The 72089-nt window shown below is 39.3% G+C and overlaps 1 protein-coding gene across 1 annotated transcript; it reads right to left on the reverse strand.

Moving 5' to 3' along the window:
* Positions 1–5369: 5369 nt before the first annotated feature.
* On the reverse strand, positions 5370–59519 carry LOC149240189 (uncharacterized). The gene is made up of 2 exons (XM_089370098.1): positions 59389–59519; positions 5370–6096 (listed from the first exon to the last, which is right to left on the reverse strand). Exons 1-2 carry the CDS (start codon positions 59517–59519, stop codon positions 5370–5372), a joined length of 858 nt encoding a protein of 285 aa, XP_089226224.1.
* Positions 59520–72089: the final 12570 nt, after the last annotated feature.

The following is a 72089-nucleotide window of genomic DNA, read 5'->3' on the forward strand; positions in this document are numbered from 1 at the left end:
TATAAATGATTGTGTAAGAACTAGTAAGGCAGAGAGGAACGTACTGCTTTTGGAGTAGTACAGAAAGTTTATAGGAAAATGGAGTACACACGGAGATAATCGTTGTTTTATATTTAAAACACATTTTGGATGAATTGTTATTTGTTAATCGCTGGGCCTGGACATCTCAAGTTGTCAATTACCCGGATGGGATGATTAGACATGGAAATCGTATATTTTATATTGGAGCAGCTGAATTAGCAGATGTTTTACGTATATTTTAAATGGGAGCAGTTGAATGAGCAGAAGTTTTACGTATATTTTATATTGGAGCAGTTGAATTAGTAGAAGTTTTACTCTTAAGTGATATAATTTTTTGTGATATATGTTTTTATTATATTCGCTGAAGGTAGTTAGATTGTAATTGGTTTTTAGTCATATCACTTTTAATTTTAATTATTTTGTTATTTTGTATTAAAGTTTTTAAAAATTATTATATTAATTTTATTTTTTCTAAATAAAAATGTATTTTGGATTTTATAAATTTTATTGCTTTTAATTTTCTATTAATTAAATATATTGAGATAACAATTTTTATGGGTTTTAATTAGAATTATCAAAAATTAAATATATTGAGATAACAATTTTTATGGGTTTTAATTAGAATTATCAAAATAAAAATGTTTAATATAAAGATTAAAAATACTTTAAATTGCTACCTGTTCATAAATTATACTATACTTTAATGCAGATAATACTATACACTGATTAGTTTTATATAATTATTATTAAAATTATTAAAATAAATAATTAATTAATAAAAATTTAAACATATTATTAAATAACATTGTCCTGGTTTGTGTAGAAAGCCAGTTAAAGGCTGCTAATGACGGTAGCAATTAAAAATGGAAAATAATGTAAAACACTATTCACTTGAAACTGCAATACAAATATTTACAATAATATTAATCATCAAGGGTGAAAATCAAAATTTAATTTTATATTGATGTCCTCGATATCAGTTTATATAAGTTTAGGTTTATTAAAAAGTTTTTTAAATCATTAAAAATAATATTAATGAGGATTCGGAATTCAATTTTGATATTGAGAAAGTGTTATCAAAGACCAATAATATGTACCCAGAAACTATATATCAGTTTGGGTTTATTAAAAAGTTTTATAAATCATTAAAAAGAGTGTTAGAAATTCAATTTTGATATTAAAAGAGTGTTCGAAATTCCATTTTGATACTGAAAAAGTGTTGTTAAAGACAAATAATATGAACTCTTAAACTATATATTAAAGCTGTTGGCGTTGAACTTCAAAACTTACTCTTCGATACGCATAGTACTTTTGATCAAACTTTTTCGATAATTCGTCTGGTCGAATGTTTTACAAAACCAATATTTTATGTGGGGAATATGTTAGGGTGGAAATTAAAGTAATTTAGTGGTTAAATGTCTTGGTTCTTAAAGCTAGTAGCAAATTAAATATGTAAGTGATTGTTGCAATATGAAGTCAACGGTTAAAAAGAAAAATTTTAAATGAGAGATATATTTTAATTTTTAACCAGTTATGAAAGTTTAAATTTTTTAATTTTAAGTATATAATAATAATATTATTATATAGTTTAATTTATTTATTTTTTAAATTAATTTAATAATTATTATTTTAAATTATTTTGAGATACAAAAATATGTTTTTTTTTCTTTTTTCTTTTTTTATACTAAAAGAGTCTAAGATGAAAAACATTTTCTTGGATTGTTTGGTCTAGACTTGTTGAGTCAGAAAAACTACATTATAGTGATCTAAAAAATAAAATTTTTAAATAATTCTAATTAACTATTTTTTTCCTTAATGTCCTATAGACAACATCAATCTTAGTGGACGTTAATCATCATCATCATCATTAGATTTCTTATGATATTAACTATAATTAAAATCAATATTTCAATTATAAAAAGAAAAACAAAGTTAATATTATAAAATTATTAATATCTTGTCCTGAAGATCAACATCTCACATACTCCATTTTTTGTATACAAAAAAGTCTCCATTATTTTATAAGTTCAATTCATTAAAAGAATTTTTTATTGAAATGTTCATGGTAACAAGTCTATATTATAATTAGTTTCTAAAAATAAATATTTGACTTTTAATTAATTTGTAATTTTTTTGGAACAAATTATGAAGTTTATTAAAGTATTTATAAAAATTGAATATTAAATTAGGTATTTTGAAAATAAAAAAAGCAAAACTTACATAATTAACAATTATTTTTCCATGTAGGGGTTTATTTTTTTTGTTAGGTATTGTGAGTGTTCTGACGACTAGGATATCTATCCAGTAACTTGAGTAACCAAAGGATTTTAAGCTTGAAGATCACCCGAGAACATAACTGGCCCATTAACATGGTTGGATTGGTTTTGAACTGGTAACCTTTTAACCACATAGTGCATTAACATAACACCTTATCACTGTTTATTCTACTCCCATGAACACATCATTTTAATTAATTAAATGTTCCACACCTTTTTAATATACTAACTCTATATTATGCTACCCTATAATTATTCTCATTAAGATTATTCTTCTATCAATTATTTTTATTTTTTACATAAAAAGCATGTATTAAGCAACAACTTTGCCCATTACACTTGTTAAATTTGTTAAATACACTGAAAGTAAACATATTATTTATGATTTACAAAAATGTACATAGTTTACATATATATAAATATTAATATATATGTGTAACATATGGTTTCATATAATTTTTTTTAATTTTTGGATTTTTGATATGTATTAGAATTCCTATGCACCAACCTTTATAAATTAGGTATTCAAAGTTCCTCCCTTAATCCAAAAGGTGCTTATGAATAAAAAAAAACTGAAATACAAAAATGCATAACAACAAATAGTTAAATATACTCTCTCAAAAAATACTCAAATCAAAAGTGGTGCTAGAACTAGATATCTTTATGGCAAGTGCTGTTAAAGCCGCTTCTCATACCATGTGAAGGTCACACAATTGATAAACATAATTTAAGATAAAAGTAAAATTCAGTATTATTCAGAGGATGTGTATATAAATACATTGCTCATTTACCCTTAGTTTCATATTTCCAACATGTCTTTGGACATCTGTAGCTATTGGAATTCCTCCACACAACCTAAAGATGAGGTGTCCAGACAAGTGACCTCACTGGTATCGAAGTCATTGTTTACAAGCGTATTGATTGCTGTGTCTCTTGGTACGCGTGAGATCACATTCAAACAGCCTGTTGCACGCATCGGCGGTACATGGGTCATGCATAACACGCAAATTTTTGGCCACACATATCTGAGGCAATCATGTAGGGACAAGTATGGAGTGCGATAATTTAATCCTCCAGCTAAAAGAACGAACGATTAAACCAGTGTTTATAATTGAGTAGATTTTAAAATATTATTTTATTTGGTTAAGAGCATGTGTTTCTTCTTACGAAGTCCAAGTTCAAAACCCGAGGGAGAATATGTATGCCTTCATAGACTGAGTAGGCAAAAAATTTCTGGGGTAGGTCCTTTGTCCCACAAATAAGGGGTCACATATACCAATTTGATGTATAGCTTGACTGTGACATTAATTTTTATTTTTTATTTTTTTTATATTTTTTTTTAATCTAAGACAATCGGTAACTGGTGAGAGTAGATAATAATAATAATAATAATAATAATTTCTGTGCAGGTCATAGTTTGCAAGTTCTCATAGTTTACAAGTTCTCATCGCCGATTAGATTTCAGCTAGGCATTCATTCGCCGCATTCATGTAGGGACAAGTATGGAGTCCGATAATTTAATCCTCCAGCTAAAAGAAAGAAGATTTGTATAGCTATTGTCTTAACTCTCATAAACTATTTTTACTATAATAAACTTTCTAAAATATCGTTTCATTTCACTTCCTCTTAAGCCATGGTTTGCAAGTTCCCATCAAGCCATGGTTTGCAGGTTCCTATCGCCCATTCGATTTCAACTGTCCATGAGGCAAGCCTCCTCTGCACGTTATGCCCGTGGTAATGCAGACTATAATATTGAAATTTCAAAACTCGGATCCCAGCTGTATTGACAATCGCTACGATGTACAGAAACCTATTCTTTATTAATTCGTAATATCCAAAACCAACATGATAAGTTTTAATACGTGGAGCAACACAGCATCTTTATACTGCCCTTTTTCCGCGTTCACGTTGGCCAATTCGTTGCGGCATTGTGTACGGAATTATTTTCTCATGTTTACGTTGGCCAAATTCGTGGTAGCCACAGCTGTGCACGGCGTTCATTTACCGCATTTACATTAGCCTAGGCTGACTCTTATATTACTATGTTTTGCCTTTTTTTTTTATTTTGTTTAGGGAGGGATTTGTGTCAATTGCAGGTTTGAGCTATGCGCTTATCTTTAGAAAAGTAACACAAAATCACAACTAATGTTAATAGTGAAATGGATACACTCACTCCATACAACATTGTGTGTTTTTGAGTGAAATGGATACACTCACTGTTTGTAAGCTAGTTTGTTGATATAAACTACTAAGCTTACATTTAGAATGAGGCAGATGACTAATAGGTTAGAAAACTGAAAATGTATAAACATATCATATGACCCAATAACACCCAAACTTGCATCCAAACCATAGCAGACATCATATCCCATGAGATTCTGAGAAAAAAGAGTAATGATAAATATTTCTTCAATCTTTTCAATTTGCAAATGATAAAAATTTCTTCAATCTTTTCAATTTGCAATGATAAGAGTTTCTTCAATCTTTGCAATTTGCAATGTAACACTCCGTTAGTTGTTAAAGCACAAACAGCTCAAACTTTTCTGTGAGGGGAAAATAAGAGCCTATAATATATTACAGAAATATATCCTCATATATCACAACGACATAATATTTTGGATGGCCTAAAATTTGATAGCACGGTTTGTTATATCTGATTTCCATTCTTCAGATGCTCAAGTCAGTCCGAAAAAATATCCTACAAACTACACATCTTGCAAACTAATCAATGCTCTGATGATCCCAAGCTATGATCAAAAATCCCAAGCTATGATAAAAAATCACTGAAATGTGACAAGTAGTACTTCATCTTTGAAGATTGCAGACTCGTGATCTGAGATACCTTGCACCTCAGAGCCAAGCAAATGAGCAATCTGCTTCTCTTTGTGGCACAGAAATCTCCAAATGCTAAACTCAATAAACATGCCTCTGATACATCTAAGATGTATCCAATTCTATGAGGTTACCATATGACCCCCACAATGAGGATACCAATGTTCTCACAACTTGGCCCATGGACAGTTTGATGCTTTGATCTGCTTTTGTTTATGGCTATCACAAATAGTTCTTCCTCTAGAATCTGTCATTCCTCCGGCATAATTGTTTCTTCAACTTTCTGGAAAAAAGCTGGCATGCATCCATGCTCAGATCCACTGCTGCCGACAAGGCTACAAACACTGCAGCATCCTCCATGCAGGTAACATGTCTCATTGCCAACTGGACCATAGGCTTACTGCACTTCCTTTCTCCTTGGACGGTCGAGCTCATCACAAAGCCATAGTAGGATTGGTAAGGCCACATGCTGAAACTAAAGTCTCCACTGCTACGAGGGGTTGAAGCAGGGGAGTTAGATATAGGTGTGCCTGATTTGCCATGACCACTGTCTATAAGAAACTTGCCACCCTTCTGAGCATTAATAATTGATTCTGCTAGCAGAAGCCCACTGCCCATCCGAGCCAAACCACCACCATCTGCCATAAGCTCAAATTTGCACCCCAATCCACCACCGCTCCCTCGTTCTCTCCAAGCTTCCAGGCGACCCCATGGTCTCCAGCTGTCTTCACCCCGGTGGTCAGGTCTGAGAATGAGCCAGGCACCAGGATTTGAGCGGCTTACATGATCAGAACCAGGTGAAGGAACAAAGGGTGTGACCATGGATGCAGCGGCTACAGGGGAACCAGACAGATCGTGAATCATTACTAACCATCCTTTGCGTTCCCTCCTCTCTCGTTCTCGGTCTTGAACGTTTCCGAATGGGCACAACCAGTGTTTCTTGTTGCTACTATCATGTTGCATTAAACTGCAAAACAGAATAACAAAACCTAATCAGACATTGCACTTCCAACATAATCAAACCATTCCCCATCAAAACTGATATAGAAAATTAACAGATTTTTTTACCCCTAGATCTATATTTTTTGTAATGGCCTTCAAAGCCATCCTATACACCTTAAGGGATCTCACAAACACACCTTAGCAAGGTACAAAGTTACCACACTTTTATGACACCTATTTCCTTAAAATGCAGAATCTGGTGTATCTTTGTGAGATGTGAAAAATGCAGAATTTGCAGTATCTGTGAGTGGTTTAGGCTCTGTCTGGTTGCAAGTTCTGAAGGCGCGCGATGGGGGCTCTGCGCGTGGTTGAGGCCTTAGTTTGAATTTCGGCAACCAGATGCAGACGTCCGCGGTGCGACGTGACCCCAAATCGTCTGGACAGGAGGATCTGTCAGACAGATACTAGTTGGAGTTAATGCGGAAGGGTGGTGGAGGAATGCGGAGTTGGCGAAAGTGGTGGAGGGTGGCGGAGGGAATTCCCGATTGCCGGAGCTGGAAGTTTTTCCGGGCGGCCCCGGAAACCGGGCAATTCCTCCGCCTAGTTAGACTACTCCTTATTAAAAATTCTAAAACTTAAAACATTCACCGGTTTTATGACGGCACAAAAATCTGAAATCTGAAACATTAATCGGTTTTATCAAAGCACGTTCCAGATTGTGTATGGCATTCGTTCACCATGTTCACTTTGTCCAATTTTCTGGGGAGTTGTCTAACTAGGGTGAGGAATTGCACAAAAAAATTTCAAAAAATCTTGTAGAGACAGTGTTTCAATTGTGTTTTTGATGGTGGAAATGGATTCAACACCATCAAAAATGTTTAGGACACCTAAAATTTTGAAGTTTAACGACTATAACTTGGATTTACAAAAATCTTGGCCATATTTTCTCTAAATATGACCAGAATTTCCATAACTTTCCAGGCAATTCCTCCAGCAAGTTAGACTACGGCATTTTCTGGACACCACACTGCAGATTGTGTATTGCAGTCTTTTCCCGTGTTCAGGTTGGCTAATTTAGTGACATCCACACTCAAGATCGTGTATGGCACTACTTTCCAGTGTTCTCGATGGTCAATTTTGTGGCATCCACACTCCAAATATTGTATGGCATCCACACTCCAATTTTGTTGCAGCCAATATTGATATGGTGTATGTCATTCTTAATTTCCGTTAGACTTGTAACTCTCGCCATTTAATATTATTCAATTCAATTGATTGTCTATTTCTAGTAAGTGTTCAACTATCAATATCCATAATAAGAAGGAAAGCACGTCATACATCTTACGTTTTCAAATTTAATAATTTAAAAAATTTTATTGAAGTCACTAAATTATATTGTTATTATTATTAAATAATAAACAAAATTATTATATAAGTTAAATATGTATACATTTAATTACTACATTCAAATGTGGGTTGTTTTTAGTTAGTTGTGTCTAATTCTTATTTTGGTTTATTTCATATATGGGTTATGTTTTTTTTATCAAAACATCTATCTCTTGGTTTGTTTGCCAAGTCCTTCGCACCCATCTCTTGGTTTGTCTCACAAGTCTTTGGCACCCATCCCTTGGTTTATGTATAAAACTGAACTTTCACAAGTTCATCACGACATGTGATATAAGAAGCAGTCATACTAGAAACCACAAATTTCCAACCAAACACTAAAATAGAAGTGTTAGATATTTTTGAAACAAATCTGTGATGTGTGATGATGATGTCATCACACTATCCATCCTAGTCATCGACAAGGCTCATGTGCCCATCACCTGAACATATGACATCCTCCCCCACTCAAAATTATTGTCATCCTCAACAACACTTTGTCCAATAACTTATGTCACCAATTGAAGACTAATTCTCAAAGGAAATGTTCTACCTTTTATCCTTCCTACTTATCATCTACCCATGAACACCTGACATGGATCCATGTGTTGTATCCCCCTATGCCTCTAGCTAATTAGGTAGCTATTATGATCATAATACCAAATCCACAAGAGATCATGTAATCACACAAGTGAAATGACCTTGAATCTCAACATCATTCTAGTAGTTAATCAAAACATCTTTCTCTTCTAATAATAAATTGATCCTTAGGTGCCCCACCATATGACTCACCATGTAACTACAGTAGTAAGCCATTTTATTTTGGCTCAATGTGAAGGGGAGGTATGCTACTCATGGCAACCGACACCTTTATCTCCATCATTTGACTCTTCTACTAAAATTACTCCTCCATATCTCTATGTCATCTACATCAAAAAAGGGACATGGGGATGAATCTTGCATCTTGTCTCCTTAATGACTCACTCCAAATATGGATCAGAAACCAACTCACTTTCTCTAAGAGTCTCTATGAATGTGCGAATCTCTTCCTTGGCTTGTATGTATGAAGGCAGACCTCTATCCCAACAAATCTCCTGGATTAAGGGTGCATGTGTCCTACATCAAACTAATAGGCATCCTATTCCCCTCTACAACTCTTTGCTCGGGTTCTATTGTCTATCTCATAACTTTATTTGACAAATATTCTACGTCAAATATGCTAAGATTTGTACATAATGTAAAAGCTTGTTAAATATATCTTGGTATTTGTTGTAACATTATTATCTTATTATTCATCTTCTCTATCATGCCTAGAAAGAACTCTCACTCTCAAATGTGTGCCTCCTATCAACTTATTCATTACAACTAGATTCGATCTTAATAGAATAAATAAATGTTACTTTTAGAAACTCCTGACCTATAACCGATTCGTAGTCATCAAGTTGCACAATGGAAAGGTTCATCCCTCCCTACCAATCTCTAAATATAATATGAACATCCTCAATCGTCCCAAGCACTCTAATATCGTTAGAGTTAATAGCCCTAAGGATGCATGAACCAACATCGAATAAGGATGCATGAACCAACATCGAATAATTTATTTAAAGCACATATTTTTATTTCCATCTTCGTCCATAATGAATATGAAAAATTAGAACTCTCTCTCAAATGTGGCCCTCTTATCAACTTATTCATTACAACTAAATTCAGTCTTAATAGAATAAATAAATGTTACCTTTAGAAACTCCGGACCTATAACCAATTCGTAATCATCAAGTTGCACAATGCAAAAGTTCGTCCCTCCCTTCTAATCTTTAAATATAATATGAACATCCACAATCGTCCCAATCACTCTAAAATGACTCTAATATCATTAGAGTTAATAGCCCTAAGGATGCATGAACCAACATCAAATGAATGGATATTTAAAGCACATATTTTTATTTTCATCTTCGTCCATGGTGAATAAGCAAAAGTACATGATAAATTTTATAGGCTTTTTAATGTTTGAGACCGTATTTCATATCATGTTTGTTTGTTTTTTATTTATTTATTTCAATATTATTTATTATTATGTTGAAACTTGCGTAATTTTTTTTTTTTTTTTCAATTTAAATATTATTTATTACTATGTTGAAAATTATGTTGGTTTGGAAATCTGTCAAGATTTGACAAAGAGGATAAGGCATTTAAATTGTACATGAAATTTGTAGATAGTTATATAGGAAGAGCAGGAAAAAAATTGAGATCCATGTAGATTGTTAATCAATCAATAAGCTTAGTAGGGGTTTTCGGTGAAGTAGGGCGCCGGTGAAGTAGGGTGCTTGTTTTTTTGCAATAATGCATCGATTTTGGCTAGAAGGAGAGACATGTTTTTTTCCTTGAGCCTCATGTGTTTAAACTCTATTTTCAATTCATCTATCAACATGAGAATCTTGCACTTCACCTCATTGTGCTCCAACAATACTTTGTTGAGTAGTTTGTTCATATTCCAATATAGCTCAATATTATGTAGCTACATATTTGGGCACCCCCTGATGTGACCTGGGTCTAGCACCGACTTAACCATAGAGGCTAGAATGTCTTATTCTATTTCATCTTGATCTTCCTACACTTCCACGCCCATAGAGGTGAGAATGTCCTCATCTATTGCGTCTTTATCTTCCTGCCCTTCCACGTCTACATGAACTATTTCTTGAAGAATAAGTGTAGGGGTTTGGGTTTAGAAGTGCATTCTCTCCCACCCTCAGGGAGGAGCCTCTACAACTCCTCATCCATTTTCTGGCTATTGAGGTCAATGAGAAAGGAAAGAAATGAGGCAAGGGGAGGGGCAGATGACTAGTAAGAGTGGTCAGAGAATAAGAATCAAAGCATGGGCCATGAGAGTTGAGGGAGAAGAAAGGTTTTAGTGGAACAACAAGACACATAAGAGGTGCCAAAAGGCAATAATAAGGGACCAATAATCTAAGAACCAGAAAAGAAGGACAATCATCAACACTTAAAACAAATGTGAAGAACCAAATATATTGTAGCTCGTAAAATTCCTTTTATCAATAATAATAAAATAATAATTTTAAATAAAGTTAGAATATAGATCATTTTCTTAATTTTTTTTAATTTTAGCAACATGAAATATATGATGAAGTAAGGTTTTGTTTTATAAATTATGGATTGATGCCTATCAAAATTTACCAATCATTCAATTCATATAGTTGCGCTAGTGTATGTTTTGTTAGTTTTTTCGTTTTCTAGGTAATGTCCTAATATGAATGACACACCTAATTATGCCTTGAGTAATCGCGACCCAAGGGCATCTAACCCATCAAAATCAAAAAGAAGTCGCACGTGTCCTGGCCACACCAGCAATTAGCATCGCTGGATTTTTTCATACAATTTTTTCATTTAAATTTATTTCTAAGAATTATAAATATATATGTAATAAATATCTTTGTGTATCGCGCTAACATACCCACATAAATAGATATATATGTGGCATGTCCACACAAAAAAAATTGATCTAAGTAAATTTTTAACACTCATCAAATTTATGGTTCTAAAATTTAACTCGATGTCAATAAGAACTTGTATGTTTTCTCGTGGCAGTCACACTCCAGATTGTCTGTGTCATTATTTTCTCGTGTTCGCGTTGGCCAATCTTGTTGCGGCCACACTCCCGTATGTGTACGGCGTTCTTTTCCCACATTCGCGTCGGCCAATCTTGTTGCAGCCACGCTCCAGATTGTGTACGCCATTCTTTTCTCGTGTTGACGTTAAGCAATTTTGTGGCAGCCCCACTCCAGATTATGTACGGCCCCCTGTTCACGTTAGCAAAAATTTGGATTCTTTTCTTGGACTATGCTGGCCAATTTTGTTGCAGCGAATCTTGATATCGTGAGTGGCATTCTCAATTTCCGCGAGACTTAAAGTTCTGGCCGATTAATCTTATTCTATTCAATTGATTCTCCCATTATTATCAATCTTACTAAACTTAGCGAATGCTTTGAAATACATTATCTGTGATGTTACATAATTTTATTTTATCATGTTTATTTTCTAAGTTGGTATTCGGTATAGTTTGATTATTTATAAAAATTAATAATTGTGGAAAATAAATATAAAGAATGTAAGAGAATGTTGTTAACACCTAGGTTGTTCCCTATGACTCCCAAGGGAATACGGCCGGGGTAACCACTAACCAATCTTTGGATTGCAGTTTCTCGCCAAACTGCAATTAGAGAGGGCTCTCTCTTTATGATTTGTCTCTGTTTTGATAGTATTTTAGGCTAGCTATGATGTTCAGGGTTTGTTTAATGTTTTGGTTGAGAGATGTCTTCTGTACCTAAGGTGCAAGTCTTTAAAGAGTATTAATCCATTGGGTAATGGAGTCTGCAGCTAAATGTTGTTCTGGAGTATTGTGTAGGTTTGCTGATATTGCAGGGCCATTTAAATATCTCAAGGAACAGTTCTGAAATTGTGATTATGAGGTGTGTTCAACTAGTGAAAAGCAGTTAAGAATTCTCCACTAAGCTGAGATGTAAGAAAGGGATATGTTGTATAGGAGCAAACTCGAATTCCTGAAACAACGATCACTGAGAAAGCTATAGTTTGAAAGTGCAGCATTTAAGAATTACACCTTATATCTACAACTAAAGAAAACATTCATAACAGCATAGATTGAGTTCAGGGTATCCTGTGAATAAATCCTGAAACTCTTCTTTTTCTCTGCTATTAAACTATAGAAAATGGAAGCATGAATGAGCCATGAAGAGGTAACAAAAACACATAACGAAAGTTTATAGAGGACTTATTGTGCCATGAGAATACGCAGGAATCCTGTAACATTCAGCAACACTCCACAAAACTCAGGGAACACAGTGCTTTGGAAATTCCATCAACCTTTGTATTAACGGTCTGGAAACTTACAGCATAAGAAACTCTTGAATAGAAATCAACAACCACCCCTGAAAAATTATGCGAGGGGCAATATATACAAATGATCATACAAAATATCTAAGGCGTTGAGTCATCTGAGAAATAAATGTTTCACCAACTCGTACAGAACAGTAGATAATAAATTACTACCGCTTTTAATACAACATAAATGCTCTTTGTGTTTGTCAGGAGATATTTTGACCTTTGGAGGCCACTGAGTCGGTTTGGATGTTCTGCTTTAATGCTGGAATATGCGTCTTTATGGTTGTCGTGCTGTAACTTTCGGCCATGCTACCTGTTAGCTGTCAATTGTGCTTTGTTGGCCATATAGTTCTGCTGAGTTGGCTCAGCCCTTCCCTTTTCATGCATGCTGATCTTTCCAAGTTTTCCTGTGCATGATCACTTGTAAATTTGAATAATCAAATAACAAACCTCGATTTACAGGCTCTGGGTTATAATATCAGCTGTATCATTTTGGTCCAGTATTCCTGTGTCGGCAATTGGTGTCTCAGAATTGCATCTAGTGTTTCATCTGCCTCTGTGTATTTATAGAAATTGGGAGGCACTTGAAACAGATGTTTGATTTCATTCATTATAAAGAATAAATTTTCTACCTTGTTGTAGAGAGTTTGTCCTGTAACTGGCCCTGTTTCCTCTGAGGTGCTGGCCTTCTCTGTGATCTGATTTGTGGCAAAGGTGTTCACCCTCTTGGCATAGCTTTCATGGGAAAGTAGTTTTCCTGCGCTATTCAGTAAGCTTGGAAGACCTTTGTTTTGTAATGCCACAAACTTTTCCATGAATCTATTGACCTCGGTCTGCATGTCCTGGGTCCTTCTTTCTAATGTTTGCACCAGGTTTCTCAGTGTTAGGACCCTCTTTATTAGTTGTATGGTCTCAGTTCTGTTGGAGATTCCCATAGTAGCTAACTGAGCACTCGTTCTGTGGTTAAGCACATTGATCATTCTGTTGGCAACTTTAGGCATATTGCCTAGAGAGGCCCTTGATCTCTGGATTTCTCTGTGTGATTTTCCTATGAGCTCTATTTGCTCATGGATTGTCTCAATATACTGCCATTGGTCAGTGATGGACTGGCCAATGTTGGCCCATAGCACTGTCTTGAGCTCAGCTGTCACTTTGTCCAATGTGAGTTCCTTTTCCAGCTCCTTAATCCTGTCTTTAAGGGCTTTTATTTCCCTTCCCTTTTCTGCCACGGTCTGCTTCGATTTGTCATATCTTTCATTTACCTTGGCTAATTTCTCCCTGGCCTCATTTAGTTCTGTCATATGTGCTTCCAAGGCCTGAATCTCATTTCTCAGCTTTTGCATGTCCAGGCTTTGGGCCTGCTCCGTTGTTGATGCTGGTGCTGAGGTAGAAGGTGTTGCTTGTTCTGTTTGCTGTATGGGAGGGGCAGTAGTTTAAGGAGGCTCCTCAAGATTAATTATTTCTGGAGGAGGCTGGGAGGTCTGACCATCTTCTTTTTGTTTCAAAGCTGCCTGTAGTGCTGCCTGTGATTCTCCCAGCTTTTCTTGAGTCTGGATTAGCTGCTTATATAGAGACACCAACAAGGCTGCAACATCTTGATCATGTCTTTGCTGGGCAACTTCATCTGTTTGAGGGTGAATTGTTGCTGGGATTTTTATCTTTCTCCTCAAAGCTGCCATGTCTGCATCCCTCAACTTCAATATTTCTTGTATGCCCTTGATATCCTTGGGATCATGCCCAATCTCTATGATTATATCTTCTAAGGACCTAATTCTGTTGTCCTTTGCTTGAGAGGATGCTCTTTCCAACTCAAGTTGGGCAGCTGTATTATTTAGGCTATTTTCTAGCCTATAGTTATCCAGTGTCTTGTCTGCCAAGGATGCATACACCATCTCACCCGTTTGCTTATGCAATTCGATTTTGTCCATTGGGTGGATGTCCTTGGCAAGGACCTCAAGATTTGTCCTCAAGTAGTCTGAAGGAGACTGTGGTTGCAATGTAGTTGGCATGAAGTGAATCATGATCATCTTGCCCTCATTTACATCATATGCAGACATGAGTCTTTGCTGGTTAGTAGGAGCCATCTTCAACAAATGATTATATAGTTGTATTTTTATTGGCTCACTTCTCCTCTTTATGTCAATGAACTGTTGTTTGATGCTCAGTTCACCTTCTCTCTGCTGGCTTGAGGAGCTGACTTCTCCTCCCACTGCTCTGTCCTGTTCCTGTTGAAAGGAACTTGCAGAGGCCTCCCTGCTAGGTGGGCCCATGCCCAAAGACTGTCCCATTGGCATTTCCTCCTCTGAGAAAGGATTCATTCTGTGTCTTTTCTCCCCATGACTTATTGATGTGGTTAGGGGAGTCTCTCTGTCCCTCTTTCTGCGTATGTCTTCCTTTTGTGGAGTTTGGAGGACTGAAGCTTCAGCTGATGTTTCTTGCCTGGGAGGCACCATGTCTTGAGCCTACTGCTCAGTGAGAATTAGGGCCTCAGCTGCCTTTTCTTGCTGTAAGGGCTGCTCTTTCTCTTGCTGCCCCTCTTCTTGCTGTTGTCCCTGTTGTTGTTGATGCGCTTCCTGCTGTTGCACTTCTTCTTGCTGTTCCACCTGTTTTTCTGTTTGCTCTTCAGTCATGGGAGGTGGTTGCTCCTGTTCCACCTGTTTTTCTGTTTGCTCTTTGCTGGTTGTCTGTTGAGTGTCCATGGTAGCTTGCTGATGTGTTGTTGAAGATGAGGCAGCTGCTCTAAGTTGCCTTTGATATGAAAATGAAACCTGTCCACAAGTTTCCAAGTCAGCCTCTTTTTGAATATTTCTAGCCTCTCTTTCTAGCATCTGCTCTCTAGTAATTGGCTCTTCTAGAGTGCCTTCTTTCCAGCTCAAAGAATTGGCATACTGCTCAACATGAGGCAGCCTTACATGTGCATAGTTACCCAATTTGTATTTTATTCTCCTGAGGGAAATAAAATGATTACGGTCATAAGGTGTCCACTTGAAACTGGTTTGTAATTTGAGGCCCACTAGGATCATATCCGCCTCCTTCCATCCCTCCTCTCTTTTGTTGTATAGAAAAGGACCTAGCTGGTTTCTTACCTTCAGCTGCACCTTCTTGTTTTTACTTTGGAAATGGATGTAGTCAGCATTTCCGAACTGCCTGAAGTATTCTAGGGCAAAAAGTCTCATAGGGACATACCTTGGCAGCCTATAAGGGTCCAATTCACAGCCATATATTCTGATCACTGTGTGGTGTTGGTAAAAATACCAATCACCAATGCTGTAGGCCTTGGAGAGATGGAGAATTCTTTGCATGTCATCAGTCAACCTTGGAGGAGGCACACCATACAACAATGTCATAGCTGGGTGAATGAACATGTCTATGAATTCACAGTATGTGTATGGTGATTCAGAAGCATGGTGAAAAACTGAAGACCAAAACACAACTGACCTTGGATTCCCCTGTACATTAAGTTTCCTGAGGGGAACAGAGAAGCTGTCTGGTTGATAGAATAAGAACAGATGGTAAATGTAGGAGGTGTATCTGAACACCCTTTCCCTTTGCAGATTCATTAGCTGTTCATGAATCTTTTCTGCAATATATGTGGCATAGTCATAGTGTACAGCTGGGGGTTTCCCAGGAGAGAATATGGACAGCATTGCCATGATGGTGTTATCAACGTCTTCAACTCCCCTGTACCCCAGGACATAGCTGATCAAATCCACCAGCATTCTGCCCAAGTCATTCAGATAAGGATATCCAATAGGAGGAGTTCTTATAGTTTCAGAACTTGGCTGTATGAATAACTGATTGATTTTGGTGATCTGGGCACTTAACAAGTTACTCCCCTTCTTGACCAAGTCTATCATAGAGAGAGGGGCCAATGGTCTTGCAGTATGAAAATGCAGCATCTCATTTATGGCTTCTGGGGTGATATGGAACAAGATTGAGCCTGTAGGACTGAGAATAGCTCTCTGGCATGGATCATAGCACTCCTGACACCTATGGACCAAGCCTGGAAAGGCATTGACTTGAGGGAGGTTATAAATGGGCAAATTTGAGTCCCAAATCCCTAATATATCAGCTCCACTAAGGTGTTGGGCTTTCAACTCGTTTAGCATGTGAATATTAAATTTAGATTTCATTGGGAAGGAGTTCATCATCTGATAATCTAAATCTCCCAGGGCTTTCCATTCTAGCTCCCTCTGAGGGGCATTCAAAGGCTGAATATTCAGGGCTATTGGTGTTTCCATGGCTAGTAAGGCTTTCTGAATTGTATGTAAACTGCTTTGATCGAGCAGAACAACGCGGAGGAGTTTCTTTACAATGTAAATATGAATTGTATGGAACTGAGGGCGAATTGAGCAAACAGCAATTGAAATACCGTTTATAGGACTGATTAAAACAGTAGTAGGACTGACAAGAGTGTTTCTATGGTGAATTTATGTAACTGAGGTTTCTAGTTCATGACTGCGCGAACTACCTGTGAATTCAGGTCGATTTTGTCAAATGCAGGCTTGGCAGAAGGTTTATTGCCTCGCCAGTTGGAAATGGGTACAGGTCACTGGATGCTTGATGGTGAATTCAGTGCTTTACACTCTCTTAAACAGATTGCTTGTAGAAATATGGATAAAACCAGGTGCAGGGAACACTTTTGAGAAATACCTTACGAATTGCCGATAACAGTTGTAAATGCGGGTGCAACGGATGTGCCCACGGTCTCTGAGTCGAATTCTGCGGGTTGGCGCTGATTTGATCGTGAAATGCATGCAGGAATAACAATAGTTGCTTTGGCAAAAAGTGGGAAAAACACGAATTTTTGGCTAAAATATGGATTTTTGGCATATTGGCGCGTTTTTTGGATGACGTCAGCAGGTGGGGTCAAGGTCGGATGACGTCAGCATGACGTCACCGGGTGATGTGGCAAGCTGTGATTGGTCCACGGGGATAATGAGGTGGCAGACATATCAGCGCAGGGACGGACGAGGTTGCTGACGCGGCGGCGAGGTGGAACTGACGTGGGTATGACGTGGTGATGACGCAGGCAAAGCAGAACCGGCGGTAAATCATAAGCAGTAATGGTTTTTCTCGGACCGCCTTAGATACGGTCGCGGTTTTGTCAGAGGGCGACCCGAGAAATTGTGAGGGCGACGCGTGGTAGAGGCCTGACGTCACCCTCTGACAGTTTCTCGGGTACTAATTTTCGGACGTCGGGCCCAACCCGATATGCATAATGGCCGTTCGATCAAAGGCGCTTGATCGGACGGTTGACGGATCAGTGAGGTGATCGGACAATACGGAAGCGGGGAAGTAATAAAATATTGTTTTCTTTTGAAAGGCGTGCCCAGTGGGACTTTTTGGTTTCGGCGGAATTTATATGGTTTTCTTTGTATTTTCAAATGGAAATAATATCACGCCCATACTTTGGATAAGTTGGAAAAAGTGGGTTTTGTGTGCTTTTTGCAAATGAAGCGGGTTATGGGAAAAGGGGTTTTTTTCATAAGGTTTTCTTAGCAAATGAAGGTTTTAATGGGGCAAATGGCTTTAAGAGGGAAAAAAGGGGTAAGGCTTAGGGTTCTCAAACTGGTCAGCTGTCAATTTGATCCCTGACAGAGAACACATGGCTATAATGCCAAGGGGAGGGATATTTATACAATGCTTGGGGGTTTATACACCATAGTGTTATAATAGTAGGGAAAGGGCAGCATAGGGGAATTATATAATAGAGGTTAGGGATTAATGTGGATGAAAGGGTGGATGAGGGGTGATATCACTAAGTTTATTTGAAAATCACTTAGCTTAGGGAATAGATCAAAATGAAAAGATTTTTAGACAAGAAATGTGGCTTTTAAAAGACTAAGAACCACCATAAAACCACCAATTCTTCCATGAATCTCAACTAATGAGGGGATGTTAGTAATGAATGGAAAAGGGGAAAATTGGGAAGTTAGACATGCTTCTTTGCTTTGCTGCAACCTGATAGAGAAGAAGACCTTCTCAATCCATTGATTTTGCTTTGTGAAATAGGTTAGCACACCTTCAATTGTAAGGAATGACATTTCTGCAACCCCTATCTGCCTACCCATCTGCTTGCCTAGCATTTTTTGTTTCTTCTTGGAGGGTGCACTTAGCCTTGCAGACCCTTATTTGCCTTTTCTTTTCTTTCGCTTTTTCCTTTTGATTTTCTATCTAATGCTACCCTTATTGCCTCCAAGGTCCCAGATTAAGCAGTTGGGAACCTTACTTCTCTACCTAAGCTACTTGTCTGCCAAGATTAAACAGTTTGGACAGACTTCTTTCTCTATTCTACAACTGAAAATTTAAAACATGGCATGATCCAGCTTAAGCTGTTGGACCATCCATCAAAATTGAGTACCCATCAGGCTATATACACACCTTGTCTTCTCTTAGAAATATGGGATCTTTGCATCATCAAAGCAGAGCATATTTGGAACTTTCTTTGCCAATCATGAAATATGAAACCTATTGGTATAGGTAGCTAGCAGTGGCTCCACATGGGGATGGTTTTTCATTTGAAAGACCAAGAACAACAGGTCAGAATGCCTTGGCCTTTGACTGCTTTCACCAACACTTTGAAGTATGCTGCTTTAAAATGCCAAAAATTTGCTCTTCCCATCTTGGTAGATCTCTGATCCTATTTGCCTTTTGCTGATAGTTAATAAAACTTGAGAAACTGCATTTTTACATCCTATAGAGAGTAATATATACACTTGAATATGTACAATGGAAACTCAGAATGTACTTATGGGCAGTAGTCAAAATAGTGCTTCAGCATCCTGCCATTCACAGGACCTTCATCCAAATCAGTTTCATTAAGACTTTTAAGGAAATAAGTATTGTTTCCTTATACTGCTTGGACAGCAAATGGTCCTCTCCAAAGGGAATCAAATTTTCCATGTTTTCCTTTGTCTTCCCTCTTGAATCCCACTTGAGGACTTTGTCACCAATGTTGAAATCTTCTGTCTTGGTCCTTCTATCAAAAGCTTTCTTTAGTTTTTCTTGTAAAACTTGAACTTTGTTGTAGACTTGATCTCTAGTTTGCTGCAAACCTATTATTTGATTGATCCTTCTTTGCATATCATTTGGTTTAGCTTGACTTTCTTGAAGAAGTTTCATAACACGAATTCTTAGTGATGAAGGGAATTTGGCTTCTAATCCATAAACCAACTCATATGGGCTGACCCCAATTGATCTCTTGGTTGTTAGTCTATCTGCCCATAAGGCATTGACCAGCTTCTTATGCCAATTCTTCTTATTTTCTTCCAGCACCTTCTTTATGATGTTAACAAGGCTTTTATTTGATGATTCAGCAAGGCCATTTCCTTGGGGATAATATGCAGTAGAATGGCCCAAGGTTATGTGAAATTTGTGGCAAAATTTCACCATCTTCTTTGATCTGAAGGCAGCAGCATTGTCTGTTATTATCTTATCAGGACAACCAAATCTGGACAGGATATTGGTCTCAAGGAACTGAATGATAGTGGAATCATTAGCTTGTCTGCATGGAACAGCTTCAATCCATTTGGTAAAGTAGTCTGTAGCTGTTAGAATCCATCTATGTTGGCCTGAAGATGAGGGATGAATTTCCCCAATAAAATCCAAGCCCCATTGTTGAAAAGGTCTCTCTGTTGCAATAGGCCTCAAAGGCAATGGAAATAATTTTCTCTTTCCCTCAAACACTTGGCATTTATGACATGAAGTGGTAAATTTCTTGACATCAGAGAAAACAGTAGGCCAATAATAACCAGCCCTCAAAATCTTATCCACAGTGGACTTCCAATACAAGTGTCCACCACAGTCACCTGCATGAAATTCTTTGATGATATTGTCAGTTTCATTTTCAATCAAGCAGTTCAGTAGTATACCCTCATGGTTTTTCCAAAGCAAATTGCCATCCATAACACAAAATTTTGAAGCTTTCATTTTTAGGAATCTACACTTAGTTCTGGACAATCCTGGTGGAGCACACAGGTTTTGTAACACGTAACAGATATCAGAATACCAAGGGGATTGTTCAAAGGCTACATTGATCTTTGGAGCCGCCAGCTCCGGTTCATTGTCCAGCTGGTTTATGTCTAAGGCTTGGAAGTTTGCTTCTGTCATTAGTTTGGCCAAACCTTGCCCTTTTATTAGTTTTGTTGGTTTTATCTCAATATCAAATTCCAAAATGTTGGCAATCCACTTTCCTCTTCTGCCCTCTAAATTTTCTTGAGTGAGTATGTCTTTAACAATGGGACTTGGCACATAAGCAATAACATGGGAATAAAGGATGTAAATCCTAAAGTCTTTAATGGCCTTGACCAAAGCATAAGCCTGCTTCTCCATGATTTGATATTTCAGAGGTGCATATCTAAGGGCTCTGCTAAAGAAAGCAATGGGTTTCTCATTTCCTTGGTCATCTTTCTGTAACAAAACTGCAACAATAGTATGCTGGGAGGCAAAAGAAAAAATGATGAATTCCCTGTCAAATTGAGGATTTGTTAGGACTGGGGTTTGGGTAAGGGCCAATTTTATGCCTTCAAAGGCTTGATTTGCTTCTACTGTCCATTTCACTTTTGAATCATTTTTTAGCATATTGTTCAATAATCTGATCCACTCGCCCAGATTTGGGATAAATCTCCTCAGGAAGTTGATTTTACCCAAAAAGGCTTGTAATTCCTTTACATTTCTTGGGTGGGGCATTTGTAAGATAGCTTGTATCCTATCTGGGTCTATTCTTATGCCATCCTTTGAAATGATATGTCCTAACAGCTTACCTTCTTCCAAACCAAATAGAGATTTCTTGGGATTTAAGGAAATTCCATATTTCCTACATGTTAAGAAGATCTGCCTCAAGTGTTTCAAGTGTTCTTGGTCAGATTTAGAGAAAGGTGTGAGGTCATCCAAATAAATGACAAGAAAGTCATGAATCTCTTTGGCAAAAGCAATGTCCATTGCTCTCTGAAATGTTGCCCCTCCATTTTTCAATCCAAAAGGCATTTTCACATATTTGAAAGTTCCCCATGGGGTTGTGAATGCTGTTTTGTCTTGGTCATCAGGGTGCACTAGGATTTGATTAAAACCTGAGAATCCGTCCAGTAATGAAATCCTTGAGGCCCCTACCACTCTTTGGAGAATGTGATCCATCTTAGGTAAGGGATAGTTGTCTTTGAGAGACACTTGGTTTAGATTTCTAAGATCAACACATAGTCTTATTTCACCAGTTTTCTTTCTTGTGGGCACCAAATTTGAAATCCAATCAGAAAACCTTATTGGTGCTATGATGCCAGCTTTAAACATTTTTTGCAATTCCTTTTCTATTGAAGGGAGAAGCATGGGATTAATCCTTCTCAATTTCTGTTTGAATGGCTTTTGATTAGGCTTGAGAGGGATAGTATGCTGGATAACAGAGGTATCATATGATTTCAGATCCTCATAGCCCCATGCAAACACGTCCTGAAACTCTTTGAAAAGGTCAATGTATTTGGGCTTTTGATCAGGAGGTAAGGATGCAGACAATTTGATTATCTTGGGTTTCTCAATGGTTCCGATGTTGCATTCCTCAATGGCAGCATTTAAGGACTGCATTTTTGGTTTTCTAGGGATGTCATTCGAATCAAAGATGTCCTCTAATGGAGTTAGGCCTGTTGGAAGAAAATTGTCTTTCAGCTCTATGATCTCAACCTCTGTAACAGGCAGTTCTTCATAAGTGTTTTGTTGAATTTGTTGTATGTTTTCTTTGTTGAAAATGGTTGGATGTAGCATTTGTTTTACTGTTCTGGGCGATATTGGGTGGTTATTCTGTTCAAACTGTATTTGTGATTGACTTGCTCTTTCAGTGTCAATATTTAATCCTGCAAATTCTTGTTGTAAAGTCAAGAAATTATTTATTTGTGTATCGTCTTCGAATACCTGCCAGTCTTTGACATTGTTTGGGACAGAAGGTCTGTGCTTTACCTCAGCTGTAAAGCCATGATGGGGCTCAAAAGGCAGCTTGCAGGTACTTGCAAATGTGGCTAAACTATGAGCATGAAGATTATGGATCCTAGAAATTTTGGTGATTTGAAATTCAGAGAAGAAGCTTAATATTTCAGCCACAACAGACCTATAAGACCTCAGTCTTTTGTCATTGGTGACAAAATTTCCCTTTACTTGCTGGATAACTAGATCTGAGTCTCCTAGAATTGACACTTTTATGGCTTGTAGGGACTTTACTAGCTTGAGGCCTAGTAAAAGAGCTTCATATTCTGCCATATTATTAGTACACTTGAAATTCAGTCTATAGGCTCGGCCTTCTGCATGACTGTGTTGTTTATTATGTATCCAAACTCCAGCTCCTGCCCCTAATTTGTTGACTGACCCATCAAATTCAAGGAACCATAGGATCTCTTGTTCCGGGGAGAACTTAATGACCTCCTTGTGTGCTGGAATTGTAAGTTGAAGCTCTGGTTTACCATCTGTTTTGTTTTCTAGGGCAGTCTCCTCACTTGATGGAACCTGTTCGCTTTCTTGAGCAGCAGCTGTGTTTAATGTTTGCTTAATCATTGTTTCTTGGGTAGCAGTTTGCTCATTAGTGTCTTCCTCTTGTATGAGTGTCTTGGGTTCAACCTCATTATCTGAGAGAGTTGTATTATCATTGAAGAGAATGTATGAGTCTATGTCTGAATGGACAACATATATGGGAAAGTTTTGGGGCTTTTCTTCACTGCTGACCATGTATTTCATTAGTGTTTCTCTGTATAGTCTCTTTGGTTGCCCAAAAACAGAGATGGTGGCATATGACATATCTAACTGCAGGGAACCTTGAAGTTTAGCCCCCCATGACCTTGATAACAGCATCCCATACTTGGGTGGGATATCAGCAACTACAACATCCATTAGAATCGTTTTATTTGGATATTGGACGAGTGAGACACAGAGATCTTTTATGAGACCTAAACACTTAACTTGGCTGGAGTCAAATGAAAAAAGGTCTTTATATGGTCTTGTAATATCTAGGTTCAGTCTTTCCATGACTGATTTGGGCATCAGGTTGTGAGAGGCACCTGAGTCAAACATTGCATTGTGTAATATCTTGTCATGAACATGTAAACTGACATAAAAAGGTAAGACCCCTGTGACTACTGCTTTTCCATCAACTTCTGGACCGAACAACAATTCTGGGGTATCATCCAGCACATTGACATCATCTTTGTTGTTAGTAAGTTGAAGGGACTTCTTGATTTGTTGTTTATAAATGTCGTGCTTGGCTAGTTCTGAAAGAGGAATAGCTACCTTCATTTTACCAATTTCAGTTTCTAGGTCAAAGGGTTTTTCAGATCGAGTCTTTTGGCTGTGGATGACAGTTCTTTCCTTGTTCACTAACTCTTCTTCTTGATTCTTATCTTGATCTTGAAGCTTGTCCTTCTTGCTCATCTCTTGGGGAGTGACACTTGGGTTAGGGTGCAAGGATGATGTAGCCATGGGCTGCTGTTTTGAAGAAAATGGTTCAGTGACTTCTTCGATGGTTACTTCCTTTGCCAGTGATTCCGTTGTGTTATTTGGCTCTGTGACTATGGCTCTTTTGGGCTGCTGGCTGTCCTTTATCTTTTCAGGTTGTGTTACATTTACAGTTCTACTCCTTAACTTGTATTGTTTATGGACTTCATAAACAACTGTGTCATAGCCTTGTTTAAAGTCAAATGACTCACCTGATTTAGTTTGGAACAACTTGATTTCATCATTCTCATGATATTCTTGTGTTAAAAAGACTTGACTTTCACCATCCAAACCCATTAAATTAATGTGGGGATCTTCATTGGGTTCACTTGATGTGGAAGTCTCAGCATAATTCTCTTGGAAAGGGGGTCTTATGTCTGGGTCAGAACTGGCCTTGCCAACGTTTGGATTTTGAGTTCTCCTAAAATTTGGATTCCTAGGAGGGTTGTTTTGTGGTGCTTCCCATGATGACTTTCTCTCAACAGATTCCACTCTATCACCTAATCTCTTCATACCAGTGAGTATTGCATCCAGTTTTTGATCCAAGGCCGAGGGTTCTTCTTTATAGGTGGTTCTCTTTTCCAACCTTGCTCTGTTTCTTTTGGCAATCAGGTTAGCTTCCACTATGACAGCAACCTTTTGGGCATCTGCAAGGGTTTCAGGAGCTCTCTCCTTCAACTGATAGGCCATATCAGGGTCAAAACCATCAGGAAATTTGTACAAGGCCAAATCACGAGGAGGTCTTAAATTTTGTGGGATTGCGTTATATACATTGTTGAATCTTGCACAGTACTCCAGGACAGTCTCTTGGGGACCTCGTTTGATAGTATCATACTCACCAAGTATGTGCAAGGGATCTTTCTTCTTCTCCCATCTGTTAGTAAAGGCTTGATAAAGCTCATCAGGAGTTGTGATAGTATTTACAGTCAGGGATCTAAACCAAGTTCTTACATCCCCAGTGAGGCTCTGAACAAAGATTCTCATTCTCACACTGTCATCATCTATTTCATAGTTCTCAAAGTGGTCTTGCATCCTTCTGGCATGCTGAATTGCTGTAAAAGGGCCAGTGGAGTCAAAATATGAGATCTTGGATTGATAGTCCTGAGGTAAAGCTGGAGCATTAGCAGGTAACTGCAAGGGTGCATACCTATTGGCCATATTTGCAGGGTTTATGGGATTGATAGGGACAAATGGGATAACAGGGACGATTGGTACAACAGGGGTAGTGGGAAAGGTGGAAACTAGAGTATTGGTCAAGGGAATATGTGCAGTGGTAGTGGATGAAGGTGTGAAAGGAGGGGTTTGAGATGTAGATGGTGAATTGGGGGAGACAGGGGTAGACCTAAATAGAACCTTGATTGGGGTTGGAACTATTTCAGGGTGAGATGTCTCAGGAGTCAAATCAGTAGGATTTTCCTGTCCCTGCTGCTTCCTAATGATCTTAGGGATTGTATTAGGATTTTCAAAAACTGTTGGTGGATTGGGGTCAGGATTTGACCTAGTGTATCTAGTTTTCCTTTTAGGAGCCAGCTTCTGAATTTTTTTTTGGTATTTTCTAAGATATTTTTAGGATTATTTAAGGAACTGTTTAAGCTTTTTTGAGAACCACTGTCTATGGATAGACAACATTTTGAAAAATATGCTTTGTCCCCAGTGGAGTCGCCAATTATGTTAACACCCAGGTTGTTCCCTATGACTCCCAAGGGAATACAGCCAGGGTAACCACTAACCAATCTTTGGATTGCAGTTTCTAGCCAAACTGCAATCAGAGAGGGCTCTCTCTTTATGATTTGTCTCTGTTTTGATAGTATTTTAGGCTAGCTATGATGTTCAGGGTTTGTTTTATGTTTTGGTTGAGAAATGTCTTCTGTACCTAAGGTGCAAGTCTTTAAAGAGTATTAATCCATTGGGTAATGGAGTCTGCAGCTAAATGTTGTTCTGGAGTATTGTGTAAGTTTGCTGATATTGCAGGGCCATTTAAATATCTCAAGGAACAGTTCTGAAATTGTGATTATGAGGTGTGTTCAACTAGTGAAAAGCAGTTAAGAATTTTCCACTAAGCCGAGATGTAAGAAAGGGATATGTTGTATAGGAGCAAACTCGAATTCCTGAAACAACGATCACTGAGAAAGCTATAGTTTGAAAGTGCAGCATTTAAGAATTACACCTTATATCTACAACTAAAGAAAACATTCATAACAGCATAGATTGAGTTCAGGGTATCCTGTGAATAAATCCTGAAACTATTCTTTTTCTCTGCTATTAAACTATAGAAAATGGAAGCATGAATGAGCCATGAAGAGGTAACAAAAACACATAACGAAAGTTTATAGAGGACTTATTGTGCCATGAGAATACGCAGGAATCCCGTAACATTCAGCAACACTCCACAAAACTCAGGGAACACAGTGCTTTGGAAATTCCATCAACCTTTGTATTAACGGTCTGGAAACTTACAGCATAAGAAACTCTTGAATAGAAATCAACAACCACCCCTGCAAACTTATGCGAGGGGCAATATATACAAACGATCATACAAAATATCTAAGGCGTTGAGTCATCTGAGAAATAAATATTTCACCAACTCGTACAGAACAGTAGATAAGAAATTACTACCGCTTTTAATACAACATAAATGCTCTTTGTGTTTGTCAGGAGATATTTTGACCTTTGGAGGCCACTGAGTCGGTCTGGATGTTCTGCTTTAATGCTGGAATATGCGTCTTTATGGTTGTCGTGCTGTAACTTTCGGCCCTGCTACCTGTTAGCTGTCAATTGTGCTTTGTTGGCCATATAGTTCTGCTGAGTTGGCTCAGCCCTTCCCTTTTCATGCATGCTGATCTTTCCAAGTTTTCCTGTGCATGATCACTTGTAAATTTGAATAATCAAATAACAAAACTCGATTTACAGGCTCTGGCTTATAATATCAGTTGTATCATTTTGGTCCAGTATTCCTGTGTCGGCAATTGGTGTCTCAGAATTGCATCTAGTGTTTCATCTGCCTCTGTGTATTTATAGAAATTGGGAGGCACTTGAAACAGATGTTTGATTTCATTCATTATAAAGAATAAATTTTCTACCTTGTTGTAGAGAGTTTGTCCTGTAACTGGCCCTGTTTCCTCTGAGGTGCTGGCCTTCTCTGTGATCTGATTTGTGGCAAAGGTGTTCACCCTCTTGGCATAGCTTTCATGGGAAAGTAGTTTTCCTGCGCTATTCAGTAAGCTTGGAAGACCTCTGTTTTGTAATGCCACAAACTTTTCCATGAATCTATTGACCTCGGTCTGCATGTCCTGGGTCCTTCTTTCTAATGTTTGCACCAGGTTTCTCAGTGTTAGGACCCTCTTTATTAGCTGTATGGTCTCAGTTCTGTTGGAGATTCCCATAGTAGCTAACTGAGCACTCGTTCTGTGGTTAAGCACATTGATCATTCTGTTGGCAACTTCAGGCATATTGCCTAGAGAGGCCCTTGATCTCTGGATTTCTCTGTGTGATTTTCCTATGAGCTCTATTTGCTCATGGATTGTCTCAATATACTGCCATTGGTCAGTGATGGACTGGCCAATGTTGGCCCATAGCACTGTCTTGAGCTTAGCTGTCACTTTGTCCAATGTGAGTTCCTTTTCCAGCTCCTTAATCCTGTCTTTAAGGGCTTTTATTTCCCTTCCCTTTTCTGCCACGGTCTGCTTCGATTTGTCATATCTTTCATTTACCTTGGCTAATTTCTCCCTGGCCTCATTTAGTTCTGTCATCTGTGCTTCCAAGGCCTGAATCTCATTTCTCAGCTTGTGCATGTCCAGGCTTTGGGCCTGCTCCGTTGTTGATGCTGGTGCTGAGGTAGAAGGTGCTGCTTGTTCTGTTTGCTGTATGGGAGGGGAAGTAGTTTGAGGAGGCTCCTCAAGATTAATTATTTCTGGAGGAGGCTGGGAGGTCTGACCATCTTCTTTTTGTTTCAAAGCTGCTTGTAGTGCTGCCTGTGATTCTCCCAGCTTTTCTTGAGTCTGGATTAGCTGCTTATATAGAGACACCAACAAGGCTGCAGCATCTTGATCATGTCTTTGCTAGGCAACTTCATCTATTTGAGGGTGAATTGTTGCTGGGATTTTGATCTTTCTCCTCAAAGCTGCCATGTCTGCATCCCTCAACTTCAATATTTCTTGTATGCCCTTGATATCCTTGGGATCATGCCCAATCTCTATGATTATATCTTCTAAGGACCTAATTCTGTTGTCCTTTGCTTGAGAGGATGCTCTTTCCAACTCAAGTTGGGCAGCTGTATTATTTAGGCTATTTACTAGCCTATAGTTATCCAGTGTCTTGTCTGCCAAGGATGCATACACCATCTCACCCGTTTGCTTATGCAATTCGATTTTGTCCATTGGGTGGATGTCCTTGGCAAGGACCTCAAGATTGGTCCTCAAGTAGTCTGAAGGAGACTATGGTTGCAATGTAGTTGGCATGAAGTGACTCATGATCATCTTGCCCTCATTTACATCATATGCAGACATGAGTCTTTGCTGGTTAGTAGGAGCCATCTTCAACAAATGATTATATAGTTGTATTTTTATTGGCTCACTTCTCCTCTTTATGTCAATGAACTGTTGTTTGATTCTCAATTCACCTTCTCTCTGCTGGCTTGATGAGCTGACTTCTCCTCCCACTGCTCTGTCCTGTTCCTGTTGAAAGGAACTTGCAGAGGCCTCCCTGCTAGGTGGGCCCATGCCCAAAGACTGTCCCATTGGCATTTCCTCCTCTAAGAAAGGATTCATTCTGTGTCTTTTCTCCCCATGACTTATTGATGTGGTTAGGGGAGTCTCTCTGTCCCTCTTTTTGCTTATGTCTTCCTTTTGTGGAGTTTGGAGGACTGAAGCTTCAGCTGATGTTTCTTGCCTAGGAGGCACCATGTCTTGAGCCTACTGCTCAGTGAGAATTAGGGCCTCAGCTGCCTTTTCTTGCTGTAAGGGCTGCTCTTTCTCTTGCTGCCCCTCTTCTTGCTGCTGTCCCTGTTGTTGTTGATGCGCTTCCTGCTGTTGCACTTCTTCTTGCTGTTCCACCTGTTTTTCTATTTGCTCTTCAGTCATGGGAGTTGGTTGCTCCTGTTCCACCTGTTTTTCTATTTGCTCTTTGCTGGTTGTCTGTTGAGTGTCCATGGCAGCTTGTTGATGTGTTGTTGAAGATGAGGCAGCTGCTCCAAGTTGCCTTTGATATGAAAATGAAACCTGTCCACAAGTTTCCAAGTCAGCCTCTTTTTGAATATTTCTAGCCTCTCTTTCTAGCATCTGCTCTCTAGTAATTGGCTCTTCTAGAGTGCCTTCTTTCCAGCTCAAAGAATTGGCATACTGCTCAACATGAGGCAGCCTTACATGTGCATAGTTACCCAATTTGTATTTTATTCTCCTGAGGGAAATAAAATGATTACGGTCATAAGGTGTCCATTTGAAACTGGTTTGTAATTTGAGGCCCTCTAGGATCATATCCGCCTCCTTCCATCCCTCCTCTCTTTTGTTGTATAGAAAAGGACCTAGCTGGTTTCTTACCTTCAGCTGCACCTTCTTGTTTTTACTTTGGAAATGGATGTAGTCAACATTTCCGAACTGCCTGAAGTATTCTAGGGCAAAAAGTCTCATAGGGACATACCTTGGCAGCCTATAAGGGTCCAATTCACAGCCATATATTCTGATCACTGTGTGGTGTTGGTAAAAATACCAATCATCAATGCTGTAGGCCTTGGAGGGATGGAGAATTCTTTGCATGTCATCAGTCAACCTTGGAGGAGGCACACCATACAACAATGTCATAGCTGGGTGAATGAACAGGTCTATGAATTCACAGTATGTGTATGGTGATTCAGAAGCATGGTGAAAAACTGAAGACCAAAACACAACTGACCTTGGATTCCCCTGTACATTAAGTTTCCTGAGGGGAACGGAGAAGTTGTCTGGTTGATAGAATAAGAACAGATGGTAAATGTAGGAGGTGTATCTGAACACCCTTTCCCTTTGCAGATTCATTCGCTGTTCATGAATCTTTTCTGCAATATATGTGGCATAGTCATAGTGTACAGCTGGGGGCTTCCCAGGAGAGAATATGGACATCATTGCCATGATGGTGTTATCAACGTCTTCAACTCCCCTGTACCCCAGGACATAGCTGATCAAATCCACCAGCATTCTGCCCAAGTCATTCAGATAAGGATATCCAATAGGAGGAGTTCTTATAGTTTCAGAACTTGGCTGTATGAATAACTGATTGATTTTGGTGATCTGGGCACTTGACAAGTTACTCCCCTTCTTGACCAAGTCTATCATGGAGAGAGGGGCCAATGGTCTTGCAGTATGAAAATGCAGCATCTCATTTATGGCTTCTGGGGTGATATGGAACAAGATTGAGCCTGTAGGACTGAGAATAGCTCTTTGGCATGGATCATAGCACTCCTGGCACCTATGGACCAAGTCTGGAAAGGCATTGACTTGAGGGAGGTTATAAATGGGCAAATTTGAGTCCCAAATCCCTAATATATCAGCTCCACTAAGGTGTTGGGCTTTCAACTCGTTTAGCATGTGAATATTAAATTTAGATTTCATTGGGAAGGAGTCCATCATCTGATAATCTAAATCTCCCAGGGCTTTCCATTCTAACTCCCTCTGAGGGGCATTCAAAGGCTGAATATTCAGGGCTATTGGTGTTTCCATGGCTAGTAAGGCTTTCTGAATTGTATGTAAATTGCTTTGAGCGAGCAGAACAACGCGGAGGAGTTTCTTTACAATGTAAATATGAATTGTATGGAACTGAGGGCGAATTGAGCAAACAACAATTGAAATACCGTTTATAGGACTGATTAAAACAGTAGTAGGACTGACAAGAGTGTTTCTATGGTGAATTTATGTAACTGAGGTTTCTAGTTCACGACTGCGCGAACTACCTGTGAATTCAGGTCGATTTTGTCAAATGCAGGCTTGGCAGAAGGTTTATTGCCTCGCCAGTTGGAAATGGGTACATGTCACTGGATGCTTGATGGTGAATTCAGTGCTTTACACTCTCTTAAACAGATTGCTTGTAGAAATATGGATAAAACCAGGTGCAGGGAACACTTTTGAGAAATACCTTATGAATTGCCGATAACAGTTGTAAATGCGGGTGCGACGGATGCGCCCACAGTCTCTGAGTCGAATTCTGCAGGTTGGCGCTGATTTGGTCGTGAAATGCATGCAGGAATAACAATAGTTGCTTTGGCAAAAAGTGGGAAAAACACGAATTTTTGGCTAAAATATGGATTTTTGGCATATTGGCGCGTTTTTTGGATGACGTCATCAGGTGGGGTCAAGGTCGGATGACGTCAGCATGACGTCACCGGGTGATGTGGCAAGCTGTGATTGGTCCACGGGGATAATGAGGTGGCAGACATATCAGCGCAGGGACGGACGAGGTTGCTGACGCGGCGGCGAGGTGGCACTGACGTGGGTCTGACATGGTGATGACGCAGGCAAAGCAGAACCGGCGGTAAATCATAAGCGGTAATGGTTTTTCTCGGACCGCCTTAGATATGGTCGCGGTTTTGTCAGAGGGCGACCCAAGAAATTGTGAGGGCGACGCGTGGTAGAGGCCCGACGTCACCCTCTGACAGTTTCTCGGGTACTAATTTTCGGACGTCGGGCCCAACCCGATATGCATAATGGTCGTCCGATCAAAGGTGCTTGATCAGACGGTTGACGGATCAGTGAGGTGATCGGACAATACGGAAGCGGGGAAGTAATAAAATATTGTTTTCTTTTGAAAGGCGTACCCAGCGAGACTTTTTGGTTTCAGCGGAATTTATATGGTTTTCTTTGTATTTTCAAATGGAAATAATATCGCGCCCATACTTTGGATAAGTTGGAAAAAGTGGGTTTTGTGTGCTTTTTGCAAATGAAGCGGGTTATGGGAAAAGGGGTTTTTTCATAAGGTTTTCTTAGCAAATGAAGGTTTTAATGGGGCAAATGGCTTTAAGAGGGAAAAAAGGGGTAAGGCTTAGGGTTCTCAAACTGGCCAGCTGTCAATTTGATCCCTGACAGAGAACATATGGCTATAATGCCAAGGGGAGGGATATTTATACAATGCTTGGGGGTTTATACACCATAGTGTTATAATAGTAGGGAAAGGGCAGCATAGGGGAATTATATAATAGAGGTTAGGGATTAATGTGGATGAAAGGGTGGATGAGAGGTGATATCACTAAGTTTATTTGAAAATCACTTAGCTTAGGGAGTAGATCAAAATGAAAAGATTTTTAGACAAGAAATGTGGCTTTTAAAAGACTAAGAACCACCATAAAACCACCAATTCTTCCATGAATCTCAACTAATGAGGGGATGTTAGTAATGAATGGAAAATGGGAAAATTGGGAAGTTAGACATGCTTCTTTGCTTTGCTGCAACCTGATAGAGAAGAAGACCTTCTCAATCCATTGATTTTGCTTTGTGAAATAGGTTAGCACACCTTCAATTGTAAGGAATGACATTTCTGCAACCCCTATCTGCCTACCCATCTGCTTGCCTAGCATTTTTTGTTTCTTCTTGGAGGGTGCACTTAGCCTTGCAGACCCTTATTTGCCTTTTCTTTTCTTTGGCTTTTTCCTTTTGATTTTCTATCTAATGCTACCCTTATTGCCTCCAAGGTCCCAGATTAAGCAGTTGGGAACCTTATTTCTCTACCTAAGCTACTTGTCTGCCAAGATTAAACAGTTTGGACAGACTTCTTTCTCTATTCTACAACTGAAAATTTAAAACATGGCATGATCCAGCTTAAGCTGTTGGACCATCCATCAAAATTGAGTACCCATCAGGCTATATACACACCTTGTCTTCTCTTAGAAATATGGGATCTTTGCATCATCGAAGCAGAGCATATTTGGAACTTTCTTTGCCAATCGTGAAATATGAAACCTATTGGTATAGGTAGCTAACAAATGTAAGAGTCAATTTTAGAAAAATATAATTATATTTCAAATATATTAAATGGAAGTTTTCAAAGTGCAAGTTTTCATAATTGTGGAAAATAAATATAAATAATGTAAAATTCAAGTTGAAAAAATATAATTATATTTTAAATATATTAAATTAGGTTTCTTTAAAAGTTCGAAGTCTAAATAAAAGTTTAAATAATAAATGCATATGCATTATATTTGTTATCTAGAATAAGAAAGAGATAATATCGATCAGATTCTTTATAAAAATTAGAAAATTTGAATATGAAAGAGATAATATCGATCAGATTCTTTATAAAAAAGGAAAATTTAATGTTGTCTTTTCGAGCCAATGGTAATGATAAATATAAATATATTTAATAATATTTGTTAATTAAATTTTAAAAATATATAATTTTATTTTAAATATGTTAAATTAAATTTCTTTGAAAAATCAAATTTTAAATAAAAATTTAATTAATAAATACATGTTATATAGAACATGAAATATAATAAGGATTAGATTCCTCAAATTAAATAAGAATTTTAATGTTATTGTTTTCAACAACCTAAGATGGATAATCATAGACATTATATACTTAATAGTACTATTTAAATTACAATTAAAAAAAGATTATAGAAATACTAATATTAAAATAATTAAGTAAAATAAAAATATATGTTATTTTAGATTTTGTTGCTTTAAAACTTTGATTTTGCATTTTAACTTAGTGTTAATAGGGAAACCAAATGAAGCACAAAAGTTTAGATTCCTTAAAAATCACACAAAAGGTTTATTAATTGAAAATCAAAACCATAACAACTTTATCTGAGGCATATTGCCTCTTGGGCTACACTGTGGAAAAATCAAAACCACAACAACTTTATTTGAGGCATATTGCCTCTTGGGCTACACTATGGAGAAACGAAAGTACCAAAAACTAAGTGCATGATATTATGAAATATAAGATAATATTAGATTTTTCCAAAGTTTGAAGCTACACAGATGGGGTCCCCATTAGTGTGTTGGTGCTAGAGTTAAACTAAAACGATTTTCAACTCTTTCTAGTCTAATAACCATGGTACAAACCAAGATATGTAGTGCTTCTAATTAGAGAAGAAAAACCTCTCTAACAATGTTTATGTCCACTACAACATGTTAAAGTAACATTTTTAGGTGCCAATAGAGGTTAATTATGTCCATGTAGTGGTTCACGTGATCCCTAGAGTGCCCAGGGTCTAGCTCCCAATTTTCCACCTCAAGTAGGACCTCTGAGTTAATGATACATAAGCGTTCATCAACAATGTCCCCCTTGGCTTGCGCAATTTTAGCTTGAACACCCAATAGAGTGAATTCTTGATATTGTGTCTTGGAACTTTTCAATTGGTGTTGTGCTCTGGGATTGCCAATGTCTTTGTAGTAGGTGGCCTCTTGGCAAACCCATGGGAATCTCCTCGACATGCTAAGACCCTAGAAAAAGACTTTCCACTGAAGTGTGCAAAGGAGAAAAGAAGTGATTGAGAGGCTAGAATCTAGAAACAAGGGAAACAGATGTTGAAGGAGGGTAGGGAGGTGGCATCTAGGGGCGAAGGGAACTAAGGATATGGAGCGAGAGGCTAGAACTTGGGTGATTTGAGGAGAGCCAAGTGAGTGAAGGAGCAAGCTAGAGAAGAGGAAATTTGAGTGGGGCTCAAATATCGAAAACCAAGGAGGCTCTCCCTACTCTGTGAGATCCAAAGGCAAGATAGTAGGGGATTCTAAGGGGGGCTTGAAGTCAAGCATTAGAGGAATTTTGAGGTCTAAAATGGGCCTCCTAAGAAAAATGTACAACCAAAATAAACATTATAAGAAACAATAGGATTCAAGAGGATGATGTCATTCATGGGGGATGATTTACCATTTTTGAAGTAAAAAAGTAAAAAGATTAAAAAATAATAAAATAATAAAACTATTTTTTCAACATGTATATTCAACTTATCTCCCTAATGTTTTACTCAAATTTCAAGCAGGGGTACTTGTTGGATGCAAAAATTAATTCCTCATCCAAAGAGTACCCATGTTGCATAATTTCAATGGACCCTGCTACATGAAAAATGAGAAATACATGAAAAAACGTGATTGTAATCACGTTTTTCATGTATTTCTCATTTTTTGTGTAGCAAGGTCCATCAAAAGTGTTCAACATGGGTACTCCTTGGATGAGGAATCAGATTATGCATCCAATGATCCGCTCGAAAATTGAGTAAACCTATAGGGAGAAAAGTTGAAAATACGAGTTGAAAAAGCAGTTTTTCTTTTTTCCCTCTAAAATTTGATGATGTAATCTAATCTTATTTTATCATTTCCACTATTATTTTGTAATTTCCTTAGGAGGCCCATTTTAGACCTCAAAATTCCCTTAATGAAGGTAAAAGTCATTAATAACCAGACAAGAAACATTTTTCCAAATAAATAATAGAGCACTAAGTTGATGGATCTATGAAATTTTAGGTTCCATCATATTCCATATGCATGAAACAAGAGTGGACAGCCTGTAAACCAACTCCCCCATGTGTAAAAGGATTATACTACATGCTGACATAATTGTTGGCTGCACGACATGACCAATGTGTTGGCTATTGACCTACTTAGAACTTGTACTAGGTTCCATAGTACAAAAAATTTAATTACCTAACACACCTACACACGACCATGGAGATCGTCCATTAATGCAAGCACGATTCAAATAAATAACTAATTTAGCACATGATTAAGGCTTATTAATGTTGAAATGTTTTGAGTTTTGTAGTGCACTTGGAGGGGTGTAGTTGCCGTGTCCATTCATTTTGCTAGGATGGATGGCAACTTTTTTCCCTCCGCCTATCTTAGCCGAAACACCCTATCTCAGGATAAAATAAAAAATATATGTTAAAATCCAATTCACCTTTACATTTTCAAGTATCAATTTTTTCTTCCTTATGATCTATTTATTGTGGTGGGAAATGCACTTTGACTTTTTATGCCTGGATAAATAAAAAGGTAAAGATCAAGCTAAAATTTCTTATCACTAAGTATGCACATAGCTTGAACTTCCATAAATCATATTACACATTGTGAAATTATGAAATTCTATTGAAATATTTAGTAATTTAAATTAATTTTGGTTTTTGATTTGTCTAATCATGAAGTAGTAACATGTTTTAAAGATATAAAAATTTGTAAAAGTATGTAACTACGTTTAGATTTATTATTTTGAATATTAGTTAATTTTGATTTTCAATAGAACTATTTGATGAGTCGTTATGAAGCTTGATGATATAATGCATTTCTTTTTTCGAGCAAACAGTCACATTGTTTGACCATCCAAGTATTTGGCTTATAAGTATTGTGTGGCCATGTAACCAGGTCACAAGCAAATCACATAAATCTAGAGAAATTAAATTCATCTCTTTCCGTGAGGATGATTCATGCATGATTCAATTCATTTCTTTTTTTCCAGCAAGCAATCACATTGTTTGACCATCCAACTATTTGGCTTATAGGTATTATGTGGCCATGTAATTTGGTCATAAGAAAATACCATGAATATAGAGAAATCAAATTCATCTCTTTCCATGAGGCTTTTTTTTTGTTGTGTAACAATTTATTTGTGTTTATTTTTTGTTCCACCCCTCCAAACTCAACATGTGGTATCAGAGCTTCGGAAATTGAAGTGATTGCACCTTTATCTAGTCTATTGAACATTGAGATTCATTGTTGTTGCCTACATTTTAGGCAATCGATGATTTGATTTTCACGTAATGATTGAAACTTCAATCAATTATTCATATACTAGTGGATGACACAAGATACAATATATAAATATTATACAAAAATAGAGAGTATCTACCCAACCCACATGAACACCAATTGTGTTTTCTCATAACAATTATCATTGCAATATTCATTCATTTTATTGTACGGAATGTCGAGAGAGATGCTTGGGGACAATCGTTGCCTTGATTTTCATGTATCAACATTCATTCAATTCACAAATGTGAAAACTCTTCATACAAGGCAAGAGAAAAATCTATGTGAGGTTCAACTATTAAACAATTGTGTTGAAATTATTGCTTGCAACAGTTACTTAAGACATAGTCCTTTATTCTTGATGGGTCCCATCTATAGGTATATTTTGAGGCCCATTGTGCTATCCTCCAACACTTAAGACTCTCCTTTTATCACATTAATTTGAATTTTTTAACCATAATATTCTTAGTAGGAAGACTAAAGGGTTCTTGTCATATTTCATGGCCTAATGTGATTAATATGTAGGCAAAATAGGCATTTTGGAGACATTTACTATGCAGGGGTTGATTGGAGACATCTAAAGAGAATATTGGGGGGATTGTTCACTAAATTAACTCTGCAACTCGGCTTGAGATCAAATATTTCTCACCAACATCTTGAATTCACTAGTAGCTGAGGAACTCAAGTGCATGTGAAGATCCAAGGGAACGAGATCCACCGATTTTGAGATTTTGGAGGGAAGCAATCCTCCTTTCAAGGGAGGTTCCCTCAACTACTTTTTTTATAAATAAAAATTCCTAAAGGATCATTAGGATTCAAGCTTTTTTTTGAGATAGGGGTAGCTACTGAGAGCCTAGTGCTTGATATTGTTATTTTCATGTTTCGTATGATGTATGTGACTCTCATTTTTTGTCAATGAAAAGCTTACTGTTGGCCTACATTTAAGTTAACTTTGGAGGGTTGAAACCCTTGTGTTTGTACCCAAACCAGAGGCTTTAGTCCTTGAACTATATTATTTCCTTGTTCTTGTTCAAGTCACTACATTTCTTTCCTTTTTTAAGTAGGAATTATATTACAAAAATTGTAGTTGTAGGTTTGACCACTACCTCTCTTGTGGGAAGTGTGGCTGGAAGATCTACAACAACAAGCCAAAGACATGTGTTTATGATTTCTTGGAAAGTTGTTAAGTTTTGGATTGAAACTCTTTTACATGCTTGGTTTCTTAAAATTAGAAGTTAGTAGCATTGATTTGTCAATTAGAGTAGGTATATGTTAGAGTAGATCTTAAAGAAATAAAATTCAACTCATCCTTTCCACTTTGATTCATTTTGTTGCAATATTGATCATTTAATGCATGTACTTGATTAGTCTATAGGGATTGATGTTGACTTGTAGGGGTTGGAAAGCTCATCCAAATCCACTTATGTCATTCCACATCCCTCTTGGACACCTCATAATGCTCTCAAACTCTACCACTGAGATCACTATTACAGGGCTAGTAAAGGACACTATGGGTATGAAATTTCATGCAAGATAGGCCTCTGAAGGGTACTAGACTTGGAAAAAGGGCTCCCACACCCTTAATTAAGTTTCATCCACCTTCTTCCACCTTCAATACACCATCCTTTTCCTAAGAAATCTCTCAGAACGAATCTTCTAGAAAAACAAGGCCTCCTATACTGCTTGATGTAGCAGTTTTGTAGCACTGCTGAAATCCAACCATATTTTCTCTAAACCTTGATTCTTTCATTTTGAAGTTGAATAATGGGCCCTAGGATTAAATTTCATGATTAAGGAAGATTCAAAGACCACTCCAACCCCATCGTTTCCTTACTACAAGTCCAAGACAACAAGTAGAATTAGACTTAGTATTTTTGAATTCCATAATTGTGTTGAAGATTGAATTCATCCTTTTCAAGCAAGCTTCAATTTGATAAATTATTCATGCAAGTAGATTATTGATTTGATTAGTGTGAAAGTAGAGTAGCATGGTTTACTTATGCAAGTAGACTAGTCTATTTCTTTCATGCAATAACAATTAGCCTTTAGATTTAGTGAATGGAATTTTCATTTCTGTACTTAGAATCATGTTCATTCCTTGCATTCATGATTTGCTTTCATAATAATTTTTCTTTGTAGTTAGATGAGGAGTAATCTCTGAGTACCTTGATTTGATCTAATGACCTAGGGTGACATGAGTAGAACTTAACCTATTGTGCATATAACATTGTCACCTCTAATTTTGTATGAAACCCAGGTTGATAATTTAAGTTGAGAACCTTGGAAGTTGCAAAATCCTTGATGCAATACCTGGGCTCCTCAATTTTTGGCGTCGTTGCCGGGGAGGTGTTCAAGTAGGTGTTTTTTATACTTAGGAGTTACTTGTTTTTTGTTTTGTTTTGCATGATTCTTATTCATTTGAAAGAGTAAAAAAAAGAAACAGAGCTAGTTCTTTCATGCCTTGTAGGAGTAGGTATAGTCAAGGGAAATTATTATCAAAAACCCCCACCCCTTCAAGAAGTCAACCTTCATTCTTCTTTGGGGATTGTGAACTTCCCTCTTTGACTATAAGGGAGCTAGAATACCCTCTAGGTGAGCAACCTGAATTTTTTGAGGATCCCATAGGGGAAGAAGAACCTATCTCACCTACCCAAATGATGGATGAAAACGGACAGAATGAGATTTTCCCTATCAGAGAATCCAATGGGGAGGCCAAATTGAAGAATATAAGCCCAACCTTTGAGGATATTGACACCTTCATGTTTGAATTTGTTTTTTTCTGTAGGACCTATGACTATGCCTCTGATGAACAAAAGTTGAAGCTGTTTCCATCTACCTTCAAAGATGCAACCTTGCACTAGTTTATGAGTTTACTTGGAGGCAACATCACTACCTGGGCCAAAATGCAACAAAGCTTCAATTAAAACTACAAAGAATATTGTAGGTCCAAATAAACAAAGGAAGAAATCTTTAGGATGACCCTAGGACCAGATGAATCCTTAGAGGACTATGAGGAAAGATCCCAACTAAATTATAGGAGGGCTAACTATACGTTTGACCCTGAGTCACTCAAGCTAGTTCTTCTCTGAGGGATCTTGGGGGGGTGGGGGTGTAATGGAAACCCTCAATATGTTGTCTGGAGGAGGCATCTACCAATTTCCCTATGATTACATTAAAAAATTATTCAGGAATCACTCTAGGGTTGTTAGGAAAAAGTGTAGGTCTAGCAAAGGCTTGGTTAGTTCATCTCCATCTACGTCAACCATCAACCATGAGATAGGAAGTATGTTGGATGATTTTAAGAGAAATGTTTCATACCTTTTCCCTATAGATGGATACTATGCAAATTAAAATGAAGCAAGAGGAAGTGGAAAGGGCATTAGTTATCTTCTTCCCTATATGCACTAAGAGACACCCTAGGAATGAGTTCTCACTGAATGCCATAAAAGTCTGCTCTATTGATGAAGAAAACCAAGCAACATACAAATTTCCTTCTCTCCTAGGTATGGAGGTTATATACCGAGGTGAAAAAGGTGGTTTAGAGGAACTGTACTTGCTTAACCATATCAGTAGGGCATGCAAGGTGCACGCTATCCTCATTATAATCCAAATCAGAATACCAATTTCTAGCATTGGTACGCTTCTACTCATACATCATGGGTCACACCTCCTCCTTGGCCTTATACTCCTCAATATCCTCCTTAGCCTATTAACCCTCCTTTCCATCCATATCCACCTCAATCTTCCCAATGGGGCAACCTCTCACAAGGGTGGAGGCCTCAAACAACCCAACCTCCTGCTTTACTGCCTCCACCTCAACCTCAACCACATATTCCTCACCATACCCCACCTAAGAAACCTCAAATGCATGCTCAACCCAATCTGAACCCGAACAATAAGTAGGCACAATAGGTTTATAGTGGGGAGACATCCTATCCTACTTATGTTGTGGAAATCCAAGAGATCAACCTTCATTCTGGGAAGGTGATCCTAGATAATCACCCACCTTCTCCACCTGGAGAGCTTGAAGAAGAGAAGGAAGAGAGTGCCTCATCAGAATCTAGATTAGGGGCAAAAATTAGCTCAAAAATCAAAGTTCTCAGAATCGTTCGAAATCTGAATGACCGCGTCTGTCTTAGCAAAAATATCCCAACGCAACTTGTTCATTCAAAACAAATTTAGTATGAGGAAGATAGAGCCCGCTGACCTCTTTGCTAAACAAAAGAATTTATTGGAAAAAAAATGCACAGTCACTACACAGTCAGTGGTCCGTACTGCTGATGTGGCAGTTCACTGTGCAATGGTAACAATGGTTAATGGTCCAATTAGGCTTTGCCAAGTGTCAGATGGTGGTTGGTTTGCAAGTGTGGTGCGTTGGCAAGTTTTGATTGGTTGAAGGTGGTCCAATGAGGAGGGGACAAGTGGCAAGCCTAGAGGATGTCACGTGTCCCTCCCCAAAGGACTGGTTATGGGTAGTGATTAAATTTTATGGCAGGCCGGGGGGTCAAACTCAGGACTTGCTCCGCATAAACTACATGCCATACCAATACACCATGATTTGTTTCTTAACCATATTTCTCTCTGCACATATTTAAAGTTTAATGCGTTTATGGTTGGGGGTTAGGAGTGCCAGCCCTCCCATGTGAACACCCCTCTGGTGGTAATGACTATGGTTAATGATTAACCATAAACCACAACATAAAAACATAACCGTAACATTATATGCTGACATGTGTCTACCATGTATAAACTTCCAGGTCAGTGAAACCACCCAGAGATTGCGCTAATCGTTGACTAAGCCACGACATGTGTCGACCATTGTGAAGGCTATTGGGTTAAGCTAACGGTTTGCACTAAAATGTGGATTAAGCATTAATTTGACTTATATCCTAATTAACCATGCTTAGCATTAATTAACCCACAGTTTAATTCGAAGACATATTTAGTGGACCTCCAAAATTGGCACCAACTCTAGTTTTAGTGGAGTTAACTAGAGTTCCTCCAGTGTTAGAGGAGATTTTCTAGGAGAAAGCAGTTTCGGACATAACTGGAGAAAAATTCGACCAAATGGAGCTCAGGAAAAGGTGTTCCTTGATGATTTTGGTGCTCTGAGTCCATTGAAGCAAGTTTCTGGAGTAGTAGAGCATTGTAAACAACACTTTTTTTCATTTTTAGCAAATACAGAGGCCCAAGCCATGGAATTTGGACCAAGGATATGTAGCCTAGGAGGGGTGAACTCCTTTATAAAAACACTATGTGAAGTGTTCTTCTTGATGGGTTGTTGTACATTTACTTGTTGTTGTTCAACACTTGTCTTTCATGTTAATCTTCTCATGATTCTAACATAATACTTGACATAAATTTACCTGTTTTGATTCACAAACACCATAAGGGAACCTATGCACATGAAGAAATTGACAAGAATTTGTTTTTAATTCTAAAGTTTAAATTAGCACAACAAAACTAACATTCAATAATATATCAGTGCCCCTCAAGCTAGTACACCTGCTTACTATGAAAGGTTCATCCATGCTAAACAACACACCCCAGAAGAGGAAGAGCTTCTAGGAGAATTAAAGAACTTGTGAGTCAAAATAAGCCTTCTCCATGCCATCAAATATGTCCCCATTCACAACAATCTTATCAAGGAATATTGTTTCAAAAGGCATGGAAGAGGAAGAAGAGGTACCCCCACTATCAATGTTGTTAGGCAGTTGTCTAACCTGATTCTTGGGAGGGTAATCTCCCCAAAGTACTTAGATCTAGGTAGCCTAGTAGTGGATGGGCACATTAATGGAATTATGGTCCCTAATACATTTATTAACCTTGGGGTTGCAATAAATGTGTTGACTGGGGAAACCATACTCAATCTTAACCTCTAAGGAGCCTTGAGTAAGACCACTACAATATTGCAGCTTGCAGATAGATCCATGGTAGCTCCTAAGGGATTTATTGAGGATGTAATGGTCTACATTGACTCTTGGGACTACCCCACTGATTTCTTTGTCCTCCATCCCAAAACCAAGTTTAATGGCTATGATCTCATCCTACGAAGACCTTGGTTGGCCAATGTTGATGCCTACATTAGTTGTAGGGATGGGAACATGACCATCAAGAATGGGAATCTATCAAAACAACTTGTTTTGTATCCTCCTTCCCATCCTTCTATTGAGAATGAATTTCCCTTGTGGTTAGAGGTTGAGGAAGAGCAAGAATTTTATTAGAGATCCCTCTACCGAGACAACACAATAAAAAATTTTATGGGGGAGGGACTTGATGAAGATGACCTTATCAAACATATCTTACAAAATCAACCTCCCACTGTCATGTCAGTTTATGAAATGATAAAGGAATCTAAGAGTGGTCCTTCGACTAATTTGTGCTATGTTGGCTCTGGCGCAAAACATGTCAAGGTTGTGTATACTAGCCCATCCACAGTTCTAAAAGATAAAACCCTCTCTCAGTCGAGAAAGACGAAGAATTATGGAGTGTGCTGAGGCAACATCTGGATGCTTTTGCTTGGGACTATAAGGAGATGAAGGGTGTGCATCCCTCAATTTGGAATCATCATATCTACATCAAAGAGGGATGAAATCTTGTGCTCCAACCCCAAAGAAGGTGCTCAATCAATTTAGTGTCCTAAATTGCTACATAAATTATCAATCTGGGTATCATAAACTGATGAAGTGTAGTGCACTATATGTGCTAGATGACCCTTTCTTACCTCACTATTTCTGAGTTTATGTTTGTTTTGGGGGTTTTTCTATTTTGTTTTCTAATGTTTTGCAATGTAATCTACAAAATCTTAATCTATTGCTATTAAGAGTCTAGAGAAATGAAATAAGAACTAAAAGTGCTTTTAGGCCAAATTTAGGAGTAAAGTTTTTAAACAAGAAAATGAAAACAGAGCTTCTATTCTTGCTATTATGATTGTTTCCAAAACATGAACTGAAAGGAATTAAAACTACTATATACTTAATTATAAAACCAAAACTTGAATGAGAAAATGAGATGGCAGCTACTATGATAAATCAAAAATGAAATACTGGAAATAAGGTTACCTCTACTGTCTAATATATTGTAGAATCAAAACCTAATGAACTACTGAAGATGGAATTGTAGTTGAACTAAGTGAAAAACTAAAAATGAAGTTGCAACTATTCTATTATGAAAGTGAGGCTAAATGAAGCATTGTTGTCACTTTGCTACACATTTTAGGGAGAACTACCTCCTTATAATAGAAATTTGAGAGATTTCATTCTTCATCATTCTAAGAAAAGCAAACATGAGAATGCAAAGAAAGACTCATTCATAAATAAAACATTTCGCCACTTAGTTTTAGGATTAACCATCAACTGAAGGAGCTTTTGGAAATATTCATTTATATCATGAGTTACTAAACTGATAAGAAAAATGGCATTGAACTACTTAACTCAAAAACTAATGAACAACAATTTTAATGAAAGACTCATTCAAAAATGTAACATTTCACCACTTAGTTTTTGGATTAACCATCAACTGAAAGAGATTTTGGAAATATTCATTTTTATCATGAGTTTCTAAACTAATAAGAAAATGGCATTGAACTGTTTAATTCAAAATCTAGAAACTAATGAACAATAGATGAAATAAATCTATTTATGCTACTAACATTAACTTAAAGCTACAAGTAAGAGACTAGAAAGCAATGAAAACCAAAGGACTATTCTATGCTGGAATACAACTACTCAGAGTTAGTAAAAAGATGACACAAGCTGCATTACACAGAGTTAGAAAACAATTATAAACATGAAAATAACATAGTGAATTTACAATTGAACTAGGAAAGACAAACAGAAATAAAATTTACCCTTGACCATGCAGGGTCCCTCTACAAGGTCTCGGATTATCAACGCAGAATCAACACTTCACAAGTGCTTTAGGTATCCACTGAAAACAGAGTTTTTATATTAAAACAAAGCACTGAGTTTTTCACTCTATAAAGCGAAAATCTACACTATTACATAAGAAAAAACTTGAACTTGTTCTGCATTCTACATGCTGGTATTTATGGGAAAAAAATACAATTGTTTTGAAGAGAGAAATTAGCTATAACAAAACACGTAGACAGGTAATGTATGCGGAATTCTTGTCTTCGATTGCCTTGAGACATAAATCTTCTAATAGTGGATGTTGGATTCTGTTTTTGCAGGTGGCAGATGAAGTCCTTGGCTTTAGGAGACTGCCTCGGATCCATCACGAAGAATCGTGCGAAAAACAGAGTCATTCTTGCCATAGGTTTCTATAGTTGACTTCCCTTTGACCAGAGTTCTCCTCATCGATCTAGGCCAAATGGATAGAATACAATCCATGCTCTGACATTTTCCAAGCTACCCATGTGGTCATTTTCCTCTCTTGACACCTCTAACCTACAAAAGCGTGGAGATGGCTGCGGAACAGCTGATTAGCTGCGGAATGTGGCTGCGTTCCGTGGCTAAAAGAAAAAAGCCTATTCAAATAACAAACACAACAATATAACCTGTAAATCACTGAAATATACTCCTTGAGGCAATGTGTAATGGCTTTTGATGATTAAGGATGCATGTTACATGGAAAAGCAAAGGAGGAAGGATGAGAAAGTTGCTTAAGAGAGAGGCAGTTTCAAAACTCAACATACCCCCACTGCGAGACTATTGCATGTCCTCATGCAATCAAAATTGTAAACACCCTCCTTTTCTACATTTGATCTGAAACTTCAGCTAAAACATCCAACCTCTTCTTGCTTCTCTTTGCTACAACTACCATCCTAGGCTTCCTCATGAGAAATGTATACCTAAGGTTAATTAGAGCCTTGTTTAGCTTCCTATTTGCCTTTTTTAGTTTTCTGTTCTTCTAATGCCACATGCGCAAATGAAGCATAGTGTTATCATGGATAATCTTATCCAGCTTGTTTTGTTCTTTTAAGACTTCATTTTCCTTCTAAATTGGCCTATTTAAAATCTCTAGCTCATAGATTTCCTGCTTAAGTGAGCTAGTCAAAGTCTCTTGTGATGTAGCTGGCTGCTCAGGGTTGGATGAAGTCCCTTGATCTACTGATGTATTATTTTGCTCCAGTGTCTCAATGTAATCATAGATTTGTTGTTGGATTGGGTCAATCCCTGGAGAGACTCTCTTTGGGTTGCTTTCAAAGTTTTGTTGCGGAGAATGCTGTGGGCTCTGCTCAAATGAGATGTTGTCTTGGGACTAAGTTGGAGTTTCTTCTCCCAAATCTATGAACTGGGTCTCTTTTGATTTTGTTTTCTTCATTCTTCTCTTAAGTCTAGAACTTCTCCTCAAACTTTGTGAGCCTATGATTTCTTCCTCTATAACCTGTCTTCTTTTCCCTTTCTCCTTCTCTTTCTTGAACTAATCCCTGATGTTTACTAATCTATTAGAAAGTAATTGTTCATCCTCTGATGAAGGTTCAAGAGTATTTTTATGGACTTACTCAACTTTTCCTTTCATCTTTCTCCTCCGTTTTGTCTACTTTTTGATCTCTGTTAATGTTTCAGAGATGGGCTCTTCTTCACTGTTTTTTTCTATTGAAGTTGTCGGAGTGTTTTGAATTGTAAGACTGGTTTTCCTTCTCCTACTTCTTTTCATAGAATTTCCTTCAGGTAATTCTGGTGCATCTTGGAAAAAGTTTCTGATCAAAAAGTTCTCCCATGTGTCTCCTATACTCTTTAAGTGATGTTCAACTAGAATTTTTATGAGACCATGGTGATAAAGATTAGTTTCTATGTCTTCCATTTTCTTCTGAATAGTAGTGGCCATTCTCCTTAAGCTATTCAACAGGAAAAATGGGAGATTGATGGTTCCGTTTTCAAGAAAATTCATCAACAATCTTATGTGATACACATACATGGAACCAAATCTTCCCTCACATGTGATAAATTTCTGCAAAATTAATAGCATGCTACTCCATTTACCCTTAAGTGCAGAGATGGGAATTCCTCTCTTAAAAACTGAAGAGTCCATACCTGGATTTTGGAGAATAACTTTCCAAGTTTCATCATGGAATTCTTTATTCTTGAACCACCTCTCTCTAACTTTTGGTAGCTCAATTGCTTCAACAATAAAAGACTTGGTCACTGTAAACTTTATGTCACCAATCTCCACATCCATCCCATCAAACGATCTAGCAAATGACTTGGTGATTTCTTTATGGTGACCATCGAATTTCTCAATGAAACTCAGCCAACCAGCTTTCTTCAACATTCCTTTCAACTAAGGATAACCTTCCATATACTTCACTCCTATAGGTTCTGTTCTGACGATGAGACCCATCACTCCTGTGCCTTGCTTTTCTTCAAATTTCCCTTCACTGTCTGTGTGAATAAGACTGTGTATACAGTAGTGGTATATGGAAGCAAAAATCGTTATAGATATGTGGATGAAATAATAGAGTATGTGGAAAGAAAACGACTATGAGTAGGAAATGAAACATATAGGGTATATGAAACAGAGAAGTTGTGTACGTGAAACAATGCAGAAGTTATATGGAATGGAGTGGCTGCACACGTAAACTGTGTGGAAAACAGAGTACTGCTATACACAGAGAGAATCGAAAATAGAATGAATGATTGTATGCTCAATGTATTCGAGTGTTTGTATACACAAGAAGGCTGCAAAAGTATAAGCAAGGAACTCGGTGTAATAAAGGAATAATAGGGTTGTGAAGAGTCATATCTAATTAGCTTATTTCATGTATCTAGCCATTAAACAGGTCTGTTGAAGAAGTATAGTGAAGTACGAGTTAAAAACGGTGATCAAATAATGAGACCGTTAGGCATTAAAGTCGGAAGGCATGGTGGAATAATCACGACAATCAAATCTCATGATGACAAGTCAAGGAGTAGTGTGATTATACGAGTTATACAACTTATGTTTTGTATTGCTATTTGAAATAAGTTTATGTTCTTACCTCTAGAACCATGCCTTTCCGCTTGCTAACCTTTTGTTGTGTGCTTCTTCAGGTGCTTAGATGTTGATATCTCTTCAAAAATTGTTTTCTTCTCCATTACCTGCATATGGAATTTATTATGAGCTGACCTCTTTATAATTTTATTTTTATTTTTTGAATTAGTGATCAAACTATTACTGTACAGTCAAATTGGTTGCAGAACAGGATTAGTTGCGGAATTGGAACAGCTGCGGAACATAAGAATAGCTGCGGAATTTAAAACAAAGAATAAAATGTGACTTTATGGATGAATGAAATGGAAATGACTGTGTGGATGAAAAATATGACAGAATGGAAATGAAAAATGGAGATGGAAGAAATGCTGAAGGAGAAAAATTTATTGGTGGAATATGGTGGTGGAGTGGAGTGAAACTTGCAGAACTAAAACAAAATGAAATGAAGTAAAACAATGAATTTTCAAAATGCATAATGAGTCACCACTTTTTGGAAAATATAGGGTTTCGAAGTCTTCTGATTTTCACCCTATATTTTCTGTATAAGCATGCCAATCAGTGATTGGTTTTCAACCTTATACAATTTTTATTATATATATATATATATATATATTAGATATGATGAAAAGAACAAAGACTAAGTTGGTGGAGAAGAAGGATTCTTCTTCACCAACTTCATTTCAGAATTATTTTGAAAGATCTTGATGAACTCCTCCTTTGAGATTGGTTTTTGATAAATTTTCAACCTATGACCATTCACAAGGAGAGGAGTTTGATTCTCATCTATTGTTCTAATTCTTACTGCTCCATTACTGAAAACTTTTTCAATCTCATATGGCCCAAGCCAATGAGTTTGAAACTTTCCTTGAAAATCCTTAAACTTTGAATCAAATAATAGTGCCCAATCTCCCTCTTGAAACCTTTTGTCCTTGATGTACTTGTCATGCCACTTAGCCCTCTGTTGCTGAACTAAACCAGTCCTTTGAATAGCCTCTTGTCTGATTTCATCAAGTTCATTTAACTGCTCCAGTCTATGCTTTTGAGCTTCTGATAAATCCATCCCCAACTGGACTGCCATCTTGAATGTTTTAACTTGGAACTCTATGGGAAATAGTAATTGCTTTCCATAAACAAGTTCATAAGGTGTATGTCCTGTTGTGTTCCTCCATGTAGTTCTATAGGCCCATAAGGCTTCAGGAAGCCTTTCTGCCCAATCTCTTCTATGTAGATGCACAGTCTTGGTGAGGATTCCTTCAATCACTTTATTTGTAGACTCTACTTGACCATTTTCTTGTGGATGATAGGGAGTTGATTTCCTATGCTTGATCTCGTACTCTTCAATAAGCCTCTTCATCATGTTGGATGTGAATTGAGTTCCTTGATCTATCACAATTTCTCTTGGAACACCAAAGCGAGTAAAAATATCCTCAAAAAGAAAACTAACTACAGATTTTTCGTTAGCAAAAAGTAATGCTTTGGCTTCTACCCATTTGGTGACATAATCAGTGCATACCAATATATACCTTTTCTACTTTGATGGAGGATTAATAGGTCCAATAAAGTCTAAAGCCCATTTTTCAAAGGGTTCGATAAGTACCTGAGGTTGTAATGGCATTTCATTCGAGGGAGCAGGTTTCCCTACCCTTTGACAGCTGTCGTACCTTCTGACATATTCTTTAGCATCTCTAAAGATGGATGGCCAATAATATCCTAAAGAAAGGATTTTATAGGCTATCCTTTTGTAGGCAAAGTGACCACAACACGGCTCATCATGACATGCTTTGAGAATATCAGGCATTTCATCTTCTCTGACACACCTTCTGATCATAAGATCTGGCCCTATTTTATACAATTCGTTAGTGATCCATGAATATCTTGCATTATCTTGAATAATCTTTCTTTTCTCTCTAGGAAATAAATGTGAAGGTAACTTCCCTGTAACCAAGTAGTTAGTAATATCTGCAAACCAAGGAGTTTGAGTAGTTATTGCAAATAGATATTCATCAGGAAACTTATCCTCAACCGGAGAGTCTTCTTTGATATTCTGAATCCTGGACAAGAAATCAACAACTGTGTTTTGTTTTCCAGGTCTATCTAGCACAGTAATGTTGAATTCTTGTAAAAGTAAAAGCAATCTTGTAACTCTGTCATTAGTAATAGGTTTATTCATCAAAGATCTAATTGCAGAGTGATCTCTATGAACAAAAGTTTCATAGCCTGTTATATAGTGTCTAAACTTGTTAATTGCATGAACAACAACTAAGAACTCTTTTTAAGTCATAGTATAATTCAACTCAGTGGGAGTCAAAGTTTTACTTCTGTAGTAAATGGCATAAGGAATCAAATCTTTTTGTCCCAATATAGCTCCTAGAGCTGTATCTGAAGCATCTGTAGAAATATGGAAAGGAAGTTTCCAATTTGGTCCTCTTAAGATATGTGCTTCAAATATTTTTGCTTTCAAGGTTTCAAATGCTAGTTGGCAATCAGGGTTCCAATTGAATTCACAATCTTTTGTAAGCAATTTGAAGAGTGGAGATGCTACTTTGGTAAAGTTTTCTATAAACCTTTTATAATATCCTGTAAATCCTAGAAAACTTCTAACATCTTTTTGGCAATTTGGAATTGGCAACTTAGAGATGACTTCAACTTTTGATTTGTCCACTTTAATCCCATCTCCTGAGATGTGATTTCCTAAAACAATACCTTCTGTAAACATCATAAAGCATTTTTCATGGCTTAGTGAAAGGTTTGTTTCTTTACATCTTTTAAGGACTTTTTCCAAATTTTCCAAAGCTTCTTCAAATGTGTTACCATAAACTATAAAATCATCCATATATACCTCTACAGAATCATGTATTAGATCAGAAACAATTCCTAGTACTGCTCTTTAGAATGTTGCTAGTGCATTACATAACCCAAAAGGAAGCACTCGGTAGGCAAAAGTTCCCCATGGACAAGTAAATGTGGTTTTATCCTGATCCTCAGGTGCTACCTGAATTTGATTATAACCACTAAAACCATCCAAGAATGAGAAATACTTTTTACCTGCTAATGTATCTAATACCTGATCTATAAAGGGCAAAGGAAAGTGATATTTAAAAGTTACTTTGTTCAATTCTCTGTAATCAATGCAGACCCTCCATTTATCATTCTTTTTAGGCACAATTACCAAAGGATAAACCTATTGGCTATCTGAGATTGGGTAAATGAATTTTATATTGAGTAATTTTTGGAGCTCTTCTTTCACAATCTCCCTATGATTTGGATTCATTCTTCTTTGAGGTTTTCTGATTGGTCTACTATTTTCTTCAATATAGATATGATGGATACAAGTCTTAGGATCAATACCTTTCATGTCAGTATATTCCCATGCAAATGAAACAGAATGTCTTTGTAATACTTTTGTTAGCTCTTTTTGTTGTAGTTTCTCCAAGTTTTTGTTTATGTTCAATGTTCTACCTCGAACAATTTCAATTGTAGAGCTACCAAATTCTTCCATAGAATAGAGAGACATATGCCTAGATGAAAAGTATTCAACATTAGATTTTTCCTAAAATTGTGCATGATCATATTCTGAAGATGTTTCAAAATTTTCCAATGTGTTCAAAATTTGACTATCTTCACTAATTTCCGATATAGTAAAGATAGGTTGAATAACATCTTCATTACTGATCCATTCCTTGTCATCTATTTCTATGATTGATTTTGTTGGAGGATACAAAGTAAATTTCTTTGTTGAATTACCATCAGAAATATACATGTCACCAGATCTACAACTAATAAAAGCATCAGCTGTGGCCAGCCAAGGTCTTCCTAATATGAGTGGGTGTCCTCCTAAATTATTCTTGGGAGTTGAAATCATGAAATCTATAGGATATTCCCAAGAATCTAAGGAGATTGAAATGTTTTCTAGCACACCATCTAGTTTGAACACCGATCTATCTGCAAGTTGCAGTAAGGTAGGTGTGTAAAGAAGGTTAGGAAGTTTAAGCTGATCCATAGTTTGTCTACTCATAATGTTTATTGTTGCCCCTAGGTCAATCAATGTGTTTGGAATTTCAATCCCATTTATGTGCGTCTTGACAATTGGACTTCCTGGATCCACATATTTCTGCATGAAAATATTTCCCATCAAGATATCTGCTATCTTTCCTACCAGGTGAATTATTTTTGTTTCTGTTGGTTTTCCTCCTGGTCTTTTGATGCTCAACTCCTTTATTGTCTTAGCTAGAATTGGAATTTCTCTAATGGCTTGTAACAAAGGAATCTTGATACAAACATTCTTCAATTCATCTAGGAAGTCATAATTGGGCAACAAGATCTGTTTTTCTACTCCTCTATCAATTTGTAATCTCTCAGGAAAAGGAGGTGTAGAAGTAGATGTTGGTTGCTCAATTATAGGAGTTGTGTTTATTGACTCTTTTTGTTTTTCTTTTTGAATGTCTTGGTTTTGGAGGGATGTTCCCTCAAAACTTTTATTGACTTTTAGAGAATCCTCCTCAGAAGCATCTTGTTCTTGAATGACTACAGAAGGTTTTTCCTTTTCTAATATCCTACTAGATCTAAGTTGAACATCATTAAGATCTAGAGGAGAAATCATATAAGTAGGAAATTGTTGTCCTTCTACCATATAAGCACTCTGAGGGTTTTTGTTATTGGGGTTTGGAAACGGCTGGGCTAGTAGTTGATTTGGTTTTTTTGGAAATGAGAGTAAGAGTTGAGGATTTTGACTTTGTTGTGGAGGTTGTTGTGGAAATGGCAATGAAAGGTGAGGGCTTTGATTTGGAAGTTGTGGTTGTTGATTTTGCTGCTGATTTTGTGGGGGAGGATAGCTCTGATAAGATGGAGGATATTGATAATATTGAGCAAATCTCCCATAAGGATTTTGTACCCCTTGTGCCCATTGTTGAGATTGATACTGAGATTGAGGTTGAGGCCAAGGTTGCTGCCAAGAATTCCAGTTTGGTGGGGGCTGAAAATTCATTGGATTGTTAAATCCTTGATTTTGTGGCCCCTGCCAAGGTCTTCTTGCAACAAAACAAAGAGGTTCTACAAGATTTGGGATTGTTTCCTCTTGAAAGACAACCTTAAGACCTAGGATTGAAGTAAAACCCTTGGTCTCATGACTTTCTAAACAAATCATAGAAGTTTCTACATTTTTTGCATCTAAAGGGCATTCCCTTAGAGCATGTTTGTTTCTGCATTTTGGACAAAAGATGGCTAAAGCATCAGCCTCTGTTTTCTGCTTGTTTTGAATTTTAAGGGCGTCTAGCTGCTCACTAAGGCTCCCTAAAATATCAGTTTTAAACTCATCAAGCATGTTGCCAATTTCTGCCCTACTTATAGATCCACTTGCAGATTTGTTTGCTCTAACAAGATAAGGATCTCTTGGTCCTTTCCCAGTTTTAGATTTCCCTCTTGAGAGATGGACACATAGTTCTGCTATGTCACTCAATGGGAATTGAGAGATGTCTCCCTTCCCCGTCATGTTAAGAATATCTATCCATTCATCTCTAATGGCCTTTAACAAAAGAGCATTCAAGGTTTCCTCATATAAATTGTTCATTTTTGCTCTTTTCAAATTGTAATTGAATCTTTCAAGCAAATCCTCTAAGTTTTCATCTTCCTTTTGCATCATTTTGAACACTTCATCCTTATGATTGGTAGGCATACAATAACCCAAATATCTATCCAAAAATGCGTGTTTCATCTCATTCCAAGTTCTAATGGATTGAGTGACTAACCCCATAAACCATTTCAAAGCAGCCCCTTTTAGTGTTGAAGGGAACAATTTGAGTTTTTGAGAGTCTTCTAGATAGTCGTAGGTTCTGCATAAGACTTCAAACTCAAACAAAAATGTTTCAGGATCCTCACTTCTCAACCCATAAAAGTTTGGGAGGACAGATGGTGAAATGTTTTTCATTGTTGTATGTGTTTCCTCATCTACTATAGGGAATCCAAATGAGTTATCTCCTTCCATATTTCCACTGCCTCCTCCACTGTTACCTCTACCTCCTCCTCTACCCCCTCCTCCAAATAGTGAAAATTCTCCATCTTGTTCTTCTTCTGCCATTATAGTTTCCTCAGAGTCCTCTGGTTCTTCTATTAATCGATGATGAGAGATAGTTTCTACTTCTTCTTCTTCACTAGGTATTCCTACTTCCTCAACGACAATAGGCTCCCCTATAGAGGTAAAAAAGGTCTTCTCTCCTAGGTTTGTTTTAGGAGATGAAGTGGGAGAATCCTTTAACTGAGTTGTTGCCCCTTGAATTCCAGGAATCCTAAGGCTAGGAATATGAGTCTAGGATGGAGGTGTGTCATTTCTAACTCTTGGTGGAGTAGGTGGAGTTGTGAAAATCAAACTTCTACCCCTAGCTATAAATCTACCCCTAGAATCTCTTTCTCTATGCATGTCATTGTTTTGTTTTGTTGTTTTTTTTAATTTTTATTTTTCACGAATGTAAGAAAGAAGGCTACCCAGTTACACTTCCTCAGCAAGAACACCAAAATGTTCAGTCAATTTAGTGTACTAAATTGCTACATAAATTATCAATCCGGGTATCGTAAACTGATGAAGTGTAGTGCACTATATGTGTTAGATGACCCTTTCTTACCTCACTATTTTTGAGTTTATGTTTGTTTTTGGGGTTTTGCTATTTTGTTTTCTAATGTTCTGCAATGTAATATACAAAATCTTAATCTACTACTATTAAGAGTCTAGAGAAATGAAATGAGAACTAAAAGTGCTTTTAGGCCAAGTTTGGGAGTAAAGTTTTTAAACAAGAAGATGAAAGCATAGGTTCTCTTTTTGCTATTATGATTGTTTCCAAAACATGAAGTGAAATGACTTAAAACTACTATCTACTTAATTATAAAACCAAAGCTTCAATGAGAAAATGAGATGGCAGCTATCTATGATAAATCAGAAATGAAATACTGGAAATAAGGTTTCCTCTATTCTCTAATCTATTGTAGAATCAAAACCTAATGATCTACTAAAGATGGAATTGCAGCTGAACTAAGTGAAAAACTAAAAATGAAGTTGCAGCTATTATATTATGAAAGCAAGGCTAAATGAAGCATTGTTGTCACTTTGCTACACATTTTAGGGAGAACTACCTCCTTATGATAGCAATTTGAGAGATTTCATTTTTCATCATTCTAAGAAAAGTAAGCATGAAAATGCAAAGAAATACTCATTCATAAATTAAACATTTCGCCACTTAGTTTTAGGATTAACCATCAACTAAAAGAGCTTTTGGTAATATTCATTTATATCATGAGTTATTAAACTGATAAGAAAAATGGCATTGAACTGCTTAACTCAAAAACTAATGAACAACAATTGTAATGAAAGACTCATTCAAAAATGTAACATTTCACCACTTAATTTTTGGATTCACCATCAACTAAAAGAGCTTTTGGAAATATTCATTTTTATCATGAGTTGCTAAACTAATAAGAAAATGGCATTGAACTGTTTAATTCAAAATCTAGAAACTAATGAACAACAGATGAAATAAATCTATTTATGCTACTGACATTAACTTAAAACTACAAGGAAGAGACTAGAAAGCAATGAAAACCAAAGGACTATTCTACGCTGGAATACAACTACTCAGAGTTAGTAAAAACATGACACAAGCTGCATTATACATAGAGTTAGAAAAAAATTATAAACATGAAAATAACACAGTGAATTTACAATTGAACTAGGAAAGACAAACAGAAATAAAATGTACCCTTGACCACGCAGGGGCCCTCTACAAGGTCTCGGATTATCAACAAGGAATCAACACTTCACAAGCGCTTCAAGTATACATTGAAAACAGAGTTTTTATATTAAATCAAAGCACTAATTTTTTCACTCTACAAAGCGAAAATTTGCACTATTACACAAGCAAAAACCTGAACTTGTTCTGCGTTCTACCTGCTGGTATTTATAGGAAAAAAATACAACTGTTTTGAAGAGAGAATTCAGCTACAACAAAACACTTAGATAGGTAATGTATGTGTAATTCTTTTCTTCGATTGCCTTGAGACATAAATCTTCTAATAGTGGCTGTTGGATTCTGTTTGTGCAAGTGGCAGATGAAGTCCTTGGCATCAAGACACTGTCTTGGATCCATCACGGAGAATCATGTGAAAAACAGAGTCCTTCTTGCCATAGGCTTCTATAGTTGACTTCCCTTTGATCGGAGTCCTCCTCATCGATCTAGGCCAAATGGATAGGATACAATCCATGCTCTGACGTTTTCCAAGCTACCCATGTGGTCCTTTTCCTCTCTTGACACCTGTAACCTACAAAAGCATGGAGATGGCTGCGGAACAACCGATTAGCTGCGGAATGTGGCTACGTTCCGTAGCTGAAAGACAAAAACCTATTCAAATAACAAACATAACAATATAACTCGTAAATCACTGAAATATACTCTTTGAGGCAATGTGTAATGGCTTTTGATGATTGAGGATGCATTTTACATGGAAAATCAAAGGAAGAAGGATGAGAAAGTTGCTTAAGAGAGAGGCCATTTTGGAACTCAACAGAAGGATGAACCAAGCCCTTAAGGACATTGTGAAAGAGGAATTACATAAGCTATTGGATGCAAGGTTCATATACCACATTTCAGATAGTGATTGGGTTTCCCCTCTCATTTTAGTCCCCAAGAAAAACGAGAAGTGGAGGATCTGTGTTGACTATTGAGATCTTAACAAGGCTACAAAGAGGGACCATTTCCCTTTGCCCTTCATTGAGAAAGTCCTAGATGGCCTTGCAAGGAATATATTCTTCTCCTTCCTAGATGGATTTAGTGGGTACACCAAATTACATATCAGCCCTGAAAACCAAGATGACCACATTCACATGTTCTTAGGGTACCTTTTCCTATAGGGTCCTTCCATTCGGTCTGTGTAATTCCCCTACTACCTTCTAGAGAGTAGTTCTAAGTATCTTTGTTAACCTTTTTCATGACACTGTTGAGATATACATGGATGACTTCACTCCTTATGGATGTGACTTCCAGGAAGCTCTTTCTAATATGTGCAAAGTCTTAAAGAAATGCATTAAAATGAATCTTTCATTGAGTCCTGAGAAATGTGATTTTTTTATGAATGCAGGGATTGTCCTTGGCCATTCCATATCTAAGGAAGGGATACAGGTTGACCCAAAGAAAATTACCATCATTAAAAGGGTCCCCAGCCCTCAAAAGAAAAGAGATGTCACGAGATTCCTTGGATTGGATGGATATTATAGAAGGTTCATTGAAGACTCCAGTAAGTTGGCTTCACCATTGTTTGGACTACTGGCTAAAGATTCTGAATTTTCTTGGAAAAACAACTATCAAGAGGCCTTTGAAGTGCAAAAAGGAAATTTGACCACTCCACCCATCCTTAGAGGTCCCAACTGGGAATTACCTTTCCATATACACAGAAATGTATTAGATAAAGTTGTAGGGGCAGCCTTAGGACCAGTGGAAGAAAAATTTCCTTATGTTATCTATTTCATCAGTAAGAACCTTTCTAAATTTGAGCTAAATTATACAGTCATTGGAAGGGAAATCCTATCTACGGTACACTCTTTGAACATGTTTAGGTGTTGCATCACTGGTTATAAAATTTTTTTTTCGCATTGATCATGCAACCTTTAAATATTTAGTGAATAAACCTTATGCCAATGAAAGGATAATTAGATGGTTGTTATTATTGCAGTAATTGGATTTGACTATTATTGACAAACCAGGAAAAAATAATGTGGTTGCATATTTCTTATCAAGAGTAACCTTTCCTACAGAGAAGGAAGAAATGGTAGATGATCAGCTCCTAGATGAACACCTCTTTTCCATATCGGTGCTCTCTACTTTGTTTAATGATATAGCCAACTACTTGTTCATTGGGAGGTTCCCTCCTAATCCAGCCTCCAAGGAGAAAAGCAAGATACTTAGGAAAAGTGCTTCATTCACTTGGATTAGGGGAAATGTTTTCAAGTTGGATCCAAATCAGATCTTGAAGAGGTGGAGGGAAGAAGAGGTCTTTGACATCCTCTCTGGATGCAATGATGGACCTTAGGGAGGCCACTTTGTTGCGAAGAGAACAACCTTCAAGGTTCTACAAATAGGTTACTACTGGCCCACTCTACATCAATATGCAAGAAGATACACCACCAAGTGTGATTAGTGCCAAAGAATGGGTAAGCCCACACCTAAGGATGAAATTCCCTTACAACCTCAAGTGACTCTAGATCCATTTGAGAAATGGGGCATGGAATTCATTGGTCCCATTAATCCCCTATAAACACAAAAGAAGCATATCATTATGTCCACTTATTACTTGACTAAATGTGCTAAAACAAATGAAGTTAAGACAACAATTGATCAAAAGGTGGTTGAGTTTCTAAGGGATAAGATATTCTACAAGTTTGGTTTTCCAAAAGAGGTTGTCACTGATCAATAGACACAATTCACCTCAAATATGATTGAAGACCTCATGAAGAAACACCACATCAAGCATAGGACATCCACTCCTATCAACTTCACACAAATGGGCAAGTGGAGGTCACAATCAACGGATTGTGGAACATTGTGACCAAGGTTGTTAGCAACAATATAAAGGATTGGGAAGACATACTTGTAGAAGCCACTTGGGCCTACTACACCACTTGGAATACCACCACTAAATTTCCTCTGTTCAAACTAGTCTATGGGAAGAAGACCCTGTTGTCCATTGAATTTGAGTACAATACCTTAAGGATGTAAGCTCGGTTAAACTTAGACCTCACTACAACAAAACAAGAGAGGTTGGTCCAACTGAATGGTTTAGATGAATTTAGGTTACAAGCTCTCCTGCACACTAAGGTATTCCATCTATAGAGGAAAATTTGACATGGAAACTGTTGGCTTATATGGGCCTGACCTAGGTTCAGAAGAGTTATTTAGCCAAACAAATCCTGCAGCTACCGGCCCTTTCGGCAACAGCCCGCGGAGCGCAGACTGAAGTCACAACGGAGGTAGTAGGGGAGGTTGTTGGAACTAGGTTTCCACACCCTTGGGATGTCTTGATGTGGTATAGAGGTTTCGTGCATCGTTTTGTGGCCTAGCACTGCTCTGCTTCGGTGCAGATCCGAACCAAGGCTATTCCTTATTACTAATTACTTAATGAATTATTATAGATCAGATCTACTTATGACGGTCCTTAAGCAAACATTTAATCAAGATATCTAGTGTGTGCATTCAAAAGAGATATAGATTTGCATTAACCCCGAACATAAGCGTAGGCATATAGATTCAACAGAGGTATTAATCGTAAATCAATCAGATCCATAATAGTTCAGTTTTGACACAGTAATTTGGAATCAACTTATCTTTATTCAACTCTTTCGTCAATACAACCAGATCTTCCCTGTGCACTCAGCTGCAGGGGTCTGTGCACATAGTTGCGAACTCTACCAGGCCTCTACGCACACAGTTACAGAGCCTCTATCTACCCACCAACACTCTTGATTCAGACTTACAGACACTCCAAAACTTCTTAGCTCATGAACCCATTACAATTCAGATCATTCATCCCAAAAACTAACTACTCCCTAACCATAGAGCCTCGCTCTATTTATACCTTTCCATGGTCCGCGGACCATGGGCGGGCCGACTCAACTTACATTCCTTTACATTATCTTTGGGCGGACAACCCTTTGACTTGACTTATTGCAATTCACGCTCCGCGCATCCCATGGAGTCTTTACCCTATCTTTACCCAAAATTTCAGGCTTTGTGCCCCATGACTGTTACGCGGGGCTTCTACTACCCAACAGTCCCCCAACACAATCATCGTGACTCGTCCTGAGTCACACGGTTGTTGTGGTGATCTTAGCATTTAGATTGGTCAAAAACTTCTATAAGTCGTGTGTACCTTCAACAAACTCTATTGCGAGCCTCTGTACCTGTTCCAAGCGAGCCGCTGATGCATCTGTATCACTTGCAGTTGCTTGCTCGGTATCACATACTGCCTGCATATGCGCTAACTTGCCTTCAATAGTTGTAGAGTGCTTCATTGAGCCAAGGCTGGATGCATTATTTAAGCACTGCCTCCTGTTGCCGCACATCATCAACTTGGGCCTTGAGATCCTGGGCCTCCTTCATTTTGACCAACCGCTGTGTGATAGCAACCATCTGTGTGGCCGCTCGAGCTGTGTCATAGGCCTGTTGCAACTCATGCCCCTCAATTTACACTCGCTGTATAGTTGGGTCTTCCTGGAGGGATGTGAACATAACCAAAGACTGATCTAATAGTCTCGAGCACTCGCGAACAATGCTCATCATCATTTCGATTCCGGCTTGAATTTCCCCGCGACACCATTCTCGAAGTTTTAGAGATGTGGATTGTTGCACTTTGAGTCTGAGCTCTGCAATTTGTAAAGTTAGTTCCCCCTGGGCTTTTGCGGCCGCCTCTTGGGCCATACAGACTCCTGCGGCCATGTGCTGAATCTTGGTAACTGGTGGAAGGTCCTCGGGGATAGCTAGCTCTAGTACCATACTGCATGCCTCCGTCATAGCTTGTTCTACTTCTTGATAGTGTGCGACCAAGTCATTGTGCTGGAGAGTGACCTATTCCAACTTTGCCTCCTGCTCGGTCAAGGTGTGGAGGGCGCAACCTTCGCTGGCACGAAGCTCATTAGTTACCCCCTCTTGCAGTTGGTATAGAGTTTCCGTTGGCAGGGCGGCTAGATTGATTCCCCAATGACGTTCTTTGCCTGCGACTTTGGCTAGGATAGCGCCTGCTGGAAATGGTAAGGTGTTTGGTGTGTGCGTGTGCACCATCTACTTGGGTGCGGTTGTATCTAGATGTAGGGTGGCCTTGCCCGGGGGTTGCACCTGTAATGCCTGAAACTGTGCTCGAATCTCCCCCAACATAGTTGTCTACTCTGTGATTAGTTCTGTTAACGCACCGGTGGGGACATTGCTCGTTGGCTGGCTGCTGCCAAGAAATTATTTCTCCAGAGCCTTTAATGTTTTGGACATTTTGTTTGCGGGCGGTGATTCCTTACTGCGTGGCCACTTGACCTGGTCCATGTGGTCTTGCATCTGCATATCCTGTTGCGGGCCCTGTTCCAAGTCCATTTCCTAATATGCCGAGGTTTCTTCTGCTTTCAGGTTCTTGGTAGCCTCCTGTTGTGAGGCGGCCTTTTGTTCCTAACGTGTCTTATTGGCCAGTTGAGTGAGTCGCTACTAGCATTCCTTCTTCTAATATTGTGCTGCCATATTGTCTAGAACAACCTTGTCTAGGGTGCACCATTCTGGAGGCCATGCTACTAATACCGCGTAAATGGCATCATCCGTTGCAATGAATGGAAGTGTGACCCATGATCGCTTTGGATCTTTTCGCACCTGGATATACAAGTGATGCATGTTCGCTTTGAACTCGATCATGCTTTGGAAATTGTTGTAGATCGTGGGAGACATCCGTGGTCTTCGAGCAATCCGTGTCCATATATTCCCTTCCATGAAGGTCCAAAAAGCCCGAATTTCAGAAACCCTTGCTGCGTCCTTTGTAGCCTAGAGTGAAGTATACCGCACTGCTTAGGGTAGGCTATCTTCAATGCTAGGAAACTGGCTATCCTGCGGCAGTTCTCCTATAACCAGAAGGATTGATAAGAGAAACCATGCATAATGAAATGTCTTACCTTTGTCCCGTGCTTCTTGACAATTGGTCAGAAATTCATCGCATAAAAATTGTGCCCAATTGAACTGAACCCCTTCGGTGCACTGCCCCACCAACGCAATGACAGGAGCTGGCACCTCATCTATGTGACACTTCCTCATGAGTTTACTAGCTAGTAGCTAAGTTGCAACCCATACAACACAGTCGTTGATGCTTGTTATGACATACCCCCGCTTTCCTTTTTCTAGCTGGTATTTCACCTTCATTGTTTTGGTGAGGCCTACCTCACTACTTGTTCTTGCTATGTCAGTGGGGTAGTTCTCCTTAAGCATCAACTGTGTAATTCAGTAGATTAAGTTGGATGTGATTGAAATCGGCTTTTCCAACTAGAGATACCCATCATGTATGAGACAAAGCAGCTGTCAGATCAAAAATATGGTGATGGTCATGCGGTGATAGTGAGGTATCCACCTTAGATTGAGTAATCTCACCTTCTCCACACCTAGTAACCACTTCCGCGACAATAATTTGTCTTCAGCTGATTCGGGGATCTTGTTGTTGTCTGCAAGGTCCCAATATTCGAACTTCATGCTTGGAACGCACCCCAGCGGCAACCCCTCGAACCTTATTTCATCTGGAAGAAGTGGGGTTTGGAGTGTAGTCTTTGCACCATCCACATCCTTAAGTAGCTTGGTCGTCCCATTCCACGGAGAGAGATATGAAGGTAGTGATGGGAGTTGGAATGCATCGTCTTCTTCCTTAGCCTGTGCATCAATCTAATCAATTAGGGCTTGTAGATCGTCGTCGTCCTTGTCGGGTTCGGTGGTGATTGCTTTACCCTTGTCGACTGCTGATCTTTTGTTGAATCTTGGTGAGGCCCAGACTGTCCCTATTGTCTGCTTGTTCTTCCTAGGTCGCGGTGTGCGTGGGGACTTTGGAACCTCGGGGACCTGAGTCATGTCCTTTGGCTCTTCCTGATTTAGCTGCAGTTCCTTCGCGAACCGTGCTTGGGTTCTGGCCATGGTACTCATGGGGTGCCTGGTAGCCGAGTGCTCGCTGCTCTTCACTGGTTCAAATTACCAATATTCTAGTGCCATCCACAGGTTATGAGATAAGTACGTAACTTTGAAAAAATCCCTTCCCTCCTTTTCCAGTTTAGTACCAATGTTAAAATGATAGATCTTTTCAGATCTAACTCGAAACTCCCGTCTTAATGACCCGCTGCTCAGTCCTCCTTGCCACAACTTAAACCTCCTATTAGGAATCGTGGTGTTAACGGTCACCTTTTGACCTTTCTGCACAGTAGTGTAGTCCTCTGGGCGCAGCTGCGAACTTGTGGACTAAAAGTATTGGTAGAGAACCTTTTTGCCATGCCGGCTTCCCGCAGACTTGTTTATAGCCCCGCGCCTTCTTTCAACTACGTGCGGCACTGAGACTATATTTTCTACAGCTAGTCAGGTAGTCGCACCTCGGGTGCGGTTCCTTAGCTTCCCTACTAGCTTGGGCTGTGAGCACCTCTCATGTGCTTGGGTAGCCATTCTTTCTTTATGCATCGTCATGTGGGGTGTGTTCTTCTGTAGCTGTGGGAACATCCATGATAGCAGGGTCACAACTTGTTCTCGTTCTGCAGGATACCCGATCGGACCTAGTATCCTTATGTGCCGACTAGTGTGGCTTCTATGAGTGTTGCTACGTGCCATCCTGGTGAGTCCTTCCCTTCTTAGCACATTTCTCTTTTGTTGGCCACACCCATGGTTTGTTGATGTCGCGGGACCTGCAGTTACCCTGCTTTTTCTGGGCTTCCTTCTACCTTCTATTACAGGCCCATCGAACCCGCAGTATCCGCAACTTCCCATTGGGTTGCTTTATCGGGTGGCCATTGTGCGTGCTTCCCCCTGGTTCCCTGCTGACCTTGTCGTCGGCCGATGGCGAACTAGTTCATTGTGGTAGCTTTGGGCTGCTAATTCTAAGCTGGTTGGGTCTCTGCACAACATACACCTGCAGCGTATTCTAGAGATGGATGTTTACCCCATTTTAAACTCCAATCTGTGCGTGCGCCTACCTTCGACATCTGTACCACTTCCTTGACATCTTCGGGAATGCACCCTTTCCTGAAGCCATGGTTGTGTGTGGTGCCTCTGCGGATACTTCCGGCGGGTTTGGTCTCAACCTTGTCGATTTGCACTGATCGACTCGTTCCTTTGCTATCATGGAAATCTCATCAGCTGGCTGCTCCTTTTCCCCTATTATTACCATCCTGTTACAGTTTAGTGTGGTCACTTCATGCAGTCGGTTCTGCCATCATTCAATCTCTTCATCTGAGTCCGACGTGCAAGAACTATCACGGTCCCATGACAGTCTCCCGTCCGCTGTTGGATTTACCTGGTCTTGACTTGCGTTGTGATTTGGTAGATACAGTCCAATTCATCATCACTGTCTTCGCCACGCACTGGTTCAATATAGCGCACCCCTTCAGCTGGATCCATCAGAACCACTATGCACAGAGATTTCTTTTCGAATATCATTTTTCATTTCTTGAGATTGATGACTCCATTCATATCTATTACTTGATCTATCCCTAACAATGCAAGACATGGGTTATTGTCATCCACAATTTCTATGACCTCAAAATCAGTTTGTGTGCTAGCGCCATTGATGTCTACTGTAACCCTGTGCAGTCTTCCCATGGGCAGGATCTTTTGTTGGTTAGCCATTCATAATTGGATCGGGGACCACTACAGTGCGGGCTTACCCATGCCTTCCCAAATTTTTTTCGGTAGGACATTCACGTCGGACCCTAAATCCAAAACGACCTGTTCCATCTCATAGTCTCCAATCTGGATAGTCAATCGCATTTCCCGCCCAGTGTGCAAAGCATGTTTGCCTAACTTTCGGATCATTCACGGTTCATCCACTCCCACACATCTAGTTATCAATTCTTGCAGTCCCTTCACCACTTTAGCATCCCTGAGTAACTTCATGCATGTCTCTAAGAAGGTGGTTAGCATAGAAGTATCCTTCTCCAGTCCCAGTTGATCCTTGCTGCCTGAAGTAGAAGCTTCCGTGAAGTTCTTCTTAGCTTCCATAAAGGTTTCCTTCACACACTCTAAATCAAATTCCAGTTGTTTTGAGGGGGCCTTACGGACCCATGTATCCTCCTCTGGCTTCTTCCCCTTATCTTCCCCCATAGCGGCACCACTTCTGAGCATCATATTCACGTTAGGATCTTCCACGCGTGGTTCAGCCTTCATCATTTGGATGTTCTAAGTAGGGTTAGCCGAAAGCACCCCTTTTTCCCGCATTTGAGCAATCAGCGTGGAGCAATCTACTTCTTTGTGATCAAATTGGTAACAGTACGGGCAATAGGCTTTAGTCGGGTTCATGCAATCATGTGCGTAATGCCCCGGTCCTCCACAATTATAGCAAATTAATTGTCCTCGTCCCCGTCTAGGTCCCATTCCCCCGTGGCCCCGTCCGCGTCCTTGGTATCCTCCTCACGCGAGTGGTGCGGTGAGATCTTGCCCACGTGCCTCCATCTGCATCCTATAAGCAGGTGTTTGATCCATCAACATCTTGTAACTGTGGCAATTTCTTTCATCGTGGCCCACTGTCCTACAGAAGTTGCAAAATAACTATTGAGGGGGGGGGGGGCGTTGTCTTAGGTTTTGCAATAGATGACAATTATCTGTGGCATGCTTTCCTCCCACCTGACAGATTGCGCACCAAAGTGCGGGCACCACAGTTGGCCCAGCTTATACCTTTGGTCGCAACAGTATTGGTCCCCCCGTTGCCACATAGTTCGCGAAGATCGGATAGTGGTCCTTATCGTGGCCCTGGCCCTTACATTTGATGCACCACACCTCCTCCTGTACTTCTGACCGAGGCACCTGCCCTTGTTTCAAACTTCGTATTTCTAGACATAGGTTTTGTATTTTCACTTGGATTTGTTGTACTCCCAACCCTGGATCCTATATTGGGGTTTCGTGCAACCTCATTGTTGTCTCCAATCCTTCAACCTGGGTTGAGATCTTTTGTTGTGACAGAGCCATCCTGAGATGTGGTGTCAATGACGCCACAAACCAAGCATAGTGCTACGCATCCGACAGTGTCATGTTTGCCTTGCGGATGGTGCTTTTCAACCTCTGATCCAAATCCCATGGGCTTTCACCAGGCAACATTGCGATTTCCTTCAACCCAATAACCGACTGTGCTTCTGACTTTGGTCGACCAAATTCCTTATTTAACGTGTCCTGGATTGCTGCTATTCCCGCATTCAGCTGATCACTTGAGTATTTCATGTACCATGTCAATGCGCAGTCCTGCAGCACGCTAACTAGGGTAGCCTTCTTGATGTTATCATCTGTGATGCCTTGAGCGTCCCATACAGATCTTATCACAAACTAGAACAGGCCTGGTTCCTCATTTCCTACACCTTTAAATATCGGCAGCTGGACTATGCTCGCCATCCCAAATTTTGGTGGTGGAGGGGGTGGAGGTGGGGTTGGTGTTGAAGAAGACAAATTTGATGTAGGTGAAGCAGGTGGTGGCGTGGATGAAGGTGGGATCAGTGGGAAACACTCCTTAATCAATCGGACTGCACTTCTCGGTGAGAACCTCGCAAGTTCCTCCTCGCTCTCCCATGAGATAGAAATCAGAGGACTATTCTCTACCCCTCCTATTCCTCGGTAACCTCTTCCACTCCGCATTACTCCAGACATCAATAGACGCGCATAATTTGTTTTTCACACAACAACATTTTAATCCAAGTATTCAATGATTTGATATACTTACCCCGCGGTTCTTGGAGAAATTGCCTTTCTGCCTCACTATAACTCACGGTTGTATCTATTGTGAACTCAATGATAAATCCTCCTATTACCTATATCTATTGTGAACTCAGTGATAAATCCTCCTATTACCTGATCCAGCCAATGATCTATGGCCCGTGTGATTTTATCTTGGGTGGCTTCTAGCCTGCGCACTAGTTCTGGAGTCCACATTATATGCTGATCTAGTCTGCACCTTCCCACACTGTCAGCTAACCTCGCGATCGACTCGTACAACTCTATCGGAAATGTCGCGAAGAAGATCTCATGGATATCTGTGTATATATAGTGGTCCAACGAATCTTCCTCCGATATCCACGGGTTTTTGTTTTCTTGAACCATGAACTCGTGGAGTTTCAGATCCAACCACTCTTCAAGCTCTTTCTTTGTAGGGTTCCAGTGTTCTGACATCAGACATCCCTTAGGCAGATCCTAGTCCTGGCAATGGAACCATTTGTTGGCTTATATGGGCCTGACCCAGGTTTGGAAGAGTTATTTAGCCAAACAAATCCTGCAGCTACCGGCCCTTTCGGCAACAACCCGTAGAGCGCGGGCTGAAGTCTCACTCGAGGTACTAGGGGAGGGTGGTGGAACCAGGTTTCCGCACCCTTCGGATGTCTTGATGTGGTCTAGAGGTTTTGCGCATCGTTCTGCGGCCTCGCGCTGCTCTGCTTCCGTGCAGATCCGAACTAGGGCTATTCCTTAATACTAATTACTTAATGAGTTATTATAGATCAGATCTACTTATGATGGTCTTTAAGCAAACATTTAATCAAGATAACCAGTGCGTGCATTCAAAAGAGATACAGATTTGCATTAACCCAGAACATAAGCATACGCATATAGATTCAATAGAGGTATTAATCATAAATCAATCAGATTCACAATAGTTCAGTTTTGACACAGTAATTTGGAATCAACTTATCTGATCCGGATTTAAACAGGAATGCAACAAATTACAGAGATAACCATATACACAAAGATGCAGCGGAAATAATACTTCATTTCATTAATGGAAAATATTGAAATATGCTTACAACCAGAAATGGAAATAAACCAGCTAGGGCGATGGTAGCTTATCTCTGAGAAGAGATGTGATGGCTACATGCCTCTGAACTGTGTTACAATGAGGCTCGAAGGCCTATTTATTGTTGAGAAACAATGGAAAACCCTTAACATTCCAAAACCTAACCCTAGGAGATGAAACGCCCAAACTGTGGGCCCCGTTTGGGGTAAATTGGTACATCAACTTCCCAGGGTCGTAACTTTGGCATATGATCTCCGTTTGACGCATACAATAGCTCGTTAGAAAGATCTATCCGAGTACTATCATTGTTGGAACGGGCAACATGGTCCATTCCATGGCCCCATGTTGCCCCCGGATTCCCCAAAAAATGTCGTTTAGGGCCTCAAAACGGCTCCGGAAGTTCAGGACCTGAAAAACTGCTAAAAATAGTAAATTGTGCTACAATTAAGGAAACTGAAAATGTTGAGAAAGACAATGGTGGGGGTCTAGGTGGAGTTGGCAGGTGGCCACCAATATCCACCTGGATCATTCCTCCCCCCTTAGGAAGCAATGGTCCCCATTGCGTTGAGCTCCTCCATGAGATGAGGAAACTTTTGCTAAACCTGTTCCCTGGTGAGCCACTTGCCCTACTGAAGGAGTTGGCCTGCTTTGACAACTCGATACAGTTGGATATTCTGTTGGCGAGTGTTCTTGATCTGTGTGTCCATGATCCGATCAGTTGCAGCTTGTTCCATGCAATCTGGATTTAATTCTGTGGGTTTGAGCTGTTCTGCAATGTCGGATATGTCTAGCAATGGTGGAAAGTATGGCCGAAGGTGGTCCACATTGAACACTGGGTGCAGGCCAAGGAATGGGGGAATGCTGAGCTCAAATGCATTGTCTCCCATAGCCTTAGTAATGGTGTAAGGACCATATCGGAGTGGTCTCAACTTCCGATAGGCTCCAGTAAGGCGTTCCTTTTGCAAATGCAACCAGACTTTGTCGCCCACCTGAAACTTGTGTGGCACCCGATGTTGATCATGTCGCTGCTTGTACTTGGAATTTGATTTCTCAAGAATGTCATGGACCTGCTGGCGAATATGTTGGATGCGCTCAATGAAGCTGGTGGCCTTATCTGTTTCGGACTGGACATGAGATGAATTCATGTGAGTAGCTGCAAGTGGCATGGCCACATCAATGGGGCATAGTGGCTGGAATCCCAAACCCACCTGAAAAGGGCTATGGCCAGTGGAGCTGTGAAGAGCTTGGTTGTAGCTGTGCTGAACATAGGGGAGGCTCTCGTCGCATGTGCATGGATGCTTTGAGTTATACATGCGCAGAATGTGCACAATCATCCTATTGACAACCTCTGTCTAGCCATCAGTTTGAGGATGGAAGGCTGTGGACTTCGTGAGTTTGGTGTCCAACATTGACCAGAGACTGGACCAAAATGTGCTGAGAAACCGACTGTCCCGATCTGAGATGATAGACTGTGGGATCCCAAAGTGCACCCACACTCATTCAAAGAAGAGTTTAGCAGTGGCTTCTGCTGTGATATTCTTCTTGCAGGCCACCATAATGGCCATCTTTGAGAACCTGTCGACGACCACAAAAACACAGTCATTTCCATGCTTAGTGGAAGGAAGGCCTGACATGTAATCCATGGAGATGGATTCCCAAGGTCGACTAGGGGTAGGCAACGGGGTATAGAGGCCATGCTTCTTAATGGTCGGTTTGGCAATGGCACAGGCAGTACATGATCTGATGTACTTCCCAACATCCTGTCGAAGATTCGGCCAATAGAAATAATTTTGCAGTACTGCCACCGTTTTCTCGACCCCGAAATGCCCAGCAGCCCGACTGTAGTGTGCTTCCCAAATCATCTTGGCACGCTCACTTGAAGGAACACAAAGGTGACCAAGGTGGCATAATAGGGCATCCTGGAGGTGAAAATCTGCAACACGCCGACCCTCCAAGAGTGTCTGGTATGTGTGGCCGAATTCTGGGTCGCTTTTGTAGAGAAGTGGCCAATCAGAAGTCTCGTGCCCACAAGAGTTGAGCACGGTGGTTAGCGCCATGATCGGTGGTCGACTGAGGCAATCTGCAACATTATTGGTGCTGCCCTTCTTATACTTGATATTCAAGTGGAACTGTTGCAGGTATGTAGACCACTTCTGATGGCGATCATTCTGCAATTTCCCTTGGGTCTATATGAACTGCAGGGGTCGGTGGTCTGTGTGGATGACAGTTTCCTTCCCCAAAATGTAATGCTTCCATTGTCGGCAGGCCTGTACAATGGAATACATCTCTTTATCATAAGTGGGGTACTTCCGGACTGTGTCTGAAAGTGTTTCACTGTGATATGCCACTGGATGTCCATGTTGAGTAAGGACTGCCCCAATAGCATAGTTAGAGGCATCTGTCTTGACCTCAAATGGCTGTTGTAAATCTGGTAACGCGAGCACTGGTGCCGTGCAGAGGTGATCCTTCAACTCCCTGAATGCCTTCTGTTGAGATTCAGACCAAAAGAATTTTGCTTTCGCCCCTCCCTTGGTGACCTGACTCAAGGGCCAAGAAATATGAGAAAACCCCAACACAAACCTGCGGTAGAAGTTGGCAAGACCTAGAAAGCTGCAGAGCTCTGTTAGAGTGGTTGGAAAGGGCCAATCCCGAATGACTTGGATCTTGGCTGGATCGACATGCACCCCCTGTTCATCAATGATGTATCCCAGATACTGAACCTGGGTCATGCCAAAAGTGCATTTCTCCAAATTGGCACATAGCTTGTGTTTCCGTAGTGTTTGGAGAACCTGTCGGATGTGGTGGAGGTGCTCTTCCCAACTCTGGCTGAAGATCAGAATGTCATCCAAGTATACTACTGCAAAGGAGTTGGTGAATGGCCGCAAGATGTCATCCATTAGCCTCATAAAGGTTGCAGGAGCATTCGTCAATCCAAAAGGCATGACCAACCATTCGAAGAGGCCCTCCTTGGATTTGAAGGTAGTCTTCCACACATCAGAGGGTTCGATTGGTACCTGGTGATATCCTGACTTCAGATCGATCTTGCTGAAATATTTCGCCCCCTTTAGTTGGTCTAGGAGGTCATCAATCCGCGGGATCGGGTACCTATTACGGACAGTGATCTTGTTCAGCGCCCGATAGTCAATACAGAGTCTCCACGTCCCATCCTTCTTCTGTACCAACACGATCGGGCTCCCATAGGGCGATGAACTCGGACGGATGTGACCTTTCTGCAGGAGCTCCTGAATCTGCCTCTTGATTTCATTGTTCTCCATAACGGAGCGCCGATAAATTGGTCCATTGGGTAGCGGTGCACCTGGGGTCAGATCGATGGAGTGCTTGACTTGGCAGTGCAGAGGAACCCCTGTCGGGGAGGTGAAGATGTCCTCGTACTCCTCCACAATCTTGTCCATCTGTAGTTGTCGTGCAGAGGGACCTCGTCTGGAGGCCGCGGCCACTGTCTTCTTCTTTCCTTGAGGGCGTATCATCAGGAAAACAAATTTCCTGGTTTTGGAAATGATCTTACTGCATTGTTTTGCAGTAATCAAAGAGATGGCGGCAGGTGGTGCTACCTCTGGTATCCTGAACAACTTATTTCCCAATGTAATAATAACAGCACGGGGCCTTGATTCATACACAGCATGTCGCTTCCACAAATATGGTTGTCCTAGTAATACATCACAAACTTCAAGGGGAGCAATGTCACACAGTACCTCATCCGTGAAGGGCTTGATGTTGTATGGAAGGCGACACTGCTGGCTCACGTGAAGATCTCGTCCTTGGTGAAGCCACCCAATGGTGTATGGTTGTGGATGTGCTGTGGTCGGTAAGCCCAACCGCTTCACGACCTCTGCCGAAATGAGGTTCTTTTGACTCCCGCTATCAACAATGAACTGTATCGGGGAGCCCTTTACCCACATCTGAGAGTGGAAGAGACGCTCCTCCTCCTCTAGATCTTCGGGTTCATTTTTCTGGATCTTTGCGGTAGCAACAGTGGCGCTGGGATCCGCATCAATGATCTGCTTCCCTTTTTCATACCCCTTATCAGGTTCTGACTCAGAGTCGGAACATGCATCTGATTCTGAAACCTTTAGCTCAGCCACCAGTGACTGCTTGGCTTGACACTCACTTGTGTTGTGAGTGGAGCTCTTATGGAACTCGCACCATTTTCCAGTGTCCTTTCTCGGCTTCGCGGCGCTGTTCTTTGCTTGCATCTTTGGCTGGTTGTCTTGGGCTGTCCCGCCTTGGCTTTGTCCTTTGTTCTGTGGTTTCGGGGCACCTTTCCCCTGCTTTGGATTCGCAGATCCAAAGTCTCGCTTCTTTTGTTTAAACTTCTGCTCGACCTTGACGGCATATCAGTATGCTGCACCGAGCGAGGGGATGTTTAGGAATTGTATTTCTTCCTGGATGTACTTGTGCTGGCAGCCACGATATTTGAGTATCAAATGTTGCTCCGAATCCTTGATACCCAACTTTGTGCGAAGGGTATGGAAAAGATTGGTGAACTCCAGCACGTCTTGGTCCCTTCCCTACCGCAGCGTGGTCCACTTTATGTATTCATCCTCATAGCTTCCAACAGGGTAGTACTGCTCCTTGACGGCATCCCGGAACGAATCCCAGGTGGGTGCGGCTGAAAATAGTGAGCCAGTACTTTCATCCTTCTGCTCGCAGTAGGTTTCCCACCAGTCCTTGACGTGGGGGGCTGCTTTGAGGAGAGCAAAAACAATCTTTTCCCGACTCGAAAATTTATGAACAAAAAAATAACCCTCTAGCAGATTTAACCATTTATCTACGGCATCTGCGTCTATCTGACCCTCAAATATGGGGATTTCAGAATTAACTTGTACCTTAAAGGGTGTGGCGTTTCCAGAGTAGCTGCTGGAAGCTGATGCGTCGCTTCTGGGTAGCCGCTGAAGGATCTGGGCAAAGCTGTCCATCATCGCGTTCCGTTGTCGCTCGAGGGCTTCTTCGAGCAAGATTTTGATGGGATCTCCTGCCCCCTCGTCTTTCTTCTCGTCCGCCATGGGAGGCCGTCGGGATTTGCGAGGCTGGTCTTGCAAAGGTTCAACCAGTTCAAGCCCTAACTCCTTATATCCCGACCTTGTTGGGG

This window comes from Pinus tabuliformis, chromosome 8 (genome assembly GCF_031772625.1).
Source record: "Pinus tabuliformis cultivar Carrire ecotype Pingquan chromosome 8, CPIR1, whole genome shotgun sequence".
NCBI classification, from domain to species: Eukaryota; Viridiplantae; Streptophyta; class Pinopsida; order Pinales; family Pinaceae; genus Pinus; species Pinus tabuliformis.

Coding starts and splice junctions, on each gene's coding strand:
- LOC149240189 (XM_089370098.1), bottom strand. CDS start 59,519: ATGAAGCACTCTACAACTATTGAAGGCAAGTTAGCGCATATGCAGGCA. Junction 6,097..59,388: donor GTACAGAGGCTCGCAATAGA/GTTTGTTGAAGG, acceptor TCTGTTTTGCAG/TTTAATGCAACATGATAGTA.